We start from the raw sequence: 72,089 nt of genomic DNA on the forward strand, positions 1-72,089 counted from the left end.
TTGCTTCTCGATTGATATGTTCACTAGTTGGCATATCTGTATTTGTTGTTTGATGCATTTTATATGGTAGATTAACACACTTTTTGTATCTCATTAGATCATGTGTTAAACTATCTTTAATTTAATTAATACCTACCATACATGCCTTTTATTGTAGTGGCAAGAAATAAAACCAAGACCTGGAGCCATGTGGCCAAGCCGAAGGAGTGGTTTTCAGTTAACTGTTTTCCAGGATGAGGTAAGTAAGCTCAGATCTTATTGTTCTCTTTCTTATTTTATCACTAATATTTTACTTGAATAGTTTTATTTTTCCTCTCTTTTGTTGTATATTTCACCTGTGGAATCTGCTTGGACATTCTAGAGGAGTAACAGACTCCTACCCTAACTATATTGAAGGTGTTTTTTTCTGTCATTGTTTACTATATATATTGTTTTGATTTTGATATGCTACAAATGACAACTTTTATTGTTCAATGATGTGACAAGTTTCTTAACTGAATTGACCAAGTCCTTCTTTGCTTTTGTGTTTTTGTGTATTTGTGTCTTTGTGTCAAGTTGAAATATCTAAAACTGCATTATAGGATCCATGTTTTGAAACTTGGGTTAAGAAAAGTTGCATGATGCATGAAACATTTGTAGTAGCTGCTCATCTAATAATGCAATCTATATAACTAATGTTTCTGAATATGCATGCATGAAAACTTTTACAAAGCAGTAATTTGTGTCACATTATTATGACCTTTCAATTTAATCAGAATCATCAAAGCTCTTAATTATTTTTCAAATTTGCACGTTCTGCTATCAATTTGCTCACACATGATGGTTATGAAACCAGATGATCCCCTAGTTCCTAAGATGAATACACACACATATATGTGTGTGCATATATATTCTGAGAAATATATAGGGTGCATAATTTTCGAGATGGTCTTTCGCAATGTTAAGTCTATTTTGTTCTTTTCTTTTCTTTTATTTGTTTGGTAACACAACATGATCATTTTAGGTGTTTCTTTGCTTGTTTTTGTGGTTTAGTCTGGTATATATTTGGGATATAATCAGGTCTCTATTGTGAAATATATGGTGCAATTTTTTTTTGTTATTTTGGTATACTATTTTTTATTTTTCTTTCTGTATTTGTTTCATGCAGGTGATGTTCTAATGAGCTTGTTCATGAATGAGCTATATGGTTTCCAATTAGATAGTCATCATTGGTATGATCTATTTTCTCCATCTTGGATTGGGTGTTGTTTCTTTTTTTTTTAGATGGCCAGTTTGTTTGAAGTTGATTCAATGCAATATTTCTATGTTATGGTTTTCTTGTGAGGTAGTATTATTTACCTTGCCCATGCCATAACGTAGTTGTTTTAACAGTGTTCCTTTTTGTAAGAATTGTATATACCCATAGGTGGCAAACAAGAATTTGCATTTAACATTATCTGATTAGCATCTGAATTGAAAATTATTTTCTTCCTCAATCTCACAAGCTCCTGGTTCATATGGTAGCCTTTTGATGAAGTATGTCTTAATCTATGAAGTTCATGTTTAATTTAAGACTTTGAGTGGCCATATATTTGAGGAACTAGAAAGTTATGATCTATTTTAGTTTGATTGCACAAGATTTGTTGATGGCAAAATGAGAAAATTCATCTATATTTTCTTGCATTCTTCAATTTCAGCGTAAACATCAAACATGAGCTACAGTTGATTTCTGCAGTATTTATTAGTCATACCTGCAATCCATTATCCCCAATGAAACTAGGATCCAGTGCCTTTAGTTTTTTTTGGGTTTTTTTATATAATTAATGCCAGTTTTACAACTCACTGGAATAGTATGTAGTGAAATTTAGATAATGATGTCTGTGGTTTGCATCTGAATTTCTTATGAACGACATTCAAAGTTTAATTGTTAAAATTAGTGGTTTTTAGTTTGTATTGTTTTACATGTTGTGAATAGCATGTATACTTGACAACACCATTACATTTCTGAGTGGGTGTCATAAAAAAATTGATGCTCTAATCATTACTTTTTCTTGTGTATTTGTGCGTGTCAGTGTGTGCACATGTTTCCTTGTGTTTTGATGATTGTACTCTAAAAAAAATGCAATCCTTTAAAATAAGGAACACAATATGACACTATTGATAGTATGTTAAATAGTGACCTCAATTGTGCCTTTCTCAGTCAAGATTTTTTAATGAGAACAATTTGTTAATTAAATTGGTCCTCCTAAGCTACGTTTGTTATTTGGCATCACAATTTTTCTAATGCAATATATCCAATCTTTTATATATATATATAAAAGATTGGATTTTTTTTATATGTTTTTGCAGATTTTGGAGAATTCATGAATAAAAATCGAGAGGGTTGAAGATGAAAAGGATTATAAGAAGTTTTTTTTACTGTGTAATTAATCCAAATATTTTGAAATGAAAGTACATAAATAGTGTAAAATTCTTTAATTACATTTTGTTATTAATCAAAATTCATTGCATTTTTGTTGAAATTAAATTTAGGATATTTTTAAATATATTTAAATATTTATGTTTTTGATTTACATGTCAAAACAAATTTATTTATTATTAGTAAAAAATAAACTAAAATTAATGACCACATTTAGAAGTGGTTATAACCGCCTCCAAATATGAACATGTAAAAATTATTAGCTATATTGAAGAGTGAAAATTTAATAGCTATAGAGGCGGTTATAACCACCTCTAAAACTATTAAAGTTAATAAAAATTTAGTAGCTATAGAGGCGGTTATAACCGTCTCTAGCACTTATAATTTTTAGAGGTGGTTGAGGAGTAATGACAACATAGTAGCTATGGAAGTGGTTATAACCACCTCTAAAACTATTGATGGTAATATAAACTTAGTACTTATAGAGGCGGTTATAACTGCCTCTAAAACTATTAAGGGTAATGAAAACTTAGTAGTTATAGAGGCGGTTATAACCCCCTCTACTCTTATTATTAAAAACCGCTTCCATAGATTAAACTTACCCCAACGGTTGGTACAAACCGGCTCTAAAGTGTAGAGCCGGCTTGATACAAGGCAGTTTAGAGACGGTAAAAAAACCAACGCTATACCTATAGAGGCGGTTATAACCGGCTCTATAGGTCTTGAAAACCGCCTCAAAAGTACTTTTTTGGTGTAGTGATAGTAATTAACTAAAAAATGTCAGCATATCGAAAGAGAATTAGATACTCAATTTAATATTTTAATGAAAATGATAAGAAATCATAAATAACATATATTGTCTATAGACGGGAAACATGTATTTCTGAAATAAGGTGATAGAATTTTTTATTCCCAATGCCCACAAGAATGCTTATTTCTTGTATTGAAAAAATTGGATCAGGGGGTGGGTTAAAAATTGGACCAATCAATTCTACGTAATTAACGGAAAACAATGACATTCAAAGAGAATTAAGTGCGTTAAAGTTTTAAATAGAACAAGAGATTATATGCATTAACATATCATATATTACAGACAGTCATAGTGGTAATAGGCAGGAAACATGTACTTCTGAAATGAGGTAATAGAATTATTGGATACTATAAACCCCAAGAAAATTCTCATTTCTTGTATTGAAGAAATTGTACCAAGCTATTTCAAATTGAAAAACATCAGCATGTCAAAAATTAAATACATTCAAATTTTATGAGATGGAAAAGAGATAATATGAAATAACATATCATATAGTAAAGTCAACCTTAATAACTATATGAAGGAAACATGTATTTCTGAAATAAAGCAATAAAACTTATTGAATCCAAAAGAAAAATGCTCATTCATTGTTTATGTATTAAATTTCATACAAGTGATGGCAAATTGAACTGAAGTTACTATTTCTCTGGCACAATGAAAAATGGTGACAACCTATAATGGTGACAACCTATTAAGCTAATGAATGAAATCCAAATTGATCAAATGGATATCGAGATCAACGATTCCTAGTTAATACGAGTTTTGAATTTTTTTTTAAAAAAAAGAAAAAGACAAATCAGCCCTTATTTAATTAATCTTTAAATTTGTTATGAAAAAAATTTAAAGATTAATTAAAAGATAATGCTTTTTTTAAAGTTTTAATATCAAATTAATTTGTTATCTTAAAATCTTGTTATGGGAAAAATATTTTTAATTAAAAAACTAATCTTTAACATAATTTAATCTTTCTGTTATTATTTTATTAATATTTAAATCTGAATTAATTTTGAAATAACAATTTTTTTTAAATATATATTGGTTTGCTTAGTACTTGAAAATATCTTCAAAGCTTAAAAAAATCTCAAAGAAAATGTCATCCAAACTATTTTTTGTTTCATGCATGATTTAGAATTTTTATATATAATCATATATATATATATATATTATTTTGAAATGTTGAATTGAATCATACAATTCAATTAATGGATTCACAAATTTTGAATTTTGATTCATCATTCTAATCCCAATGTAACTAACTTTCTCTTAAAAATGAAAAGTAGAAAATATAGAAGTGGCAGAATCTCTTACCTTCTCCTTGAGGTAATCAGATAAAGTATCCTTGTATATGTCGTAAAGAATCTCAACATTTTTATGAGGGAGCTTCTTGTTACACAAGCTGCAGACAATCTTGGCCTTACACATATAGCAGCACAAATCACTTACTAAGGCACAAAAAATTAAAGAACAAAATCAACAAAAGAGAAGATGAGAGAACATTATACATCCAATAAGTTGCAAATTCATCAGAAAAGTATGGGGTTCAGCCAGCATCAACTCAAGCAATCAATTCACAGCTAAAAACCTTCAAGTTGGTCCATCCATCCTCCATATCTACTTGCTTAACACTCATTTCTGTGTATCAAAACAAAGAGAAACAAGAAATATTCTTAGTACCATCATCATCATAACAAAAAAACCATAATAAAAAAATAAATAAACAAAGCCATAACGAAATCGAGAAAACCATAGAGAACTGGAAATTGACAGAGTGGATGAAATAAAATCACCAAAACAAACAATCAAATCAAGAGACCAGATCCAAACAAAGAATTCAAATAAATGCATCAAAAACTAAAAAAGAAAAAATCAATTAAGGAAAGCATTAAATAGCAACACAATAAAAAAGAATTAGTGTTTAGTTAACAAAATAAAAAAAATTACTGATATCGGCCAGTCGGTAACTAGACCGCCGGTAGACCGGTGGGCGATCATCTGAGGCGGGCTAGATTACTAGTGGACCATCGACCGATGGTTGGACCACTGGTGGCCGGGCATCAGATGCTAACCGAACCACCAATGGATCGCCGGCGTGTCAGCGGAGGCCGGTGGACCCATAACATGTCGTTGGAGGCCGGTTGGACTGGCGACCGGTCGCCGGAGGCCGGTAAATTGGTGGTCAGACCGATGGTGGACTGGTGATCGGTCGCCGGTGGCCTGCTGGACTAGTGGCCGGTTACCGGAGGCCGGCCGGACCGATGGCCACTTGCTGGAGGCCGACCGGTGGCAGGTGAGTTGTGGCTGGATAAAAAAAGAGAGAGACTTTTTATAATGAAAATATATTCCACTAAGGCTATGTTTGATTGCCCTTTTTTTCCTGGAAAAATTTTCTACGGGTCATTTTCCAGCTAAGTAGGCTATTTGTTTGGAAAAACTTTTTCGTGGAAAATTTTTTCACAAACTATATCACGTGACTTTATTTTCCTTCAAATCAGTGGAAAATGTTTCCTAACTCTACCATGGGAAAAGTTTTCCAGGAAAAACGTAAGAGGCTATGTTAAAAAATAACGTGCGATTGAAATATTTAAAATAACTTTTTTTTTTAAATTTAAAATAAAAGTTTTCCTTTTCTTATAATGTTTTTTAAAAAGTAAATTATATGACTTGATAATATTTTAAATAAATTTATCCAGATTAGTGAACAGATACCGCGGCGTTTTGATGGTACAATTCAATTCTACGTAGCGCTATTTATAATTTTAAAATAACTTTTCCTTTAAAAATTTAAAAGAAAAGTTTTCTTTTTCTTTTAATTTTTTTTAAAAACAATAAATTATATAACTTGAAAATATTTTAAATAAATTTATCCATATCAGTGAATAGATCCCGTGACGTTTTGATGGTAAGATTCAATTCCACGTAGTACTGTTTATAATTTTATTAATTAAAAAAAATCATGGAAAATGTGACTTTTCCAGGGAAAATTGATCGAATTAAATAACAAATGAGGTTTTTCCATGAAAAATGTTTTATTTTCTGTGGTAAATAAGAGCAATCAAACAACAAAATCTGAATTTTCTATAGATAAGTTTTGATTTTCTAGCTAAAAAATAATGCCAATCAAACGACTATTTTTCATTTCCCATGTAAGATTTTTCCATGGAAAACTATTATATGGAAAAAAAATTCTCCAGCCATTTTTCATGTTGCCAATCAAACACGGCTTAATTTTCATGTTGCCAATCAAACAAGGCTTAAGAGTGGAATATTTTTTTATCCAATAATTCCTATATTTTGTTATAATTTATACTCTAAAATAAGCACCCAAAACAACTAATATGGCATAATTCTTAAAAAATATTTAATTATGGCATATTGTATGGATTATGCCATGATTTTGGCCTATCCAAACCGGCCCATAACTTGCACTTTCTACATAATAAAATAATGTCATATTTTTTATTTTGCAGCCAAACATACCCTAAAAAATAATCAACCAAAAAACAATATCAAATGCAAGAAATTAGACGATCAACTTAAAATATAGCATGGTAACCTTGAAATAACAATCACATCTGCCATTCTCATCAAAATACCCAAAGCCAATTCAAGAAAAACGTAATAACAAGCCAAAAAAAACCAACAATTAATAATAAAAAAAGGTGAAATGATCTTCACATTGACCTGATTTGCTAGGAGAGAAACAAGAAGAGGTGAAGAGAGATCAAACCGTACCGCTCATTGGTTCTCGCAAGCTCGATGATGGAACAATGGAGATCCTTTAATCGAGATGGAACACCTATAAAGTTTGAGAGGATTTTTAAGATGAAAAGGTCCATATATAAAATGTATGTCTTATTAGTCAGGGCTCTTTAGTATTAAGTCACTTATATGAAAAGTCATGTAAGAAGTTATTTATATCTTTTTGTCAAGAAACAACACTAAGGATAGTTAAAATTCTAAAATACACCTTGAAATAGTATTACAATTCGTAATATTATTAAGTATCATGTTGGTTTATTTGATTAGTTATATATCTCTAATTAAACATCACTTCCTTCCTATGAAAAGGTATTCCCTACTAATATTCTAGCAAAATGGATGAATGAAACTAATACACTTCAGAAATTTACTTGCTTTCTTTTGTGAGCACACAAAAGATAGAAGCAAACTATTACTTTGTAAAAACCATTATTATTTTTCTTTTGCTTGAGTTTTAGAAATTCAAACTATACTCAAAGGATCTTCAATCTTCATTGTATTCTGAAGGAGATTTGTCATTCAATAAAATCCCAGATTAGTGGGGTATCGTATCCACAGGGAGTAGGGAATAAAAACACTTAAAATGTTTCTTAATTAAGTGAAAGATGAATAGTGATATGTGTAACAAGATGTGAAATAACATAGTAAAAGAACAAGAAAGAGTGCACAAGTAAAGGAGAAAGTAAGGCAATCTATATAAATGGGGTACTCGGATATTGTTCCACCTAGGACAATCGTTTCAAGTGCAAGAACCCTCTATTATACTTTCTAATTGATGCAATAATGAGTCGTGGAGATTCTTAAATACATGGTCCCAAATCTAAGGTCAACCATGCCTAACTCTATATATGTCCCAGAGAAGAGATTGAATAACCTCTCAACCTCACACTCGTATAGAATTGCAATGAGTTCTAGGGATTCCAAGTGATAAACCGTCTTCCTATATGTAGACCTGACCCTTTGGTCGAGGTGGAAGGTCCCTATCCATAATTAAGCCCAAGGTGCTAAAATCACTTCAACGCTTCACTCCGTTGCACCCGCAACTAAGCCCCAATGGAAGGTCATCCTTTAGCCCATTCATTCTACTATGACCGCAAAGAACTTGAGGAAATAGAGGTAGAATAAATCACACCAGAGGGGAAAGGGGACGCTCCGCTACCTCTCGACTCACCCTCTCAACCTTCTCCAATCTAGCTTTGTCTAACTCTCGTGGTGTGTTACTCACTCACGAGGGTTACCAACAAGAACTCTCAACCCTAGTGTCACTCTAAGGGAGTATTCATACAATCAAGTATTTAAGATTGGAACTCAAATAAAACATCAATTAATTGAAAGCATAATAAAGAGGTTTAATGAAACGAATACATCCTGGGGTTCACAAATACCCAAGTACCCACTAGGGGGTTTAACTCTCCATGGAGCTAATTACAATCAATGAAATCAAATGTAAAAGCAAAGAATCCATTGAAAACCCCCTTGATAGTCATGGCGATGGTCTTGTGGAGAGTCCTCTACTCGTCTAAGGGTCCCTTTATATGGCCTAGGATACACCTCGTCGAATCGGTGCCGACGAAAGCTCTCCCACTAACCTTCTTTCAAACAGAGCGCGATGTCAGAGCCGTAGAACCTCTCCAAATCCCTAGCCAATACCTCTTAAAACCCTAGCTGAAGCCCTCTCTCAAGTTGTGGAAAAGATGGAGAAAAAATGCTAAAATCGGGGCTGATATATGCTTTTAAAGGGCTGGAATCGGGAATCCACACACCCATGTGGGCGCCCCTGTGGATTTTTCACAAGGGCACGTGGAATTAATGCACGCCTGTGTGGATTCTCTGTTTTCATTCTTCTTCACCCGGCTATGAATAGTAACTGCTACAGTGTTGAATTAACGCACGCGCCGTGTGAATTCTCTGTTTGCTTAGGTGTGGGGATGTTTGATAAATGTCTAAAAGTACATATTTTGCATGCATTTGTTTTGTATTATTCTTTATATTTATTTGTTGAATCGATGCCCTTTTGGTTTAAATTGTGTTATTTTTGTATTTCATGCCTAATAGAAGCCCTAGGGGACTCGACGACGTGACTGGGAACGAATTCGGCATCAAAACGGCTTTTCCGAGCCCGAAATTACTGCAGCACAGTACTATACCGGTTCACTGTAGCAATTACTGTAGTTCATCACTGGCTTCTTGGCAGAAAGCTGGAAATCCTGAGGGGTTGGCATACGGCCGGTATACTGACCCATTTACCCATCGGGATCTGAGTGTTTAAAGGCTAAAAGGGAGGATCTTCTTGAAAGAAGAGGCTAGGGTTTGAAAACCACTTCCACACCACCTTGAACCCGGGCTTTTAGAGGGCAAAAATAGATGAAATCTGAGCATTCCTCGGTAGGGAGAGCAACATTTAGGAGGATCCACTTCAAGGACTTCATTGCTTGGAGGTTGAAGACAACGGGAAGCCACTACTTTGAGTGGCGTCCTCGGAAGGCTTTCTCCGGGAATTCAAGCGTCATTCGGTCTTCACCCTTTGAGGGAGTGTTCCTCATGTTCCTTTTAGTTGTTTGTATGGATTGTTTGGTTGCTTGTTGAACATGAACAACTAAACCCCAAGGTCACAGGATGTTGGTGAACCTTGGAGGTGAACTTGTGATGTTTTGGATTATTTGAGTAATTTATGCAAGATTTGATTGTTCTGATTCTTGTTTGGTGTTCTTGATTGTTTTGGTACATTTGATTGAGTGATGTATCAAATTATTGGTAGCACTTTGTAGCATGACCATTGCCTTAGTGCTAGACCCCACCAAACTGAAGGGATTATTGTATAAATACGTCGTGACCAACGGGTATTTGTACCCCTCCATTCCTAGGGTTGAAAACTACTAGTGTTTCTACCCTAACTTGTGAAAACCATCATTCTCCTTGCAACCATGTGGGAAGTTGGGTGGAAGGAATTCCTTATTCAACACTTGCATCAGGTTAGGGGTCAATTGCCGTGACCATCGAGTTGACCTAAGTTTTGGTTTTCTCGGTCCAACTAGCCAAATGCTTAACTTTTCGAATATCCTACTCACTCTAGTAATCCCTGTGTTTTCCAACTTTGAGTATTTCTCGTGTTTTGATTTTGTCATACTTCTTAAGATTTTCTCTTGCTTTTCATTTCCGCTTTCTCCTCCTTTCTTTTCTCTTGAATTGGAATCGGTGAGCTAAACAACAGGTAAGAAGTGAGTAAAGTAGCTCCTTAGGCCCCTTGGGAATACGACCCACTAGTGCGTGCGTGAGTGGTTTATTACTTGATGACCCCGTGCGCTTGCGCGTTATGCACTTCTATCACGAAAAGTGTTCGACACGGTTAGAAAAATTGGTTGGGAAGCTTTGAACACATTGGGATTAGATGGCATAGTGGTGGAGCTCATTTCACATGATAGTTGGGATAAATTAGTTTCGATTGAACAACTCACATTCAAGGAACTCAGCTTGGAGGTCCTTAGCTCCATCGAGATGGTCAAGGAATACCCATTCACTCACCAGTCTAATCAAATCACTTTATGACCTTTTGGAAAGGAACGTCGTGTTTCTGAGGATGATATTGGTGTGCATTTGGGGTTATATACGGAAGCTTACCTAAGATCATCCACGTTCAAGCAATCCGTTGATGAAGTCCCACAGTTGAAGGTGAATGAATCATATTGGAATACCATCTCAGCTAACCTTCGAACACGAAAAGCCTCCCAACTCACCAATCTGCTCGCCAATATATTCATGCTCTTCTGACTAGGAGTATTGGGGGCAGAAGTGACTCTACTGGGGCAGTGACGCGCCATGATCTGATTATGTTGTACAACATCCTTGAGAGTCAACCTATCTATATAGGATATTTAGTGGCAGAGACTCTTTCCCATCAGGGAAAGTTCGTTCATTTGGGAGCCATCTTTGCTGGACCTTACATCACTCGACTCATTCTTGGCATGGGACTGATTGAGCACACTAGAGGCATGACAGTGGTGGGATCTATTATTCCCTTAGGGATACAGACCCTCATATCCATTGCGATTGTTGAGAAGCGGGGAAGTATTTATCGCCTTTCCCAGTGGCAAGGATCACATTCACGGGATCCCGGCACTTCACATGACACTAAGACTAAGTCAGAGTCTAACGTGGATGCTAGAGAGAGTTCACCATCTTTGGCAGCCAGGTTTGAGTTATTTCGCACTGAGGTCCAGCAGCAGATCCAGAGCCTTGAGTGAGGACAGAGGGAGATCATCACGGCACATCAGTGGATTGAGCGCGACTTAGCCGAGCTCCTGACCATTGTTCGCTGCTCATCCTCATTGACCTCTTTTGCCACTACTTGTGATGCGTCCTCACTTCCTCCGACCTCTTAGACCTGTGACATACCTTTGTTTATTTTTTATCTGTATTTCTGCTTTGTTTGTTTGGTGTTGTTCAAACTTATACTTTTGAGCTAGCTAGGGTCTCTCTCCTATTAAGCTCTTCTTTTATTTCTGTCGGAGCTCTCTTTCCTATGTTTTATTTCCATTTCCTCTTTAAAAATTATTGAATTATGATAGGCTCCTTGTTCTTCTTAGGGTTATTGATTTTGGGGAGCTTGCACTTCTCGCCGTCATTGTGTGGTTTACCCCTGATCCATTTGGAACAACTAGGAATCATACCAAGGAATCAGGGAAGTTTCTTCACTCCAATTCATTGTTTATTGTTTTTCATTCCCCACTTTTCTCTGCTGACTTAGATACATTGAGGACAATGTGCGACTTTAGGTGTGGGGATGGTTTTCTTTTTACTTGGAGTGTTTTGTATTTGTGCATGCTTGCTGCCTATGATGGTTATGATTGTTCAGTTAAGGACTTCCTAGCTTGGTAGAATGATAGTTGTGAGCTGTACATTGCATGTGCTTGAATGTAGCTCTGTTTCATCATTAGTGCACCAGCATACATGTTCATGATTACTTTCACCTTGTACGCTCCAACCAACCCATCATAATGACTTTGGCATTTGTTTGTTAAATTCTTTCTTCAATGCACTTTTAAAAGCTTTTGAGTTCCTTCACTGTTTTCCCCAACCTTAAGTGAAGTTTGTAGTAGGTAGTTTATCAGGGATCATGAGATGAAAAAAAAGGTCTGTGGTCAGTATTGCTCTGCTTTATAAGCATGAATGCGTCTATGTAGACTGTAATTGAGTAAGAGGATAACTCTTGTGCCTAGCCAGCACGTGCATTCATCTAAAAGATTTTTTTTTGTGTGTGCAGTCTATCTTAGGAGGACCCAATAAAAAAAGGAGAAATTGTGTATATATGTGTGGTAAAGAAATAAAGTATCTCTTGTGATCGCCTGGAACCTGTTTTTAACTGAATAAAAGAGGTCTTTAGCACTTTAATGCCATCTTCATTATGTGTGAGGTGAAAGGTCATCCTGGGGTAATCTCGGGTGTGAAGGTCAAGGTGAGAGTTAGAACACACACACATAGGGCACTGTGGATGAAGCAGAGCTAATATCACTTCAGTATTCATTGAACAACCCACTCCTTGATTTCTGTCCATTTGTGCTTGTGGAGTCCTTTACTTTTGAGCTTGAGGTCGCACGTTTAGCCATTTATCTTCTTTCCCTTTGTTCTTCATGTTCGTTTGCTTGGGGACAAGCAAACGCTTAGGTGTGGGGATATTTGATAAACGTCTAAAAGTATGTATTTTGCATGTATTTGTTTTGTATTATTCTTTACATTTATTTATTGAATCGATGCCTTTTTGGTTTAAATTGTGTTATTTTTGTATTTCAGACCTAATAGAAGCCCTGGGGGACTCGACGACGCGATTGGGAATGAATTCGGCATCAAAATAGCGTTTCTGAGCCTGGGAATACTGTAGCACAGTACTATATCGGTTCACTGTAGCAGTCACTGTAGCTCATCATGAACTTCTCACCAGAAAACTGGAAATCCCGAGGGGTCGGCATATGGCCGGTATACTGACCCGTTTACCCATCGGGATCTGGGTGTTTAAAGGCTAAAAGAGAGGATCTTCTTGAAAGAGGAGGCTAGGGTTTGAAAACCATTTCCACACCACCTTGAACCTGGGCTTTTGGACGGCAAAGAGAGAGGAAATCCGAGCATTCTTCAGCGGGGAGAGCAACATTTAGTAGGATCCACTTCAAGGACTTCATTGCTTGGAGGTTGAAGACAACAGGAAGCCAACCCTTCGAGTGGTGTCCCCGGAAGGCTTTCTCCGGGGATTCAAGCGTCATTCGGTCTTCACCTTTTGAGGGAGTGTTCCTCATGTTCCTTTTAGTTGTTTGTATGGATTGTTTGGTTGCTTTGTTGAACATGAACAACTAAACCCCAAGGTTACCGGATGTAGGTGAACCTTGGGGGTGAACTTGTGATGTTTTGGATTATTTGAATAATTTATGCATGATTTGATTGTTGTGATTCTTGTTTGGTGTTCTTGATTGTTTTGGTACATTTAATTGAGTGATGTATCAAATTCTTGGTAGCACTTTGTAGCATGACCGTTGCCTTAGTGCTAGACTCCACCAAACTTGGAAGGGATTATTGTATAAATACGCCGTGACCAACGGGTATTTGTACCCCTCCATTCTTTGAGTTGAAAACTACTAGTGTTTCTACCCTAACTTGTGAAAACCATCATTCTCCTTGCACCCATGTTGGAAATTTGGTGGAAGGAATTCCTTATTCAACACTTGGATCGGGTCAGGGATCAATTGCCATAACCATCAGGTTGACCTAAGTTTTGGTTTTCGCGGTCCAACTAGCCACATGCTTAACTTTTCGAATATCCTACTCACTTTAGTAACCCCTTTGGGGACCCATAGCCGTGACCGTTTTCCAACCTTGGGCATTTCCCGTGTTTTGATTTTGTTATACTTCTTAAGATTTTCTCTTGCTTTTCATTTTCGTTTTCTCCTCCTTTCTTTTCTCTTGAATTGGAATCGGTGAGCTAAACAACAAGTAAGAAGTGAGTAAAGTAGCTCCTCGGGCCCCTTGGGAATATAACCCACTCATGCGTGCCCGAGTGGCTTATTACTTGATGACCCCGTGCGCTTGCGGGTGTTCGTACTCTGTGTTGATCATAGTAGCTTCACACATCCTCTAAATTAGCCCTTTCCAAAGCGGCCGCTAAGGTGGCTTTCACACTTTCGAAGTGATAGCTCTTTCTACCAGAGTGGTAGCTTTCACTCATCCTATGAGATAGATCTTTCTCTCATTAGGGCATAACTAGTATCCGACTTATGAGAGTAGCTTCATACTTCATAGGTGGTAGCTCTTTCCACCCAAGAAGCACAAATAAACAATAAAACTATTTTGTTCTTTCTTTTCATTTCACCATTTTTTTTCACAAATAACAAAAGAAACAACAATAAGTAGTACATTGAACATCGAACATGAGTTTCCAAAAGAGTTTAAAGAGTGAGTAGTGCAACAAGTGTCAATCGGGCAAAAATTCCTACAAATTCAAGCAAAAACTAGAGCATGAAGACATTCAATGTTAAAAATTCTCCTAAACTCAAGAATACAATCATTGCAACTAAGGTGAACCTCCATTGGCTATGTGAGCATGTATATCAATCAAAATTAATATAAAAGAGATGTGTGCACTATGAAACTCCCCTACCCACACTTAAGTTGTACATTGTCCCCAATGTACACATGCAAGCTCACTCATAATGTATATCAATCAAGAACAAATGTGAGAGAAGCAATCAAAACAATACTCCCCTGACTCCTAGTGTTGCATTTGATGGAGCTAAATCCTTGGGAGTGATGTTCCAACGGGTTGTGAAGCATAAACGGCTAAGTATCGAAGTACCATTGGCCGTGCCCATGACAAAGTATCAATTCCCATGATGATAAGACCATCTGCACGCATACAGAAGGGGGTTCAGTGAAGCTCAATAAAATAAAAACAACTTGAGTATATAAAAGATAAGGCAATGAATACAACTCGAGAACGCAAAATGAAAATAAACTCAAAAGGAATGTCTTTTCTGAGTATACAAGTCCGGAATAAAAAAGCAGAAGTAATAAGATGAAGAAAATTAAATCAAGTGTCGGTGCCGCGCTCTGGCTCCTCTGCTGTTGCGGGTGCTAGATCGAAGGTTGCTGGTGGAGGTTGTGATGGTGATGCCGGAGGGGCCTGAGGAGTCCTCGGCTGCAAGACAAATGATGAGGCGACGTCTCGCTCTAAAATCTACAGTAATATGTCGAAACGCACCATTAACTCTGTATACTGTATAGCCTACGCAGTCCGAATCTCAGCAATCTCTGGTAGGACCTCAGCGATCTATGTTTGTATCACCCCCACAGCACGCTCGAGCCTCTCAAAGCGATCATGGATTCGAGATGGTGCCTCGGTCTCCATCGGTGAGAGCCACAGGGCAGGCACACGCCCCTATGAGCTCTCGGGATAACACTCAATCTTTCTGAACGCAACCACATGAGTTTACGGAAAATACCTATGCCCGTGTACCCGACCGGTAGGGGGAGCCGCATCCCCCTGTGGCTTCTCTGTCCAAGCGAGAAAAGACTCTAAGTGTTCCGCACGCCTGTGCGGAAATTCCGCACGGGCGTGGACATTCACAGGACCAACTCACAGGGGCAAGCGCACGCCTTTGTACCTTCTCAGGATAGAGAGAACTCTTCTGCAAAGTTTTGCACGGGCGTGCGGAAATTACCTACGCTCGTGCATTTTTGACAAGTTCACCCATAGGAGCGAGTCCATGCCCTTGTGTGCACTCAGGATAAGTTGCCAAGACTCTGTAAGAAAATGCACGCCCGTGCAGAAATTACTTGCGGGCGTGCGAAAGTCACGAGGTCACTAACAGGAGTGAGTCCTTTCAATACAGATCCATAGGCATGTGGATATTCCACACGGTCATGCATTTTCCCCAGATGCCTTAAAAAACTCTGCAGGCTCTGCAGAATATTCCTAAACATGTTTACACACTCAGAGCCTGCCATATCATGCAAACTATACCAGCGAAAAACATGAGAGATAGCTCAAACGACCAAAACTTCACTCCATCCACATAATAAACACATGATGAAATTAAAACCCACAATAAAATCACAACAAAAGCATTTAAAAATCAAGACATCAACACTTAGCACTTTATTCATGCAAACACTAAACTACTAACTAAGAAAACATTAAACACTTGGGTTGCCTCCCAAGAAGCGCTTGTTTTATCACTAAGCTTGACGTACCATGTCTTACCTCATGGGGGTTCATAGATGAAGGTTGTCCTCTTAGCATAGCTTGAAAACATGATGAACAAAGTCTCTTGAAGGTTGAGGGGGAGTTATTGGGCTTGGGACCAACTAGCAATGGTGCATTGAGTTTGTTCAGTTCACACTCATCTCCAACAGCCTTTGAGCATTTCTGGTGGCGTCTCCTCACCCTCTTCATCTTCCAGAGCACCTTCTTCAGGATCCCCGTAGTAGATGGCACTCTTCAGCCGAACCAAGCATCATAACTTCTTCATTTTCCACCTCTTGGTCGAACAAACCCTCGTACAGGTCGGGATTAAACATTTGCTGCATATATTCATCAACAATCTCATCAGTAGTGTCTAGAAAATACAAAGTATCATCGAAATCAAGAGAATGCCGCATGGCTTCAGCAAGACAGTATGTGAGCTTGTCATATATAACTCTCAATGTTAGCTCCCCACCGTCCATGTTAATCAATGTCTTGGAAGTCCGCAAGAACGGTCTCCCAAGTATGAAAGATACATCCGCATCCTACTCAACGTCTAGCACCACAAAATCTATAGGAAAAATGTACTTATCCACCTTGACAAGCACATCTTCGATGATACCCCTCGGATGGCTCACCATTCGATCCGCCAATTGCAATGTCATTCGAGTGGGTCTAGGCTCGCCCAAGCCTAGCTTCCGAAAAAAGGTGTATAGCATGAGATTGATACTGGCCCCTGAGTCCGCCAATGCCATTTCTTCACCCAAATTGCCAATATTACGCAGAATAATGAAGCTTCCTGGGTCGTTCTTCTTGTTCAGCATGTTCTTTTGCAACACCGCCGTGCAAGAATCATCTAAGATCAATGATGCACTCTCATCCAACTTCCTCTTGTTAGTCAACAAGTCTTTTAAGAATTTTGCATAATTAGGCATTTGGGCCAATGCCTCAACAAAAGGAATATTGATGTGGAGTTCCTTGAACAAACTCAGGAACTTCTTGTACTGTTCATCCCCTTGATCATTCTTCAATTTAGAGGGATAAGGGATTCTTGGCTTGAAAGGTTGGTGTGCCACCTCCTTCTCTTTACTCCCTCCTCAACCTCTATAACCTTGAGGGCGTGTTCATTGGGCCTCTCACTCAGAAGCCTACCTTCAACCTCACGACCACTTCTCAAAGTGATCACCTTCACATGCTCTCTAGTATTGGTCTCAGTATTATTCGGCAAGCTTCCTTGTGGCCTTTCTGATCGAGACTTCGCAATCTGCCCCTCTTAATTTTCAAGATTACGCCAACAGGCGGTGTGGTTGCGAAATATAGCCTCAACTGATTGAAACCTTGTATCAGACGATTGCACAAACCTAGTCAAGGCCTTCTCCAAATCGGTCATTTGGGTCTCCAAACCTTAAACTCAGTTTTCCATGTTTAGGGCTTGTTGTTGGAAACTCGACGGAACCATGGCCTTTTGTGGACCTTGGTTGCTCCATGAAAAATTGGGATGATTCTTCCAACCCGGATTGTAGGTGTTGCTATATGGATCCCTTGGTTCCTCATTGCATTACCCACAAAATCGACATTCTCAACCGAAGATGCATCACCAATAAAGATCGGGCAATCGAAGGGAGCATGTCCTCCACACACCCGGTGCAAGTAGTCACGGCCACCACTCTATTCAAAGTTAGAAGATCTAACTTCTTACTCAATTATTTCACTTGAGCCACCAATGAAGTTACTGCATCTATCTCATGGAGCACGGCCACCCTTTTCTTCTTCCTAGCATTCCATTGGTAGCTATTTAACCCAATTTCTTCAATTAGTTGATGGGCCTCACCGGGGGTCTTGCTACCTAAGGTACCTCCTACTGCCACATCCAAGAGTTGCCTTGTACCCGGATTCAACCTGTTGTAAAAGGTCTAAACAATCATCCACTCTGGGAATCCGTGTTACGGGCACTTTCTCAGGAGCTCCTTGAACCTTTTCCACGTCTCAAATAGAAACTCCAATTCCGACCGAACAAAGGACGAGATCTCATTCCTAAGATTTGCAGATTTTTTGGCATGAAAATAACGGGCCAGAAAAGCTTCTACCATCTCCTCCCATGTGGTAATCGATGCTCTAGGTAATGATTGTAGCTACTGCTTCCCTCTCTCCTTTAAAGAAAATGGTAAGGCTCTCAACTTGATGGCATCATCTGTAACCCCGTTTATCTTAAGCATATCACACACCTCTAGAAAGATCTCTATATGACTATTTGGATTCTCATCTACCAAACCATTAAACTGTACTGATTGCTGCAACATGTGGATGAATACTAGCTTTAGCTCAAAGTTCTGAGCTGCAATCGGGGGACGCACAATACTCAATTGTGTCCCTAATACTGAAGGTCTGGCATAATCGGATAATGTCCACTGTTGCTCATTCTGTTCTACCATGATTTCATATTCTTCTACTTCCAAATCAGCTAGATTAGACAGTTCTTGTACAGGTTCTTTCAATTTTCTTCTAAGTGTATGTTCAAACTCGGGATCTCCTTCAATTAATTTTGAGGGGTTCTCTCAGGTCATAACCTGAAGCTGCACCAAAAAAATAAAGAAAAATAAATCAGAATAATGATAGAATAAGAAGATGTGAAATAGAATGAATGAATGAATAGCTAAGAAAACAAAGTGCAAATTATCTCTAAACGGCTACTCCCCAGCAATGACGAGAAAAACTTGACAACGCCCCTTGCGTATGTCCCGCAAGTGCACGGGTTTGTCGAACTAATAAAATCCCAGATGAGTGGGGTATCATATCCACATGGAGTAGGGAATAAAAACACATAAATTATTTCTTAACTAAGGGTCCGTTTGGATCACGGAATAGGAATGGTAATGGTAATGGGAATGAGAAAAGTAATGGTAATGGAAATGGATAAAGTAATGGTAATGGTAATGAAAAAGGTGTTTGGTTGAAAGGAATAAATATTGGGAATAGAAAAAGTGACATAGAAAATTGTATGTAAATTACTTTAATGCCCTTAACATAAGTAATGATAAATTAATATATAAAATAATTACATATAAATAAATATTTAGTCTCTGTAATTATTATAATTAAATATTTAGAATAAATAATTTTTTTATCATTAACCAATTAAATAATTTAATGGGTAAAAGTGTCATTTCAATTTAATTACCATAATTGAATACTTATATTAAATATTTTATTTAATTAAATCTATGTAGGGGCAAAAAAGTCATTTCAATTTAATTATTATAATGTATATGTATATTACACAATTCTTGTTAATTTTTATTTATTTTAATTATTATAATATTTAAATGATTCAATTTATGTTCAATATAATTTATTTTAATTATTATAATTAGTTATTTAAATTAATAAATATTACTTAATTAAATCTCAACGAGGGGCAAAATTGTCATTTCACTATCAATAATGTATTTAATTAAATATCTACAGGGTAAACATGTCATTTCACTTTAATTACCATAATGAAATATTAACTAGGGGTAAAAGTGTCAATTCACTGTCAACAGTATTTATTCCCCTCTATACCCCCGAATTTTGAAGGTAATGAAATGCCTTTACTATGCATAATGATAATACCAACAGTACCCATTCCCAAGTCAATAGTAATTTACCCAAACATGGTCATATATTACTATTTATAATCAATCCCATTCCAATAGTATTCTAACCCTCAATCCAAACGCCTCCTAAGTGAAAGATGAATAGTGATATGTCTAACAAGATGTGAAATAACAAAAGTAAAAGAACAAGAAAGAGAGCACAAGTAAAGGAGAAGATAAGGGAATTGATATAATTGGGATACCCAGATATTGTTCTGCCTAGGACAATCATTTCAAGTGCAAGAACCCTTTATTATACTTTCTAACTTATATAATAATGAGTTATGGAGATCCTGAAATATATGTTCCCAAATCTAAGGTCAACCATGCCAACTCTATAAATATCTCGGAGGAGAGATTGAATAACCTCTCAACCTCACACTCGTATAGAATCGCAATGAGTTCTAGGGATTCCAAATGATAAACCCTCTTCCTAGATGTATACTTATCCCTTTGGTCCAGGTGGAAGGTCCCAAGCCACAATTAAGCACTAGGTGCTAAAATCACTTCAACGCTTCACTCCATTGCACCCGCAACTAAGCCCCAGCGGAAGGTCATCTTTTAGCCCATTCACTCTACTATGACCGCAAAGAACTTGAGGAAATAGAGGTAGAATAAATCACACCAGAGGGGAAAGGGGACGCTCCGCTACCTCTCGACTCACCCTCTCAACCCTATCCAATCTAGCTTTGTCTAACTCCCGTGGTGTGTCACTCACTAACATGGGTTACCAACAAGAACTCTCAACCCCAGTGTCACTCTAAGGGAGTATTCATAAAATCAAGCATTCAAGATTGGAACTCAAATAAAACATCAATTAATTGAAAGCATAATAAACAGGTTCAATGAGACGAATACATCCTAGGGTTCACAAATACCCAAGTATCCACTAGGGGTTTAGCTCTCCATGGAGCTAATTACAATCAATGAAATCAAATGTAAAAGCAAAGAATCCATAGAAAACCCCCTCAATGGTCATGGCGATGGTCTTGTGGAGAGTCCTCTACTCGTCCAAGGATACCTTTGTCTGGCCTAGGATACATCTCGCCGGTTCGGTGCCGACAAAAGCTCTCCCACTAACCTTCTTCCAAACGGAGCATGATGTTGGAGCCATAGAACCTCTCCAAATCCCTAGCCAATAACTTTCAAAACCCTAGCCGAAGCCCTCTCTCAAGTTGGGAAAAGATGGAGAAAATAATTCTGAAATCGGAGCTGAAATCGGCTTTTAAAGGGTTGGAATCAGGAATCCACATGCCCATGTGGGCACCCCTGTGGATTTTTCACACGGGCGTGTGGAATTAATGCATGTCCGTATGGATTCTCGGTTTTCATCCTTCTTCGCCCGGCTATAAACAGAACCTGCTACATTGTTTGCTATAGTACAGGCCCAAAACACTCCTGAATCCATGCTTTCATAAAGGTAACGTAAACGGGCACACATTTAGCTTCTTCAATAACGGACATGTTGGTGGAGATCTTGCTATACATGCACAAGCCAGAATGCTTGAATGTGACTGCCCTTGTGCCCCTCCAAATTGTTGTGCTAACATGAATATGAGGAGGTTGGCACACATTCCAGCATTTCGAACCCGACTTATGTCTTCGCGTTTGAACCATCTTAGGATTTCTTCCAAATGGTGCATTTACGATCCACATTGGCTTCTTTCTCTAATATTCGGCCTCACACCCCTATTTGCATGAAATTAACATAAATAGACACATATTAGCGTTAAAACACGATAAAAGTAATCCTCATCATAAGGAAAGAACACTTCGTATTCTTATCGCACAAGCACTTATCACCCACCACCATTTAGCTACCAGAGCATTATTTATTAGATTTTTGTTCATTATGTTTTTACAAAAAATTAACTAGACCTCTTTTCTTATCCTGGAACTATTGCCTGCTAGCTGTCAACTATCCTCATCTTTTTTCATCCAGGCTTAGGACTAACATTGATACTATGTAATTAGATGAACTACACAAATGTAATTACAAGGTGCCAGTAAAAAATGCATGCAAAATGCATTTATATATGGGAATCAAAGATGTTAAACTCTTTTGTTAGATGTAGGAATTAAATAAATATCATAGTTAATATCCACAATAAAGTTTAATTCAAAGTAGCCTTAACATAACCACGCCCATCTTCAATATCAGGCCCAATCAACAACAAATTACATACAATACAACCAAGACTTTCTCAGAGCGACTTCTCTAATCTCTTCAAATATCTTTCATCCAAGCGGCTCTCACTCCACTGCTATACAGGTGGAGGTAGAACGTTCACCTCCAAGGCCCCAAACTTGGTTGGACGAGAGGAACAGCAATGGTCAATTGCTTCCCAACCAACTCTTTCATGGGCTCATATCATGGGTGGTGATGTTAAGGAAAAGTCTAAGGTAAACCCTATTAATATTATGAACACTAAGGAATGTTTGGAGAAATTGAGATGATTATCGCTACATGAATTTGTTAATGTGGATAGGGAGTTCATGGCTAGAGCTAATGAGCGGATGTAAAATTCCCAGTTTGGGAAATTTTTTGCAAGGCCCTTTCTTTGGATTAAGTAAAGAAAACTCTCATGGATATCTAGAGCAGGATTGAGACCTTCATTGTGGTAGACATGCTAGAATGCTTGCTATGGGAGAGACCTTGAGTACTGTGAATGGAATGGTTTTACAGATCACACCATAAGGGTCTAACTTCCAGGACCATTTTAGAGAAATTGGACTAATAAGTGCTTGTGTGATAAGAATGTGAAGTGTTCTTTCCTTATGATGAGCATTACTTTTATTGAGTTTTAGCGCTAATATGTGTGCATTTATGTTACTTTCATGCATATAGGGTTGTGAAGCCAAATGGTAAAGAAAGAAGCCAATGTAGATCATGAACGCACTATTTGGAGAAAATCTTGAGAAGGGTCAAACGCGAAGACATAAGTCGGGTTCAAGATGCAAGAATGTGTGCCAACCTCCTTGTATTCATGTTAGCACGATAGTTTGGAGAGGCACAAGGGCAGTCACATTCGAGTATCCTGGCTTGTGCATTGATAGCAAGAATTTCACCAATGAAGCCGTTTATTGAAGAAGCAAAGTGATCTAAGACGTAAACGTGTGCCCATTTACGTTACCTCTATGAAAGCATGGATTTGGGAGTGTTTCGGTTAGGTACTGTATCAAAACATTGTAGCATTTCATTGTAGCAAGTACTGTTCACAGCTGCCCGAAAAAGTGAAGTTCAGAGAATCCACACGGGCGTGTACACACCTGTGCAGAATTTCCATAGGCCCGTGTGGATGCTCGATTCCAGCCCTATTTAAGCCGATTTCATCCCATATTTCAGCATTCTCTTCTCCATCTTTTCCCCAACTTAAGATAGGGTTGCCGCTAGGGTTTTGAGAGGTATTGGCAAGGGATTTGGAGAGTTTCTACGGCTTCGACATCGCGCTCCATTTGGAAGAAGGTTAGTAGGAGAGCTTTCGTAGGCACTGATATGGTGAAGTGTATCCTACGCCGGATAAAGGGACCTTTAGAAGAGTCGAGGCTTCTCCACAAGACCATCGTCATAACTATCGAGGGAGTTTTCTATGGATTGCTTGCTTTTACATTCGATTTCATTGTTAATTGTAACTAGCTCCACGGAGAGCTAAACCCCCTAGTGGGTACTTGGATTTGTGAACCTGAGGATGTATTTATTTCATTAAACCATTTATTATGCTTTCATTAATTGATTTTTTTAATTGAGTTCCAATCTTGAATGCTTGATTAAATGAAAACTCCCTTAGAGTGACACTAGGGTTGAGAGTTATTCTTGGTAACCCTTGTGAGTGAGTGACACACCACGAAAGTTAGACAAAGTTAGATTAGAGACAGTTGAGAGGATGAGTCGAGAGGTAGCGGAGCATCCCCTTTTCCATCTGGTGTGATTTATCCTACCTCCATTTCCTCGAGTTCTTTGTGGTCATAGTTGAGTGAATAGGCTAAGGGATGATCTTCCGCGAGGGCTTAGTTGCAGAGGTAACGGAGTGAAGCGTTGAAGTGATTTTAGCACCTAGGGCTTAATTGTGACTAGGGACCTTCCACCTGGACCAAAGGGTTCTGTCTACATCTAGGAAGAGGTTTTATCACTTGAAATCCCTAGAGCTCATTGCGATTATGTACGAGTGCAAGGTGTTGAGATTGTTCGATTTCTCCTCCGAGACATGTATAGAGTCAGGCATGGTTGACCTTAGATTTGGAACCATGTATTGAAGGATCTCCATGACGCATTAATTCATTAGTTAGGAAGCATAATGAGGGTTTTGCACTTAAAACAATCGTCCTAGGCGGAACAATATCCGAGTACCCAATTTATATCGATTGCCTTACCTACCCTTTACTTGTACTTTTCTTTCTTGTCTCTTTTATTCTTGTTTACATTACATCTTGTTAACAAAATCATTATTCATCTTTCACTTGGTTAAGAAAGAATTTAAGTATTTTTATTCCTTACTCCCTGTGGATACGATGGCCACTCACCTGGGATTTTATTACTCGACAAACCCGTGTACTTGCGGGACATATGCAAGGGGCGTTGTCAAGTTTTTGGTGCCGTTGACGGGGAGTAGGCATTTAGAGATACTTTGCACTTTGTTTTCTTAGTTATTCATTCATTCTATTTCACATCTTCTTTTTCTATCATCATTCTGATTTCTTTTTCTTTCTTTTGGTGTAGCTTCAGGTTATGACCGGAGGAAACTCTTCGATATTAATTAAAGGAGATCCCGAACTTAAACGTACACTCTGAAAAAAAGGGAAACAACTTGTGCAAGAACCATCAAATCTAGCTGAGGTAGAAGTTGAAGGATCTGACAACATAGTTGAATAAAATGAACAACAGTGAACATTATTTGATTACGCTAGACCGTCAGTACTGGGGACATAATCTACCATTGTGCGACCCCCTATTACAGCTCTAAATTTAGAGATATAACCAGCATTCATCTAGATGATTCAGCAGTCAGCGCAGTTCAATGGTTTGGCTGATGAGGATCCAAACAACCATATAGAGAACTTCTTGGAAGTTTGTGATATGCAGAAGATTAATGGTGTCGGATAATGCTATTAGATTGAGGGCTTTCCCATTCTCTCGCAAGGGAAGAGCCAAGCAGTGGCTTTATTCCTTGCCCAAAGCCTCCATCACAACTTGGAATGAGATGGTCGAAGCTTTTCTTGCTAGATACTTTCCTCCGGGGAAGTCGGCCAAGCTTTGCAATGAGATATCATCGTTTGCACAGATGGAGTTGGAATCATTGTTTGAGACATGGGAGTGCTTCAAGGATCTTTTGCGGAGGTGCCCACAACACCGATTCCCCGAATGGATGATTATTCAGACTTTCTACAATAGGTTAAATCCGAGTACAAGGCAATTGCTAGATGTCGCCGCAGGAGGTACGATGTTGAGTAAAACTTCGGAAGAAGCCCGATAGTTAGTGGAAGACATGGCCATTAACAGTTATCAGTGGAATGCACGGGAAAGGAAAAAGGTGGCCGGGATCCATGAGATAGATGCAGTAACTTCTTTGGAGGCCCAAGTGGAATCATTGAGTAAGAAGTTAGACCTTATAACTTCTAATAGGGTGGCGGTCGTGACTACTTGCACCGGGTGTGGTGGAGGACATGCTCCCTCCGATTGCCCGATCTCTATTGGTGATGTATCTTCAATGGAGAACATTGACTTTGTGGGTAATGCAATGAGGAACCAAGGTAATCCATTTAACAACACCTACAATTAGGGTTGCAAGAGTCATCACAACTTTTTGTGGAGCAACCAAGGACCATAAAAGGCCATGGCACCACTGGGTTTCCAATAACAACAAACCCCAAACATGGAGAATAGAGTGTCCGGCTTGGAAACCCGGATGACTGATTTAGAGAAGGCCTTGACCAGATTTGTGCAATCATCGGATACAAGGTTCAATCAGTCAAGGCTACACTTCGCAAATACACCGTTTCTTTACACAATCTTGAGAACCAAGTGGGGCAAATTGCGAATTCTTTATCAGAGAGACCACAAGGAAGCTTGCGGAGTAATACCGAGACCAATCCTAGAGAGCATGTGAAGGCGATCACATTGAGAATTAGTCATGAGGTTGAGGATAGGCTTCCGAGTGAGAAGCCTAATATAGATGCACCCGAGGTCATAGAGGTTGAGGAGGGAGCAAACAAAGAGAAGGAGGTGCAACCCAACCATACAAGACAAGAATCCCTTATCCCTCTAGATTGAAGAATGACCAAGCGGACGAACAATACAGGAACTTTTTGAGTTTGTTCAAGCAACTCCACATCAATATTCCCTTTATTAAGGCATTGTCCCAAATGCCTAAGTATGCAAAATTCTTGAAGGACTTGTTGAACAACAAGCGGAAGCTGGAGGAGAGTGCCTCTATAATTTTAGATTCTTCTTGCTCGGTGGTTTTGCAAAAGAATATGCCGAACAAAAAGAAAGACCCAGGAAGCTTCATCGTTCAGTGCAACATTAGCAACTTTGGTGAAGAAATGGCATTGGCGGACTTAGGGGCTAGTATTATCGTCATGCCATATTCCTTCTTTCAGAAGCTATGCTTGGGAGAACCTAGGCCCACTTGGATGACATTGCAATTGGCAGACCAAACAGTGAAATATCCGAGGGGCATCATTAAAGATGTGCTTGTCAAAGTTGACAAGTATATATTTCTTGTAGGTTTTGTGGTGTTGGACGTCATTGAGTATGTGGATGTTCCTTTGATACTTGGGAGGCCATTCTTGCGCAATTCCAAAGCATTGATTGACATGGACGGCGAGGAGTTGACACTGAGGGTTGGAGATGAGAAGCTCACATATCAGCTCGCCAAAACCATCCAACATTCCCTTAACTTTGATGATACTCTTTACTTTCTTGTCACTACTGATGAAATTGTTGATGAATATATGCAGGAAATGTTCAATCCGGATCCGTACGAGGGTTTGTTCGACCAAGTGGTGGAGAAAGAAGAAGTAATGATGCTTGGTCTGGAGGAACAAGTACCATCTACACCGGTAATCATGAAAAAGGTGCTCCGGAAGATGAAGAGGGCGAGGAGATACCATAGGAAACGCCCCAAGGCTGTTGGGGATGTGCGTGAGCTGAACAAGTTGGATGAACCCTTGTTAAGTGCTACCAAGCCCGATAACTCCCCCTCTACCATCAAGAGACTTTGCTCATCATGCTTTTAAGCTATGGGTAAGAGGGCAACCTTCATCTATGAACCCCCGTGAGGTAATCAAGGTATATCAAGCTTACTGACATTAAATAAGCGCTTTTTGGGAGGCAACCCAAGTGTTTACTAGTTTTTTAGTTTCTAATTTAGGGTTTGCATGAATAAAGTGTTGAGTGTTGGTGTCTATATGTTTGATGCATTGTTGTGTGTTTACTTGTGGATTTTTGATGTCATCATGTGCTTTCATGTTGATCTGGAAAAGTTTTGGTTGTGTGAGCTAGTTTCTCATGTTTTTCACTGGTATATTATGCATAATAGAGCAGGCTCTGAGTGTGTATACATGTTCAGGAGTCTTCTGTAGAGCCTGCAGAGTTTTTAAGGCATCCAAATAAAACGCACGGGCATGTGAAATTTCCACACGCCCGTGGATTTGCATTGTGAGCTCGTGCAGAGAAGGCACAGGGGCGTAGACTCACCCTTGTGAGCTACCTGGTGATATCTGCATGCCTGTGGGTAATTTTTGCACGGGCGTGTGCCTTCCTGTAGAGACTAACAACTTTTCCCGACAGCGCATAGGGGTGTGGAGTCGTCCTTGTGGGTGATCCTGTGACAAACGCACGGCTGTGGGTAGTTTCTCCACACCCGTGTGGATCTCTGTAGAAGAGCTCTGTGAACTACCCAGTAATGATCCACGCCCGTGCGGAATTTCCACACGGGCGTGCGAAACACTTAAGTGAATTTTCTCGATTGGACAAAGAGTCTACAGGGGCGTATATCTGCCTCTATAGGTCAGGCGCACGGGCATGGGTAATTTCCGCACGCCCGTGCGGTTGCATTCAAGACATTGTGTGTTTTCTCGAGAGCGCACAGGGGCGTGCATCCACCCCTGTGGCTCTCTCCTGTGGAGGCCCACGTTCGTGTGTAATTTCCGCACGCCCTTGTGGATGAACACACACACTTAAAGTCTTGTCATTTCTCTTTATTTTCATACTCCTAATTCATCTGAGAGAACACTCACACTCTTTCCCGACCTCGTACTAAAATTTTGAGGGATTTTCACTGGGTTTTTTGGCCGAATCAAAGTTTCTGGTTTCAATTCATCGGTAAGCCCTATTTTTTTCTTGCTTTTCTTCATCAATTCTTGATTTCAATCAATGAAACTGATTAATGTTGCTTCGTTTCTACAGTTAGAGGGGTTATGCATGCTTAGAACAAAGTTAGAAACAATTAAATGCTGTATTCTTGGATTTTTGAGCCCCGGCAGTGCAGTTTTCACGCCCAATGGATCCACACGGGCGTGTGGAAATTTGACACGACCATGCGGATTTCTGCAGTACTACCTAATAAGCTTGTTTGATCATTTTTCTTTCAAATCTTACAGATTATGGCACCTCGGTTGAAGAAGCAAGCTGATAAATGGCTGCGTGAGTCATCCCCTAAGCCCGAGAGCATGATATTTGCTATTCCCGAGCATCACGCTCGTTTTGAGTGTTTATCAAGACTTCAGCTCGGACAGACACAATTCTAGGACTTGAGCATTCTCAGGGAGGTGTAATCAGCAGGAGACATGGTAGAAGAGATCGAATGGATGTTTTCTGTATGTAGCTGGCGGAGTCTCTTGTCTATCAGAGAACTAGCTATTCGTTAGCTCACTTTGGAGGTACTTTCATCATTTGAGTTTGATAGATCCTATCCGAGACTCGACAATGTCGATGTTATACAGTTTAGAGCACTAGGTCATCATCACAGTATGAGTGTTACATAGTTCTTAGTGTATCTGGGCTTGTATGATGAGGTTTACACAGATATAGAGGAGTACGATCGATTACCCATAGATTATCCTGGTAGTCTGACTCCCCAGAAAGCATATAGGATACTTTGTGGAGATGGGCAATATGAGCCAGGTGTGTCCAAGGCTACTTGCCTTTCTCGGCCAGCGTACAGATATATCCATGCTGATCTTAGCCGATCGGTGAATGGGCGTGGTGATAGCACATGGGTACTAAGCAGACAGGAGCTACTATACTTATACTCCATGGTGAAGAGAGAGTCGATTCATCAGGGGCACATTCTGGCAGAGTACATGCGATACCAGAGCTAGTATGTCCTAGCAGGAGTCATTTTCTCAGGACCATATATCACAAGACTCGTCATAGTCATGGGTCTCATGGATGCAATTCGAGGGTTCGAGAAGTCGAGTATACATGCTTCCTTGGGCATAGAGACGCTGCGACTGATGGGGTTGGTTTATAGGGTCCGGTCTGGAGTTTATGATTTGATTACACCAGCTCCAGAGATAGCTGAGGATGAGGGTGATGATACTAAGGCTTCTTAACCTGCCCCCGACCCCCAGCCGGCACCGATGGAGACTGAGGCACCTCTTGTGGTAGAGGAGCCACCCCTAGTATGCATGTTTTCACTATCTCGAGCCTATGATCACTTTGAGAGGCTCGAGAGTGCGATAGGGGTGTTATGGACAGAGGTTGCTGAGGTCTGGGCTATACAGGCCGCACAGTACACAGAGTTTATGGCGCGTTTCGACACATTACAGCAGATTCTTGAGCGAGACGTTGCCTAGTCATTTGTTCTGAGACTGCGGACACCTCCAGCCCCTCCAGCATCACCACCATCACCTCCACCAGCACCTTTTAATCTAGCACCAACATTAGCAGCGGAGCAGAGACCTGACGACACCGACACTTGATTATGTTTTTCATTTCTTTACTTCTGCATTTCATTTTGGACTTGTATACTCAGAAAGGACTTTCCTTCTAAATTTATTTTTGTTTTGATGTCTTGAGTTTTATTCATTGATTTATCTTTTATTTAATCAAGTTGTTTTAGTTTTTTTGAGCTTCACTGAACCTCCTCATGTATTTGTGCAGATGGTCTTGTTAGTATGGGAACTGAGAACTAGTCATGGACACAGCCAAGGTGCTTCTGCACTTGGCCGAGTGTGCTTCACAAAACGTTGGAACAACACTCCCAAGGATTTAGCTCCATCAAATGCAACACTAGGAGTCAGGGGAGTATTGTTTTGATTGTTTCTCCCACATATATTCTTGTTTGATATATTATGAGTGAGCTTGCATGTGTACATTGGGGACAATGTACAACTTAAGTGTGTGTGTGTGTGGGGGGGGGTTCATAATACACATCTCCTTTATATTAGTTTTGATTGATATACATACTAACATAGCCAATGGCGGTACACCTTAGTTGCAATGATTGTATTCTTGAGTTTAGGAGAATTTTTAACATTGAATGTTCTCATGCTCTACTTCTTGCTTGAATTTCTAGGAATTTTTGCCCGATTGACACTTGTTATGCTACTCACTCTTTAAAAAACTATTTTGGAAACTCAAGTTTGATGTTAAAGGGACTAGTTATAGTTATTTTTTTTGTTAATTGTGAATAAAAGGAAAAGAAAGAACAAAATAGTTTTATTATTTAGTTGTGCTTGTTGGGTGGAAAGAGCTACCACTTATGAAGTATGAAGCTACTCTCATAAGTCGGATACTAGTTATGCCCTAATGTGAGAAAGAGCTATCTCATAGGATGAGTGAAAGCTACCACCCCGATAGAAAGAGCTTCCTCCTCGAAAGTGTGAAAGCCACCTTAGCGGCTGTCTTGGAAATGGCTACCTTAGAGGAAAGGGCTACACTTTCGAGGTGGTAGCTCTTTCTACCGGGGTAGTAGCTTTCACTCATCCCATGAGACAGCTTTTTTTCTCATTAGGGCATAACTAGTATCCAATTTATGAGAGTAGCTTCGTACTTATAGGCGGTAGCTCTTTCCACCCCCAATGCACACAAACAAGTATAAACTATTTCTTTTTTTCCAATTTTTGTAATAACAAAACAAGAAACTAAACTAATTAGTCCCTAGAACATCGAACTTGAGTTTCCAAAAGAGTTTCATGAGCAAGAGGTACAACAAATGTCAATCGGGCAAAAATTCCTAAAACTTAAAGTAGGAACTAGAGCATGAGAACATCCAATGTTAAAATTTCTCCTAAACTCAAGAATATAATCATTGCAACTAAGGTGAACCGCCATTGGTTACGTGAGCATGTATTTCAATCAAACTTATGTAAAAGACATGTGCAACGTGAACTCCCCCCCCCCAACACACTTAAGATGTACATTGCCCTCAATGTACACATGCAAGCTCACTAACAAGTATAACAAGCAAGAATATGTGGAAGTGGCAATCGAAACAATACTCCCCTAACTCCTAATGTTGCATTTGACGGAGCTAAATCTTTGGGAGTGAAGTTCCAATGGTTTGTGAAGCACACAAGGCCAAGTGTAAAATACCATGGCCGTGCCCTTGACTAGTTCACAATTCCCATACTGACAAGACTATCTGCACGCATACACCAGGGGGTTGAGTGAAGCTCAATAAAGAAAAAAAATAAACTCGCGTATATAAAAGACAAAGCAATGAAATAAACTTGAGACAAAAATAAAAGATAAATTTAGAAGGAAGATCTTTTCTAAGTGTACAAGTCCAAAATAAAATACAGAAATGAAATAAAACTTGTAAAAACAGAAGAAAGAAAAGACGCATCAAGCGTTAGTGTCTGGTTGGGGCTCATCTACTGCTGCTGCTGGTGAAGATGCTAAAACTGGTGGATCGACTGGTGTTGGTGAAGCCTGAGGAGTCCTGGTCTCATGGTAAAGGTTGAGGTGACGTCTCGCTCTAATAACTACAGTAAAGTGTCGAGACGCGCCATCACCTCAGCGTGCTGTGCAGCCTGCATCACACGAACCTTAGTGATCTCGGTCCATAACACACCCACAGCACTCTCGAGCCTCTCAAAATGATCATAGGCTCAAGATGGTGAAAAATACGCACCGGAGGTGGCTCCTGTACAGTAGGGGGTGCCTCGACCTCCGCATGCTCTGGCTGAGGCTCGGGAGCCAACTGAGACCTCTCAGCTACATCACCTGCAACCTCAGCTATCTCTGGGGCAGGTGTAATCTAGGTCGAGAGGAGAGGGAATGATCGCCTTCTCAGCCCCGTGGATGGCATCTAATAGACCCATGTCCATGACAAGTCTAGTAATGTAAGGACCAAAGAAAAGTACTCCTACTTTTGTATACTGGCTCTAGTGCCTCAAGTAGTCTGCCACTATGTGCCCCAGATTGATCTGCTCACTCTGGACCATGGAATACAAGTAGAGTAACTCCTGAGGGCTCAAAACACCTGGGTTGTTGCCTTGGCCGCTAACTGATCTGCTGAGGATCTCATGTATGTATCTATAACTCGGCTGGGACAGGCACGTGGCTTTAGACACGCCTGGCTCATACTGCCCTTGTCCACATAAAACTCTGTATGCTCCCTGTGGGGGCAGTGCCCCGGGTTAGTCTGTATTCAAATGGGCGTACTCCTCTATATTTGTGTAATCCTCGTTATATAAGCCTGGACGGATTGTAAACTATGAGACACTTATGTTAAAGTGCTGTCTAAGAGCTCTAAACTATATAACATCGGAATTGTCAAATCTAGAGTACGGTTTGTACAACTCAAAAGATGAGACCACCTCCAAGGTAAGCAGACGAATAGCTAGCTCTCGAATCGTTAGTAATCTATGCCAACTGCCGACAGAGAGAAGCTCCTACACCTCATTTGCCATCTTACCAGCCATCTGAAATTCTCTAAGCGTGCTTACATCCGGGAATTGAGTCTGACCAAACCTGAGCATCAACAATCGCTTGAACAGAGCTTGGTGCTCAGGAATGGCGGACTGTATGTGCTCTATCTCAGGGGAGTACTCTCTAGGTCATTTGCCGACCAAAATCTTGGTCCTGGGTGCCATATCTATAGGAATTACACCCAAATTCTATCAAAATCTTTCAAAAAGTAACTCTGCAGAAATCCATATGGTTGTGTGTAAATTCTACACCCCTGTGGGGATCCACGGGACATGAAAACCACACGGCCGCATGCCAAAAATCCAAAAATACATCTTAACATCATTTCTAAATTTGTTCTAAACATGCAATGATCATCTAATCATAGAAACGAACAACATTCACCAATTTAAACAATTAAAAATAAGTGTGGTGAAGGAAAAGAGAGAATAAGGGTTTACAGACGAAATGAAAATGAAAATGTTGAAATTAACCAGAAAACTCAAGCAAAACTTCTCTAAATGAGGGTGCAAAGTCGGAAGAGCAATGGAGAGTGTTCTCTGAGTGAGGGGGAGTATAAGAATGAAGAAAACCGAAAAGATTTTAAAGGAAACCCGTGGTTCTTGCATTTCTAAACATCTACACGGGCGTGTGGAAATTACCCAGGCCCATGTGACTCCACAGGAGAGACCCACAGGGGCAGATGCACACCCCTGTATGCTCTCAGGAAAATAACTCAATTCTTCTGAACACACACACACGGGCATGTGGAAATTCTCTATGCCCGTGTGCCCGACCCACAGGGACAAACGTATGCCCCTCTGGCTTCTCTGTCCAACCTGTGAAAACTCGTTAAGTGTAACACACACCCGTGCGGAAATTCGACATGGGCATGGACCTTTACAGACCCAGCTCATAGGGACACTCACATGCCCATGTGTATTCTTGGATTAGAGGAGAGCTCCTCTATAGAGATCCATATGGGCGTGTGGAAATTACCCACACTCGTGTGACTATCAGAGGGTTATCCACAGAGGTGAGTCCACGCCCTTGTGTCTTCTCGGGAAAAATTTCTAAGTCTCTGCAGGAAGACACACGGCAATGCGAAAATGACCCACAGGCGTGTGACCATCGCAAGGTCATTCACAGGGATGAGTACACGCCCCTGTGTCTTCTTGGGATAAGCTCTCAGTAAAGACGTACGACCGTGTGGAAATTCCACATGGCCGTGTGTTTTCTCTGGATGACTCAGAAAAATTGTAGGCTCTACAGAACATCTCTAAACATGTATACACACTCAGAGCCTACCTTGTATTCAACATATACCAGAGAAAAGCACGAGGAAACTAGCTCAAACGACCAACAACTTCACTAAACTCATTTGAGCACATGATAACACTAAATAATCCACAAGAAAATCACAACAGAAGAATCTACAATTCAAGACATCAACACTTAAAGCCTTATTCATGCAAACACTAAACTAAAGACTAGAAAAATAGTAAAAACATGGGTTCCCTCTCAAGAAGCGCTTGTTTAACATCACTTAGCTTGACGTACCTTGTCTTACCTCACGGGAGCTCATAGATGAAGGTTTTCCTCTTACCCATGACTTGAAAGCACGATGAGCATAGTTTTTTGAAGGTAAAGGGAGAGTTATCAAGCTTGTTACCACTTGAGGGGTCATTACCCTCGTTCCATTCTTGCACATCCCCAACAGGCTTGGGACATTTCTTGTGGCGTCTCCTTGCCTGCTTAATCTTCCGGAGCACTCTCTTCAATATCCCCAAGGCAGATGGTACTTTTACCTCTAGACCAAGCAATAATACTTCTTCCACCTCCACTTCTTGGTCTAGCAACCCCTCGTATGGGTTTGTATTCAACATTTCCTACACATATTCATCGATTAATTCATCAGTAGTGTCAAGAAAGTAAAGAGTATCATTAAAGTCAAGAGAATGTCGCATGACTTTGGCAAGGCGGTTGGTCAACTTGTCATCGCCCACCCTTAGTGTCAACTCCATGCCGTCCATGTCGATAAGTGCCTTGGAAGTATGCAAGAATGGCCTCCTAAGTATCAAAGGAACATCTGCATCCTCATCGACGTCCAACACTATGAAGTCTACAGGAAATATATACATGTCAACCTTGACAAGCACGTCTTCAATGATGCCCCTCGGATGTCTCACCATTTGATCAACCAATTGTAATGTCATCCGAGTGGGTCTAGGCTCACCTAAGCATAACTTCTGAAAGAACGAGTATGGCATGATGTTGATACTGGCTCTTGTATCCGCTAATCCCATTTCTTCACCCAAATTGCATTCTTTTGCAACACCGCTGAACAAGAGGCATCTAGGATAAACGATGCACTCTCTTCCAACTTCCTCTTGTTGGTCAAAAGGTCTTTCAAGAACTTAGCATACCGAGCATTTGAGACAACGACTCTGTAAAAGGAATGTTGATGTGCAATTGCTTGAATAGACCCAAGAACTTCTTGTATTACTCATAATTTGGTAGTTCTTCAATCTTGAACGGTAAGGGTTTCTTGGCTTATATGGTGGGGGTGCCACCTCCTTCTCTTTGTTTACTCTTTCCTTAACCTCCATGATCCAGGTGCTTCAACATTGGTCTTCCTACTTGGAAGCCAAACCTCGATCTCACGACCACTTCTCAAAGTGATTGCCTTCACATGTTCTCATGGGTTGGTCTCGGTGTTACTCGGTAATCTTCCTTGTGGTCTCTCCGATAGAGACTTCACAATTTGCCCCACTTGGTTCTCTAAATTATGTAATGAAGCGGTGTGGTTGCAAAGTGTAGCCCCGACTGATTGAAATCGTCTATCCGATGATTGCACAAATCTGGTCAAGGATTTCTATAAGTCGGTCATCTGGGTCTCCAAGCCTGAAACAATATTCTCCATATTTGGGGCTTATTGTTGTCGAAAATCCAATGGTGCTATGGCCTTTTGCTGCCCTTGGTTACTCCATGAGAAATTGGGGTAGTTCCTCCACCCTTGGTTGTAGGTGTTGCTATAAGGATTACCTTCTACTCTTCTAGAAATGCCCACAAAGCCTGCTTGTTCAGTAGGGGTTAAAGTAGCAATCGAAATAAGACAATCAGATGACATATGTGAACCCCCACAACCATCACAACTCATGAAGTCAATGTATCAAATTTCTCGCTTAATGCCTCTACTAGGGCTGCCAAAGATCTAACCGCATTGATCTCATGGAGTCCGACCACTTTCTTCCTTTTCCTTGCATTCCATTGGTAGTTATTCATAGCCATTTCTTCTACCAACTGTCGGGCTTCATCAGGAGTCTTACTCACTATTGTATCTCCTGCGGCGGCATCTAGAAGTTGTCTTGTAATTGGATTTAACCCATTGTAAAAAGTTTAAATGATCATCCATTCGGGAAATCCGTGTTATGAACACTTCCGCAAGAGATCATTGAATCGCTCCCATGTCTCAAACAAGGATTCAAGCTCTATCTGAATAAACTATGATATCTCATTACGAAGCTTTGCCTATTTTCCTAGAGGGAAGTATCTTGCAAGGAAAGCTTCGACCATCTCATTCCAAGTCTTAATGGATGCTTTGCGCAAGGAATGAAGCCACTGCTTGGCTCATCCTTTGAGAGAGAATGGGAAAGCCCTCATTCTAATAGCATCATCCGAAACTCCGTTAATCTTTAGCATGTCATAAACTTCTAAGAAGTTTTCGATGTGATTGTTTGGATTCTCATCGGCCAAACCATTAAACAGAGCTGACTGCTGAATCATTTGGATGAGTGCCAGCTTTAGCTCGAAAATTTGAGCTGTAATCGGGGGTCGCACAATACTAGATTGTGTGCCCAAAACTGAGGATCTGGCAAAGTCCAAAAGTGTTCTCTGTTGTTCATTCTACTCTGCCATATTGTTTGACCCTTCAACTTCTATTTCAGCTTGATTGGATGGTTCTTGCACAAGTTCTTTACCCCTTTTTCTGAGTGTACCTTTAAGATCAGTATCACCTTCAATGAATATCAAAGGGTTTCCTTCGGTCAAAACATGGAGCTGCACCAAAAGAAAGAAAACAAATCAGAATGATGATAGAATAAGGAGATGTGAAATAGAATGAATGAATGAATAGCTAAGATAGCAAAGTACAAAGTATCTCTAAACAGCTATTCCCCGGCAATGGTGCCAAAAACTTGACACACCCCTTGCGTGTGACTCGCAAGTGCACGGGTTTGTCGAAGTAATAAATCCCAGGTGAGTGGGTATCGTATCCAAATGGAGTAGGGAATAAAAACACCAAGATTGCTACTTAACCAAGTGAAGATGAAACAATGATTGTATTGATAACATGTAATGTAGACAAAATAAAAGAAATGAGAAAGAGAGACACAAATAAGTGAGAGGAAAGGCAATCGATAAAAAGTGGGGAACTCGGATATTGTTCCGCCTAGGATTATCGCTTCAAGTACAAAACCCACTATTATATTTCCTAACTAATGCTCAATGAGTCATGGACATCCTAAGATACACGGTCCCAAACTTAAGGTCAATCGTGACTAACTCTACACTATTCTCCGGTAGAGAAATCGATCAGTCTCAACACCTCACACTGTGCAAAGTTGTAAGAAGCTCTAAGGATTCTAAGTGATAAACCCTATTCTCATATGTAGACCTAACCCTTTGGTTCAGTTAAAAGGCCCCTAGTCACAATTAAGTCCTAGATATTAAAATTCAATTCTATGCTTCACTCTATCGCTCGCACAACTAAGCACCAACGGAGTTCATCTTTTAGCACTTCACTCTATTGTGACGAAAAGGAACTCTAGAAAATAGAGGTAGGATATATCACATTGGAAGAGAAAGGGGACGCTTCGCTACCTCTCGACTCACCCTCTCGATCCTCTCCAATCTAGCTTTGTCTAGCCTTCATGGTGTGTCACTCATCCACAAGCATGACCTTACAGGATCAGTGCCGGTGAAATCATTCAACAAGCATTCAAGATTGGAACTCAATTAAAAACATTAATTAAGGAAAGCATAATAAAAGGTTAATGAAACAAATACATCCTAGGGTTCACAAATCCAAGTACCCACTAGGGGTTTAGCTCTGCATGGAGCAAGATACAATCAATATTAAAATCGAAAGTAAAAAAAAGTAATCCATAGGAAAACCCCCTCGGTAGTCATGTCGATGGTCTTGTGGAGTAGACTTGTCCTCTACAAAGGTCTCCTCGTTAAGCCTAGGGCACACCTTACAGGATCAGTGCCGGCGAAAGCTCCCCCAATAGCTATCTTCCAAGAGAAATGCAATGTCGAAGCCGTAGAACCACTCAAAAAACATTGCTAATCCCTCTCTAAACCCTAGCCGCAAGCATCTCAAAAGTTTAAGAAAAGATTAGGAAAAGGTCGCTCAAATCAGGCTGAATCACGGCTTTAAATAGGCTGAAATGGGGTATCCACACGGCTCTGTGGATGTTCCACACCCCCCTGTGGAATTTCCACACGCCCCGGTAGAAATTCTACACAGGCGTGTGGATTCTATGAAATCCAGATTTTCTACCCGCTGTGAACAGTTATTGCTACAATGAATTCCTATAATGACCTGCTACAGTACCCCCCCCCCCAAAAATGCTCCTGATTCCACGTTTTTCATTAAGGCAACATAAACGGGCAGAAGTTTATGTCATAGATCGCGTCACTTCTTCAATAAATAGACTCATTAGTGAAGATCTTGCTATCATTACATGAGTTGGAATACGCAAATGTGACTGCTTTTGTGCTCCTCCAAACCATATGATTGCTTGAATACACCGAGGTTGGTACACATTCACGTATCTTTGAACCCAACTTGTGTCTTCGCGTTTGTTCCTTCCAAAATTTCATCAAATAGTATATTCACAATATACATTGGTTTCTTTCTTTCATATTTGGCTCCGCAACCCTACATGCACCAAAGTATAACACAAATACACATGTATTAGCGCTAAAACCTGATTAAAGTAATGCTCAATGGAAGAAAAGAATACTTCGTATTACTAATACATAAGCACTTATCACAGGGCATATTAAAACCATGTAAAATCTCCTATTCTCTGGTGATAGCAAATGTGATGAGGATAGATGATGCAATCATGGAAATTAGGGTAGATACATCAATAATTTTGGTAGCTGATTAGAATATGGGAAAACAGCATGACCATGGGCTTGTTTGGGTTAGCTTAAGCAAAAGTGCTTTTTTTTTTTCAGTTTGCTAGAATGACTTTTAAAAAAAGTGTTTCTCAGAGTAAGTTAATCCCATCTCTTTATTTTATGTTTGGATAAGTAATATAGAAGTACTTATATATATGTGAAGTTGTTTGGATGTGCATTCTTAAAAGGACATTTTCAATGTAAAATTACTAAATTGGGCCTTCATTGAGTTATTATAATAACAACACTAATACTAATACTAATACTAATATACTAATATAGTAATATACTACTACTACTACTACTACTAATACTGCTGCTGCTATTACTGCTACTACTGCTACTACTACTACTACTACTACCACCACCACTACTACTACTAATAACAACAACAACAACAACAACAACAACAACAACAACAACAACAACAACAACAACAACAACAACAACAATAACAATAATAATAATAAGGTTGTGAAAAGATTGAGGAAATTCTTTATTTCATAAGGTAATCCCAAAACAACTTGTGAAAAGTGCTTTTCCCAGAAGCACCACATGACTAGCTTTTGAAAAAAAACAGTATTTTAGTTTTTTTTAGCTTCTGCTTTTGTAGAAAAGCTAATATAAACATGTTTTTCTACACATAAAGTGCTTAACTCATAAAACAAAAATACTTATGGTCTTTCCTGAAGCCAATCCAAACAAGCCCCATATATAATAGTCAAATTAGCAATAAGACTGACTGTAGTAATAGTGCTTAACATCCAAGTCATCATTATCCACAATGTGCCACTTATCGAGGCAGCAAGTGGCAAGATAACATCCAACAGTCATAAGGAAACATATATCTTTAAGGATCATTATCACCTAAAACATTAAAGATTAGTAAATAATAAATTCAAAAAAACTTAGCTTCAATTTTTTAAAATAAACTTTACTCTTGGTATTTTCACCCCTTTGTTCTGTAGCCAAAACCTTGGGTACAGAAAACAAATAAAGATGTGTGCCCTTAAGCAAGAATAAGAGTTTTATCAAACAAATTAGGTTACACTGGGTTAGTTACGCAAATGCCCCAAATTAGAGATCTAAATTGATTTAGGTAACAAGCCACCAAGTCGGTCTGTGTTTAATAATGACAAGAAAAATAGACGTTGGCGTATGTGGGCCGTATATTTTCATTAATGGTGGAAATTGATTAATTTTGGATTTGAGGGAAAGGGATAGAATTATAGTTAAAATTTTCAAAATACCCAAACAATGTACAAAAATTGAAAAGACAGAAATATGAGAAATCAAGGTGTTGGAATTTTGTTGCTAGTCCGTTTCTAAATTTAGACATTGACTAGTTTTTTTTTTTTTTGCCAATTACATTAGCAACGATGTTTTTTGAACCAAAAATAGAATTCTGTTACTAATTAAATTAACAATGAGATATTTCATTACCAATTAAATTTAGAAATGGACTAGTATTCCGTTGCCATTTAAATTCCATTTCTAATCCATTTCTAAACTAATTTGGCGACGGATTTGAAATGAAAAGTAGCTGTTTCAAAATTGAAATTTTCTTGTAGTGGAAGTAATGAACATGATATTACGGTAATCAAATTAGTATGTGTGTTGTCACTGCACAAATAAAGTATTGAAAAAGACTAAGTTTCTTTATCCAACAACCAAAAATAGAACTACATTTCCCGTAGTCCAATAAAAAGAATTAGTAGTATCTTATATCCTTCCCCTTGTGAGCTATGCCAAATGGTTGAAGCTGTAAACCCTATTTAAAATTTTCTCTCCCTTGTTTAATTGAAGTAAATTTTGTAAAAGAAATAAATATATAATGCAAAATAAATATATAAACAATTAACATATAAATTAATTCCATACCTCATATTTATGCCAACAATTAGCTAAACCAACAATGGTACATGTAGTTACTTAATTAGTACGCCGCTATAAACCTTCTAATCTTTTATGGTTGCAAAGTAGATCAAAATCATAGAAGTCACAATTGCAGTATAGGTGAGATAAGCCAAGGCTTTCTTGATTGCATCAACTTCAGAGATAGGCAATGACCATATATCACTAATAAATTTGTAGCCAATCTAAAAGCCACAGCAATGCTCATAGCTATTATCTCTTTGTCTAAGCTCCACAAAGTGGCTTTCATGGATATAACAAGTGGGGCAATTACTGATAATAGCGTGGATGCACTCTTCACAAGTGTATGAATCGTAACAAGTAATAAAGTGGTACCCTACGAGGGGTCGGATTGTTGAAACATAGGACATAGGGACTGGACTTTTAGTACTAATTGCTCCTCTAATGTTTAGTAGAACAAGAATTGGTTTGTAGAAAAATCACTAAAAAAGAAAAAAAAGATAAAGGTAAAATTATCAGACAGACTAGGATTGATTTTTCAAGATCAAGAGAGCAATACCCCGGGAAGATTCCTATTTGCTATAGTGTACTGACTTGCTTCTAATGTCTACCAGATACATCCTAAGATCCTTGCGGGTGCTCTAAAGCAATGTTGCATCTACGGCTATCAAATACGCTAAGTTCTGCAATTGTAACTAGGGGCTTCATATACATTAAATTTAGTAACTATGCCAAGCAATCAGAACTATAGTAATCCACACACGCTTAGTTTACTGCAAACATCTAGACAAATCAAATGCACCAAGTTATGTAAACACATGAATAAACACAAGAATGCATCACTACTCCATGGACATTAAAAACAAGTAGTCAAAGTACACTAAGCAACATAGTTCAATATCCAAGGGCACCATGGATAGAACTGTCAATTCTGGCCAGCGAGGTGGGCTTACCATGGCCAGCCAAAACCCACCACTTGGTGGGGCGGGGCGGGCCGGCCCGCCAAAAATATTAAAAAATTATTATATTTTATTAGTTTTTTTAATACATAAAAACATCTATTACAATTTACTAAATCATCCAAAAATATATAAAATAAAAGGATCATGGATAGTCACACTTATCTATTCTATCGGATAGGATCATGGATAAAATAATTAACACAATAAAAGCATCCATTACACATGGGTAAAATAATTAACACAATAAAAGCATCCATTACACATGGGTAACCATTATAATTTTTAATTAATTAATATAATAGGATCATGGATAGTCACACTTATCTATTCTATCGGATAATATTAATATATCAAATATATTATCTTTAAATAGTATATATTTTTTAATATAGATAAGTTTTCAATTTAAAAAGAAGAATAATACTATTCAAACTAAATAGTTGGACAGAAGTTGGGACTGAATGCTAACCCCAGTACTAGGTTTGCTAAGGGGTTGCTACTGAATGCTAATCTCTGGGTTAGGGTTGCTATCCCCGGAGCCATGATTAGCATCACTATAAAATGAATGAACCACTTCTTATAAAGCTTTTCACTTGCTAAACCCGCTATTCATTTATTATCTTAAGTTTTCACTAAATATAACATGTTCCTACTTATTTTTTTTTTTTATTGTAAGCCACTTATTATAAAGTTTTTCCACTTATTATATTAAGTTTTCACTTAATATAACATGTTTCTACTTATTTATTTATTAATTTTTTTACATTAAAACTTTTCCACTTATTATATTAAGTTTTCACTTAATATAACATGTTTTTACTTATTGTTATTATAGTAAACCACTTATTATAGAGGTTTTTTATTTAGTAAACCAACTATCCATGTATCATATTAAGTTTTTACTTAATATGACATGTTTCTAGTTATTTTTTAGGTTTTTTTATCTTGCTTATTTATTAAAAATTTTCATTTAAATCCCTATATATATTCATATACATGTTATACAAACCTTACAAATAAGGGGTGGGTCGAGGACTGGCCCGCCTCAACCCGAAGCCTACGCAGGTTGGCCAGTTAGGCCCATCTCCAAACGGGCCTACAAAAGGCTAGCCCAGCCCACTTATTTTAATTGGTGAGGCGGGCCAGTAAGATGGGCTGAGCCCGAATTGACAGCTCTAACCATGGAATGGTTAGCCCCTCATGAATTCATACAACTGAGAAGAATAAAGGAATGCATAAAGGAGAGAAATCATGACTTCCCCCTTTTACAATATCTTCTAAGTTGAACTTCAAAAGCTTCATGGATGAGCTAACTCCATTTCCCTTGTGCCTCAAACTTGACTTTAATCCCCTTACATGGTGTGGTGAAGCTTGATCATCATCCTCTTGAGAGCTCTTCCTTTTTAAGAAGAAAACTCCCGAACAAAAGATCGGAAGAGACCTTAAATCTAGGAGTTAAAAAGGAACTTTTGGGCTTGACACAGTCTAAGCATGGTCGTGCTCAGATAGTGCTCTTCTGTGAGACTTCTGAGTGAATCGTCTAAGTGTCAGCCAGAGAAAATCACAGGGTGAGCATGACTTTGCTTTGCCAATGCTTTGCTTGAGCACGACCGTGCAAGGATCACACTAGGCGTGCTTCCCCTATGAGCAGAGGGTGCTTCAATTCAGAGAAAATGACTGGGAGGGAACACAATCGTGCTTCGACCATGCTTAGCTTGGAAGCACCCCCATGCTTGGTTAGCTACTCAGGCATCTTTTGATAGTGATAATCACAGGGATAGAGCACAACCATGCTATGCCCGTGCTTGGTTTAGACACTTAGGGAAAATCTGCATTCTTTTCTTGTTTGTCCTTGATTTCACTCCTAAATGCTTGGAACCCTAAATCCCTACACTGTGAACAAATATAACAAGAATAGCATTGAATATATACAAAACATGCTAAAATACTAGCAAAAGAATGAATTGGGAGTAAGTAAAACACGATATGAATTGCACTAATCAAATACCCCCACACTTGAATTATTGTTTGTCCTCAAGCAATCTCACATCGCTCAACAAAAGAAAAGATGAGTGCATTACTTATGATCTCAAAAGAATAGAAAATTCTTAAGTATAGAGGGAACAACTAGAGTTAGAAGAAAACATGAATGCTCAATTAAATGCTACACTCTTTAGTTCGAAGACCTTGTGTGTGTGTAACACTAATTTGAGTACCCGATACTTATAAGGAGTCAACCTAACACAAATGGACCTTAATTTGACAACACATGGTGGGTAGTATCTTCATACACCCTAGAGGTAGGCTTCTCTCTAAGTAGGTCATCAAATGTACACTTGTAATGCCAAAATTCAACTACTCAAGAGCGGTTTTCACTCTTCTAAGGCAATAGCTCTTTCGACCATCTTTTTACACAAAAATTTCATAAACGACCGGTAGGACATTCCAAAAGGAATCTGACTTCCTAATCTTCTTCTTCTTCTTCTTCTCATCATTAAAAACAAGATAACTTGGTTAACAAGAGGTAGGATGTCATCTTAAAGCAAGTGGTTCCAATCTTAGGGTGATGTGTTGAAACTTAGGTCCTCAAAACAAGAGTGAGTCTACAATTTAGCTCCAAGTAAGTCACTAACCTATACGTGCCCCCCCTAGGTTTAAGAATTTCTAACAAAAACAATCATAGATCATCCTTAGTTAAGCAATCATCACAGCAGGCAACCCTCCGCTACACTTGAATAGTGCATTGTCCTAAATGTACAACCATAAGAATTATCGCCAGTGGATGCTCATTTCTCGTCGCCGGTAAGACCATGGGCATGGTGGCGTACTGAGGTTGTTCTCATATGACATGCATATATTGCATTCCATGGTACTCGATGAACAAGGATCTCTTTGCATCGCACACATGACCAAGCCTACACCTGCGATGCAACCATCCAGCCCAACGCATGGACGGCATGGATTCAGAGGGCGGATCGGGTGAGGCACTATGTTTTTCACTATTTTATCACGAGATTTGTAACAAGATAAGAATATTGAGAACCTTGATCTCCTAGGGCCATGCGAGGGTCCTTCATTTATTGAACAACCACCTCTTGAAAATTTCAACGGTTGGAAAGATGCCTTCGCACTTACTTTTCCATTTACTAGGGGTAGTGGATGCTTTAGGAATGTATAGCTTAATGCACATCAATTAGGGTCACCTCTCCAATAGGCTTTCCTAGTCCCAATGGCCAAAGAAAAAGGAAAAGAGATTGTTCAGAATTATCTAGGCCAACCTAATAATAGGAAGGAAACTTTACTCGTAATGTCTTCTAGCCAAAAATCTCCTGATACAAGTGGGAAGATAACTTCTATTCATCCAAGCATTGCTCAGAAAGCCACTGAAGCATTACAGGCATCCCGATGGCTTTATAGATGGGTGATTTAGAGATGGGGGGAAACTCTAAAGAAGTGATGGAAACAAATAAGGAAGATGAAGGAGAAGTTGAATTAGAAGACTCCATGACACTAGGCCAAGTTCAAGATGGCATTCGAAAACGATCTTTGGTTAGAAAAAGCAATAGTAGACATCTAATCTAGGGGCAAATCTTCCTCAACAAATTAACAAAATAATTGTTGATAAAACATGTAAAGAATCTGAAAAGACTAGAAAGATTTATTTTATTGTTAATAAGAAGTCAAAAGCAATAATAAAGCACCTAGGCATACAATTCCCCTCGAATTGGGGTCCTATGGATCAAGAATAAGAATTCAAATAAAGATAAGTCCACAAGAATAAAGAATAAATCATTGTTAAACTAAATCCCTGATGGTTGAGTTTGAGATGATCCGAAGATTGTCAAGATGTAGCCGAATCTCTTCACACATCCTCTACTGTTGATGCACGTTGAATAGGCCTTGGAAAACTCACTGGAATCTGATGAAATCTTGGTGAAATTCATATCCAGCTACATAAGTCTCAAGAACTTCTGTCGCTCTACCAAATTCAGTAAAAGAAACCCACTCTTCAGAAAACCCTAGGGTATTCATAATATTGGGTCCACCATGACTGCACCACGAGCGTGGTGATGCCCGTGGTGAGTAATTTGTAGTTTGGGCTATAAGTCACATCCTGAAATGGTCTTTCCTGAGCATTGTGTGGTTGGAGCATGGCTGTGATGGGTTCACAACGGCAGTTGTTGAGCTATTGTGACTTCTGCATTATTCTCTATGATTCCACAGTGCCACAACTTGATATTGGCTATGATGCAAGTGGATAAAGATAGTGAATAATGGCCATTTTGAGATGTCACCACGGCCGTGCGTTGAGCCGTGGTGATGCTCTGATTTAACAAGTTAGTCTATTTTGCTTTGAAATTCCCTCGTATTCGCTTCTTTGGTCTTGAGTCAGAATAAAAGCTCTTGGTGAATAAAAGAACGAAATTATGTACTAGTTTGGTTCAAACATGTCAAATCTTAAGCTAAATGCAGTGTAAATGATATGAAAAATATGCACTTTCAAGCACTTATCAAAACTCCCCATGATTAAGTATTTTCTTGTCCTCAAGCAAATAGAAATGATAAAAATAAATGGAAGACATGATGACTGCTTGACCTCAGTCAAAAAGAGATGGAGTTTCAATAGAAAAAGGGAACAATCAAATGCTAGATAACATGGTGATGCTCTACATAGAGTAGTTTACTCTATACCAAAAAATACTTTTCCAATTGTCAATCTCCTGGTCCACTATCTTATAGTCTAGATCATGTTGCTAAAATTTTCTAGGGTTTTATTCAATCTAACTCTACATTCTTTTTTTTCTTCACAATCAGTAGCTATCACACTTCCAAGGAGGCAACCATCTCACCCACTAGGGCATACTTTTTGTATCCGACTTGTTATGAGCAACTACACCCTACAAAGGAGGTAGCTCTTTCTACCATAGACATATTTTACCAAAAACAAGAAAACTAATGACACCCCTACTATAGAACAACATTTACTAGACATAAGGTGTGACAAGATCCCCTTGAATATATCCCACAAGTGCACGGGTTGGTAGAAGTAATAATCCCGGGTGAGCGGGTATCGAATCCACATGGAGTAGGGAGTAAAGACACTTAATTCGATTCTTAGCTATGTGGAATATCAACAATGATAAGTGTGACAATGATTCAATTCTCAACAATTAAAAGCAACAAGTAAGAGAGCAAAAGTAAGAAGGAGATAAGGCAATCGATAAAGATGGGGTACTCGGATGACGCTTCACCTAGGATAATCGCTTCAAGTGCAAGAACTCTCTATTATGCTTCCTAATCAATGCAATGGTGAGTCATGGAAATCCTTACATACATAGTCCCAAATCTAAGGTCAACTATGCCTAACTCTATTCATGTCCCGGAGGAGAGATTAAATGACCTCTCAACCTTGCACTCGAATAAAGTTGCAATGAGCTTTAAGGATTCTAGGTGATAAATCTCTTCCTAATTATAGACCTAACCCCTTTGTCCAGGCGGAAGGTCCCTAACCACAATTAAGCCCTAGATACTAAGATCCCCTTAACGCTTCACTCCGTTGCACGCGCAACTATGCCCAAGCGGAGATTCATCCCTTAGACCATTCACTCTATTATGGATGCAAAGAACTCGAGGAATGGAGGTAGAATCTATCACGTCGGAGGGGAAAGGGGACGCTCCTGTACCTCTCGACTCACCCTCTCAACCCTCTCCAAGCTAGCTTTGTCTAACGCTCGTGGTGTGTCACTCACTCACAAGGTTACCAACAAGAACTCTCAACCCTAGTGTCACTCTAGGGGAAATGTTCATACAATCAAGCATTCAAGGTTGGAACTCACAATAAACATCAATTTATTGAAAGCATAATAAAGAAGTTCAACGAAACGAATACATCCTAGGGTTCACAATCACCCAAGTACCCACTAGGGGTTTAGCTCTCCATGGAGCTAAGTACAATCAAAGAAATCGAATGTAAAAGCAATGAATCCATAAAGAAACCCCCTCGATGGTCGTGTCGATGGTCTTGTGGAGAGTCCTCTACTCGTCGCAAGGGATCCTTTGTCCGGCCTAGGATAGACCTCGCCGGATCGATGCCGACGAAAGCTCTCCCAATAACCTTCTTCCAATCGACGCGCGATGTCGGAACCGTAGAACCTCTCCAAAAACCTAGCCAATACCGCCCAAAACCTTAGCCGAAGCCCTCTCTCAAGTTTGGGAAAAGATGGAGAAAAGAATACAAAAATCGTGGCTGAATCGGCTTTAAATAGGGCTGGAATCGGGCGAATCCACGGCCGTGGACGGTACACGAGCCCGTGCGGAATTTCCACATGGCCTTGGATAATTTCCACACGCCCGTGTGGATTCTCTGTTTCTCTGATTTCTCGGCCGGCTGTGAACAGTGCTACTACAATATTGCTACAGTGTGACCTGAATAACTTCCCAATTCCATATTTTCATCGGGGTAACGCAAACGGGCACACGTTTACGTCGTGAATCACTTGCTTCTTCAATGATATACATGTTGGTGGAGCTCTCATTCTTATGTGCATAAATCGGAATGCTCTAGTGTGACTGCCTTTGTGCCCCTCCAAATGGATGTGCTCACTCGAATGCGAGGAGGTTAGCACACACTCTAGCATCTCACACCTGACCTATGTCTTCGCGTTTGAACCTTAGCAAGATTTCCTCCAAAATAGGTGCATTATGATCCACATTGGCCTATTTCCTTCATACTTGGCCTCACAACCCTACCTGCATAAAAGTAACATAAAAACACACATATTAGTGTAGAAACCTGAGAAAAGTAATGCTCAACATAAAGAATGAACACTTCGCATTCATATCGCACAAGCACTTATCAAACTCCCCCACACTTAAGCTTTTGCTTGTCCTCAAGCAAACATTAAAACATTATGTGCATCAATGAAGAAAATATTGAAAGTGCTTGGCCTTAGGTTCACCGAGGCATACAAAGAAAGTATTCTACAAGTAAGGAAAATTTCAACACTAAATACGAAAAATCAATGCTCTAGCTAAAAACTTGAATAAAAAAGGACAACAAACCCGAATTTCGTGTATGTGTGTGAACTCACTCAAAACAACCCAAAGTATAGTCCTCAAAGTTCTAAGTACAAGGGACTTATTTATCTACAAAAGTGACAAAATTTTAAAAGATGGTAGTAGCTTCACACATCCTTTAAGGTAGCCCTTTCCAAAGCGGCCGCTAAGGTATCTTTCACACTTTCGAGGTGGTAGCTCTTTCTACCCGAGTGGTAGCTTTCACTCATTCTATGAGATAGCTCTTTCTCTCATTAGGGCATAACTAGTATCCGACTTGTGAGAGTAGCTTCATACTTCATAGGTGGTAGCTCTTTCCACCCAACAAATACAAATAAACAATAAAACTATTTTGTTCCTTCTTTTCATTTTCATTTTTTTTTGAATTTAGCAAAATAAGTAAACCTAACTAGTCCCTTTAACATCAAACATGAGTTTCCAATAGAGTTCAGAGAGTGAGTAGTGCACTAAGTGTAAATCGGGCAAAAATTCCTTAAAATTCAAGCAAGAACTTGAGCATGAAAACATTCAATGTTAACAATTCTCCTAGACTTAAGAATACAATCATTGCAACTAAGGTGAACCGCCATTGGCTATGTGAGTATATATCAATCAAGAACAATAGAAAAGATGTGCGCATTATGAAACTCCCCCCCACACTTAAGTTGTACATTGTCCCAATGTACACATTCAAGCTCACTCAAAATATAAATCATTCAAAAGCAAATATGGGAGAAGCAATCAAAAAATACTCCCCTGACTGCTAGTGTGACGTTTGATGAAGCTAGTTCATTGGGAGTAGGGTTCCAACGGGTTGTGAAGCTCACACGGCCAAGTACCGAAGCACCTTGGCCGTGCCCATGACTAAGTCTCAATTCCCAAGATGATAAGACCATCTGCACGCATACACGAGGGGGTTCAGTGAAGCTTAAGAAAAACAAAAATAACTCGAGTGTATAAAAGATGAAGCAATGAAGACAACTCGGTAAATGCAACATAACATAAACTCAGAAGGAAAAATCCTTTCTGAGTGAACAAGTCTAAAAACAAGAAAATAGAATAAAGTAAAATGCACGAAAGTAAATAAAAAGTCAAGTGTCGGAGTCGCTCTCGGGCTCCTGTGCTGCTTCTGCTGCTAAGGTGGCATATAGTGGGTCCTCCGGTGCTGGGGTCGATGATGGAGGTGCTGCAGGAACTGAGGATCTGGGTCACAGGAGATCTCGAAGGAAGTCGAATCGGGCCATAAGATCTGTGTACTGAGCCAACTGCATAGCCCGAAGCTCCGCTATCTCAGTCCGAATCTCTCTAACATCGGTCTCCAGCCTCTCAATACGGTCATAGGCTCTAGTACCCGGTGCAAAAGAAGATGGAGGAGTCTGCTGGACACCCCCTGCAGTATCTCCTTCGCTCTTGGTGGCCTCAGCGGTAGCTGTAGTGAGAATATAAACCCCTGGCCCAAACCTCCGTACCAACCCCATCATCCTGATCGTATCTAACGCAAGAGGAGTGGGCACAACTGTCCTCTCGGCACCACGTAGAGCATCGCCCAAACCCATTCCTAGAATGAGTCTGGTGATATAAGGGCCAGTAAATAGTAGACCCACTCTCGTCGAATGACCCTGGTACTGCAAAACATTTGCTAGAATACACCCTAAGTGAAGTGGTACATTACGGGTCATGGAGTATAAGAAAAACAGATCTAGCCCGGTCAAAGCGGCTGTGTTATCTGCTCGACCTGTCACGGACCTGCTGATGACTGCATGTACGTATCTGTAACTGAACCGGGACAAACTAGAGGCCTTCGACAATCCCGGTTCGTACTCCCCACAACCACACAAAATCCTGTACGCATGATATGGAGTGACTGACACTGAAAAATCTACTGGTAGTCGGCCATACTCCACGGTACCTGTATAAGTGATATCGTACAGGCCCGTCCTAATCAAAAACTCAGTGACGCTCATGGAGAATAGATGTCCGAATGCCCGAAACTGTATCGCCTCTGTAGTGTCAACTCTCCCATGCAGCAATCGAAACTCAAAGGACGCTAAAACCTCTAGCATCAGTGAGCTGTAAGCTGGCTCACTAATCGTCAGCAGCCTCCTCCAGCTTCCCACTGCAAGCATCTCATCAATCTCATTAATTACCTCGTCACCCTGCTGAATATCTCGAAGCACTTGTACATCCACGAAGCAAGTCTGACAAAACCCAAGTGCTGAAAGTCTCTCGAAGCGAGCCTGATGCTTGGGGTTCGAGAATTCCATATGTATCGGCTCGGGTGAGGTGAGTCTGAGGCGCTTCACTTCGTTCTTCTTCGCCCGAGGTGCCATATCTGTAGTGCAAAAGAAGAAAACAATCAAAAATCTCAGAAGCAATATACTACAGAATTCCACACGGGCCTGTGCAAATTACCCACGCCTGTGTGGATCTGCAGAGCATGAAACTCCCGCACGGGTGCACAACAAATCTTAACATTTCAATTTAAAACCACTTCTAAATGCTTACAACACATCCATCATGCATGAAAATTCGCATTTAAAAGTATTCAATCCGTGAAAAACCATAATTGGCGAAGAAAAGAGGATAAAAAGGTTACCAAAGAGATGAATATGAAAACTTCTGAAATTCGGTAAGATTTGCGAAGAAAATTCCTCTAAACAGCGATGAAGGGTCGGAAAGATGATCGGGAACCGTTTTCCGGTGACTGGAGATGAAGAATGAGACGGATCACAAGGTTTTCAAGGAGAAAATCATGTCTCTTGGAATTCTGTGTATCCCCACGGGCGTGTGGAAATTACCCATGCACGTGTGCCTCACATCGAGAGCGCCATAGGGGCATAGACACGTCGCTGTGCTTTCTCGGGAAAATGCTCCTTTGACTCTGGCTGCTCTCACACGGGCGTGCGGAAATTACCCACGCCCGTACGCCCGACCCACATGGGCAGATGCACACGCCTGTGGCTTCCCTGGACATCCGAGAAAAATATCAAGTCTTACACACGCCCGTGCGGAAATTCCCCACGGGCATTGACATTTACATGCTCAACTCACAGGGGCAGCAGCACGCCCCTGTGTTTTCTCGGGATGGAGGAAACACCCTGCAGAGATTTGTACGGGCGTGCAGAAATTACCCACGCCCGTGTGTGGTTTACAAGGTTGCCCACAGGGGTGAGTCCACGCCCATGTGTGTTCTCAGGAAAATCTGCCTAACTTTGCAGGAGGTCACACGCCCGTACAGAAATTACCCACGTGTGTGCGCCAGTTGCATGGTCGTTCACAGGGGCAGCCGCATGCCCCTGTGCCTTCTCTGGATGAGCTCGCAGTATACACCCACGGGCGAGTGGGAATTCCACACGCCCGTGTGTTTCCTCTGGATGACTTAGAAAAACCTGCAGGCTCTGCAGAACTATTCTGAACATGTTTACACACTCATAGCCTGCCATATTATGCAAAATTTACCAGATAAAAATACGAAATAGAACTCAAACGACCAAACTTCTCCAATTCTCAACAAAACACACAATGAATTCTTTTAAAAACCCACAACAAAATCGCAGCACAAGCACTTAAAAATTGAAACACCAACACTTAACAGTTTATTCATGAAAATAAACTAAACTAAAAGGTGCGAGAACAATAAACACTTGGGTTGCCTCCCAAGAAGCGCTTGTTTAATGTCACTAAGCTTGACGTATCTTTCTTACCTCACGGGGGTTCATAAATGAAGGTTGCCCTCTTACCCATGGCTTGAAAGTATGATGAGCAAAGTCTCTTGAGGGTAGAGGGTGTGCTCTCGGGCTTCGGACCACGTAGCAATGGTTCGTCCAACTTCCTTGGCTCATGTACGTCTCCAACAATCTTGGAGCATTTTCGGTGGCGTCTCCGAGCCCTCTTCATTTTACGGAGCACCGTCTTCAAGATCACCGGGGTAGATGTTTCTTCTTCAGTCGAACCAAGCATCATTACTTCTTCATTGCTCTCCTCTTGGTCGAACAAACCTTCATATGGATCCGGGTTGAACAATTCCTGCACATATTCATCAACAAGCTCATCAGTAGTGTCTAGAAAGTATAAAGTGTCCTCGAAATCAAGAGAATGCCGCATGGCTTCAGCAAGGCGGTATGTGAGCTTGTCATCTCCAACTCTCAATGTGAGCTCTCCGCCGTCCATGTCAATCAATGCTTTGGAAGTCTGCAAGAACGGTCTCCCAAGTATTAAGGGTACATTCACATCCTCATCGACATCTAGCACTACAAAGTCAACCGGAAAAATGTACTTGTCCACCTTGACAAGCACGTCTTCAATGATGCCTCTCGGATGTCGTACCGTTCGGTCCGCCAATTGTAAAGTCATCCGAGTAGGCCTAGGCTCTCCTAAGCCTAGCTTTTGGAAGAAAGTATATGCCATGACGTTGATACTTGCCCCTGAATCCGCCAATGCCATTTCCTCACCTAAGTTGCCGATGTTACAAGGAATGATGAAGCTTCCCGGGTCTTTCTTCTTGTTTGGCATGTTCTTTTGCAACACCGCCGAGCATGAAGCATCTAGCACCACTGAAGCACTCTCCTCCAATTTCCTCTTGTTGGTCAATAGGTCTTTCAGGAACTTCGCGTACTTAGGCATTTGAGCCAATGCCTCTACAAAAGGAATATTGATGTGGAGTAGCTTGAACAGACTCAGGAACTTCTTATATTGCTCATCCCCTTGGTCATTCTTCAATCTAGAGGGGTAAGGGATTCTTGTCTTGAATGGTGGGGTTGCCACCACTTTCTCTTTGTTTACTCCCTCCCCAACCTCTACAACCTCGGGTGCATGTTCTTTTGGCTTTTCACTCGGAAGCCTCCCCTCAACCTCACGACCACTTCTCAAAGTGATCGCCTTCACATGTTCTCTAGGATTGGTTTCCGTGTTGCTTGGTAAACTTCCATGTGGCCTTTCGGAGAGAGACTTCGCAATTTGTCCTACCTGATTTTCAAGGTTGTGCAAGGAGGCAGTGTGATTGCGAAGTGTAGCCTCGACTGATTCAAACCTTGTATTTGCCGATTGAACAAATCTAGCCAAGTGCTTCTCCAAATCCGTCATTCGGGTTTCCAAGCCTGAAATTCTGTTTTCCACTTGAGGGGCTTGTTGCTGTTGTTGGAAACCCGATGGCCCCATGGTCTTCTGTGGTCCTTGATTACTCCATGAAAAATTGGGATGATTCTTCCAACCTGAATTATAGGTGTTGCTGTATGGATTCCCTTGAGGTCTCGTGCCATTACCTACAAAGTCAACGTTCTCAATTGAAGAAACATCACCAATGACGATTGGGCAATCGGTGGGAGTATGTCCTCCACCACAACTGGTTTAATTTGTCACGGCCGTAACTCTATTCGAAGCTATAAGATCTAGCTTCTTACTCAAACTCTCCACTTGGGCCGGCAATGAAGTTACAGCATCAATTTCATGGAGACCGGCCACCTTTTTCTTCTCCCTAGCGTTCCACTGGTAGCTATTTAACCCCATTTCCTCAATCAATTGACGAACCTCATCGGGGGTCTTGCTACCTAAGGTACCTTCTACCGCCGCATCCAAGAGTTGCCTTGTACTCGGGTTCAAACCATTGTAGAAGGTTTGAACAATCATCCACTCCGGGAATCCATGTTGCGGACACTTTCGCAGGAGTTCCTTGAACCTTTCCTATATCTCAAATAGAGACTCCAATTCCAACTGCACAAAGGATGAGATCTCATTCCTAAGCTTTGCTGATTTTCCGGGAGGGAAATAACGAGCTAGAAAAGCTTCTACCATCTCCTCCCATGTAGTGATTGCTGCTCTAGGTAATGAGTGTAGCCACTACTTTGCTCTCCCCTTTAAGGAAAATGGGAAGGCTCTCAATTTGATGGCATCATCCGTCACACCATTTATCTTCATCATGTCGCACACCTCGAGGAAGCTCTCTATGTGACTGTTTGGATCCTCATCGGCCAAACCGTTGAATTGTGCAGACTGCTGCAACATATGGATGAATGTCGGCTTTAGCTCGAAGTTCTGAGCTGTAATTGGGGGACGCACAATACTCGATTGTGTCCCCAACACTGAAGGTCTGGCATAATCGGATAGTGTTCGTTGTTGCTCATTTTGTTCTACCATGTTTTCAGATCCTTCTACTTCTAAATCAGCTGGATTATGCTGTTCTTGCACAGGTTCTTTCCCTTTTCTTCTAAGTGTACATTCAAGCTCAGGGTCTCCTTCAATCAATATTGATGGATTCCCTCTGGTCATAACCTGGAGCTGCACCAAAAAGAAAGAAAAAGACAATCAGAACGATGATAGAATAAGAAAATATGAATTAGAATGTGTGGTGAAATAGCTAAGAAAACAAAGTGCAAAGTATCTCTAAACGCCTGGCTCCCCGGCAACGGTGCCAAAAACTTGACAAGATCCCCTTGCGTATATCTCGCAAGTGCACGGGTTTGTCGAAGTAATAATCCCGGGTGAGCGGGTATCGAATCCACAGGGAGTAGGGAGTAAAGACACTTAATTCGATTCTTAGCTATGTGGAATATCAACAATGATAAGTGTGACAATGATTCAATTCTCAACAATTAAAAGCAACAAGTAAGAGAGCAAAAGTAAGGAGGAGGTAAGGCAATCGATAAAGATGGGGTACTCGGATGATGCTTCACCTAGGATAATCGCTTCAAGTGCAAGAACTCTCTATTATGCTTCCTAATCAATGCAATGGTGAGTCGTGGAAATCCTTACATACATAGTCCCAAATCTAAGGTCAACTATGCATAACTCTATTCATGTCCCGGAGGAGAGATTAAATAACCTCTCAATCTCTCACTCGAATAAAGTTGCAATGAGCTCTAGGGATTCCAGGTGATAAATCTCTTCCTAATTATAGACCTAACCCTTTGGTCCAGGCGGAAGGTCCCTAACCACAATTAAGCACTAGATACTAAGATCCCCTCAACGCTTCACTCCGTTACACGCGCAACTAAGCCCCAGCGGAGATTCATCCTTTAGACCATTCACTCTATTATGGATGCAAAGAACTCGAGGAATGGAGGTAGAATCTATCACGTCGGAGGGGAAAGGGGACGCTCCTGTACCTCTCGACTCACCCTCTCAACCCTCTCCAACCTAGCTTTGTCTAACGCTCGTGGTGTGTCACTCACTCACAAGGTTACCAACAAGAAATCTCAACCCTAGTGTCACTCTAGGGGAAATGTTCATACAATCAAGCATTCAAGGTTGGAACTCACAATAAACATCAATTTATTGAAAGCATAATAAAGAAGTTCAACGAAACGAATACATCCTAGGGTTCACAATCACCCAAGTACCCACTAGGGGTTTAGCTCTCCATGGAGCTAAGTACAATCAAAGAAATCGAATGTAAAAGTAATGAATCCATAAAGAAACCCCCTCGATGGTCGTGTCGATGGTCTTGTGGAGAGTCCTCTACTCGTCGCAAGGGATCCTTTGTCCGGCCTAGGATACACCTCGCCGGATCGATGCCGACGAAAGCTCTCCCAATAACCTTCTTCCAAACGACGCGCGATGTTGGAGCCGTAGAACCTCTCCAAAAACCTAGCCAATACCCCTCAAAACCCTAGCCGAAGCCCTCTCTCAAGTTTCGGAAAAGATGGAGAAAAGAATACAAAAATCGGGGGTGAATCGGCTTTAAATAGGGCTGGAATCGGGCGACTCCACGGCTGTGGACGGTACACGAGCCCGTGCGGAATTTCCACATGGCCTTGGATAATTTCCACACGCCCATGTGGATTCTTTGTTTCTCTGATTTCTCGGCCGGCTGTGAACAGTGCTGCTACAATATTGCTACAGTGTGACTTGAATAACTTCCTAATTCCATATTTTCATCGGGGTAACGCAAACGGGCACACGTTTACGTCGTGAATCACTTGCTTCTTCAATGATATACATGTTGGTGGAGCTCTCGTTCTTATGTGCATAAATCGGAATGCTCTAGTGTGACTGCCTTTGTGCCCCTCCAAATGGATGTGCTCACTCGAATGCGAGGAGGTTGGCACACACTCTAGCATCTCACACCTGACCTATGTCTTCGCGTTTGAACCTTAGCAAGATTTCCTCCAAAATAGTTGCATTATGATCCACATTGGCCTATTTCCTTCAAACTTGGCCTCATAACCCTACCTGCATAAAAGTAACATAAAAACACACATATTAGTGTAGAAACCTGAGAAAAGTAATTCTCAACATAAGGAATGAACACTTCGCATTCATATCGCACAAGCACTTATCAAACTCCCCCACACTTAAGCTTTTGCTTGTCCTCAAGCAAACATTAAAACATTATGTGCATCAATGAAGAAAATATTGAAAGTGCTTGGCCTTAGGTTCACCGAGGCATACAAAGAAAGTATTCTACAAGTAAGGAAAATTTCAACACTAAATACGAAAAATCAATGCTCTAGCTAAAAACTTGAATAAAAAAGGACAATAAACCCGAAATAGGTGTATTGTGATCCACATTGGCCTATTTCCTTCATACTCGGCCTCACAACCCTACCTGCATAAAAGTAACATAAAAACACACATATTAGTGTAAAAACCTGAGAAAAGTAATACTCAACATAAGGAATCAACACTTCGCATTCATATCGCACAAGCACTTATCAAGGTGCAAAGTGTATTTAAATTTGGCACAAGGTAGAGCAAAAACTCGCAAAGATTCCTAACTCTCGAGAAGCATAGAAAAATTACTAAACTAACATATATCATGTCCTTAGACTAGAGAAACTCCAACAAGTGAGTACAATGCCTTCAAAGGTCTACACTAGCATGTATGTAAAGCACAAGCACCATTTTCAAAAAACAAATTCACAAAATATAATAAAGAAATCACACACTCCCTTCCTACACTGAAAGATGTACATTATTTCCAATGTACGCATGCATGCACAAGTGTAAGTGATAATAAATAAAAAAATTGAAAGATTGTGTGGACACTAGTAATCCCCTAATTTCTTAGTTGGGCCAATGAGGGCGATGAAGTTTCCCTTGTCCAGGCACTGAGTTGTGTGTGCCAAAACAACATCAGATTATCTCAAACACTGATGGAGATATAAAGGAAAAGAATTAAATACAATAATAATAAAAATACTATAAAATAAAATCCACTATGATCATAAGTACAAAGTAGTATGGTAGATGTTCCTTTTTGAAATAAAAGTACAATGTATAACTACTGAAAAATAATAATACAGAATGATGAATATAAACTCAAAATGGTAGAAGTCGGCATGGGAACGCTGGAGCAGTATAGGAACGATAGAAGACTGCTAGTGTTGGTGAAGTAGGAGGAGACTCCGGCACCACTAGAGCTATAACTATTGGTGAACTAGGCGTCGGAGAGAATGGGGGTCCTGGCACTACAGATGCATTAAATTCTGTCTGAGGAGCCCCTCAATCCTCAATTGACCCTCCACGAGATGGGTCAGGCACTCCTCAATTGCTAATGGTAAGGATGGAGTCGGTGTCGTGGTTTGTGGTGGAAGAGTAGCAGCAACATCAACTAGTTGGGTCTGGGACATGAGGAAATGCTATGAGAGTAGTCTTTGGGAGAGACTCCTTATCCTCCAAGGACAATGAGTCAGACCTATGGACCACTCGGTGATGCACCCTGTCGGGTGTGTCCCGTCGCTCAATCATGCGCATAGCTCAGAGCGCGATGACTCCAAGCGGCTGTATGCCTCCTATGCTCCCTAAACCCACGTAGAGGTCTATCAAGCCCAACCCTACGCAACCTAGTAATGTAAGGACCAAGGGATATGGTCGCCAGTCTAGTGTCATAGAAGTGATGATGTATCTTTGACCAAACATGATCTAGAATCAAGTAGATTGAAATGTCAACATGGAGCTGGGAATATGACTTAGTATAAGTATAGTCCACATTGACTAGCCTAATCCTCATAGAAAAATCAGTGTAGGACATAGGTTACTCCTCAAAAAATATCTAGAACTAATTGTCTCTGATTCCTGAGGTAGATGATTACCTGATCTAGCTTAAATGAGCTCATTACCTCCATGGTAAGCTCCTAATAGGTTGGCTCATCGATGCTGCAGAACTGGTCCATCCCTGCACAAAGGTCAAGTTTCATACCTTATCAGTGAGACTAATCCTCTTAAGTGTCAGCCAGTTGATCTTGGCCCCTCGATGAAGCGCTGATCTATGAGTCATCTATATCTCATTCCCTGCTCGGGATCACCAAACTTTGGAACAATTGGCTGAGAAGACCCTAGTTTTGATGGACGTGTTATGGATGTCATAATTATACAAATATATAAGCATGTAAGTATGCACTTAATACTACAATTGGTCTGTTATACCGCAAGTGCACGGGTCATCAAGTAATACCTCTTGGATGAACACGAGGGTCTTATTACGCCAGTAATGGCGAGAGGCTCCTATTACTTCCTTTTTACTTAATCAATAGCATAATCATTTACGCTTTTTCTTTAGTTCTACTTCTACAACACTATTAAACAATACAATTGGAGATGACATTAAGCACACTTAGAAGGAGTTGGGCGAATGTACTAAGTTATCTTGATTATTAATTATGGTAGGCGTTAAGTGTCAATCGTGTTCTAGGATCGAACCGGGGGAATTCAAAGGCCTACTAGCCCCAATAAGCCATGACAGCTAGGTCTAAATGACTAGAAGCTTAAGTTGGAATCTCTTCCATCCTAGCCTCGTATGTTTGTCTTATATACAGGAATCCCATGAGAAGAGAGCAATCAGACCCTAAGCCTAAGGGACAATCAATCCCTAATCCAAAAACCTAGCTGTGCCTAACCTCTTTGAGCATACATAGATCTATCATGGCATGGGTGTCATCAATATGGGTCATATCCTCCTCATCCATATTAAAATGTAACAATCAATTAAGAGCATGCAATGATTAAAAAAACTAGAACAATTTATATTAATCAATCAAGATTCATAAATAACAATCAAGGAATCTAGGCGTACAATTCCCCTTGAATAAGAATCTTATGGATTATAACAAGTAAAGCATCAAATCACAAGAAAAACACAAGACCAAATAGAATAGATAAGTTTTTTATGTATTCCTAGACTAAATCCTTCTAATAATTCTCTAAAGATAGGGATTAGAGGATCCTAAGGTTGTCGGATAACGTGTGTTACTAACGCTTCTCTGATGATGTTCCTTGAAGATGGCTGTCACACGCGATCTTCTCCGATGATGCTCATTGAGGTATCCTTGTGAAATCCACTGTTATCCATTGGAATATGGAAGAAACACCATCTCCAGCCACTCAGTTCTCTAAAAATCCGGCCGTCCTAGCTTTTTCGGCAAAAGAGTCACCCTGAATTTAGAGAATACTAGGGTATTTATACTAATTGTCTTCACCACAGCCTTACCACAAGCATTGTGATGTCCATTGTGAGTAAGTTATTTCTTGGGCTCCAAGTCATGTCCTACCATGGTCGTTAGGCATTTTGGACTTCACAGCGGCCGTTGTGAGGCAGTTATGGCTTTTATGCTGCTACCAGTGAGCTCATGCTGCCACGGCTTGATCACGGTAGTGGTGAGTGTTTACAACAGGCATTGTGTGTTACCATAACGACCGTTGTGAGTCATGGTGAAGCCTTGATTCAGCAACTTGCTTCATTTTGCTTCAAAACATCCTCGAATATTATTCTTTCTTCCTAAAATAAAAATAAAATGTGTTGTGAACAAAAGAATGAAATTTCAACCTAACTTATTAGGTTTTCTTCTTTTTCTCAACTTCCACCTGTGGATGGGTAGCTGTCCTCTTCTAAACCATATACTACAATTAAAAAAGATATGAAAACCAATCAATAGAATATGCAAAACACAAATCATAAAGGTATAATGTGTCTCAAAATGACTATTATGAAGGTTATGATAGCCCTTTAGAATTGAACAACAGGCACACAATGGCCCGTTGTGTAAGTTGCTCTACTGTGTATGTTTTTGTGTCACCATGAACACACAAAGCCCATGTTGTGGCCATTGTGTCCTGAAATTTGCCAACAATCTACTAACAATTGGCAAACCAAGTTGCCATGCGTAACCAAGGTAAGATGAGAGGGATAAAGCTCACAATGGCACACAACACCAATTGTGACTCAAATCAATACAAAACATTCACCAAATATTTCTGGACAACTTCATGCCATTCATTCTAAACAAAACATGATTTAATGGTATAAAAATTATTTTACAAAATTTGTCAAGAAGAGATGAAAAATCCACGGTGATAATCGTACAAATCTCATACTATATGCATGCAGACAGTAACCATGCTCTTATAAGCATTTTACGATTGACGATGAGAGTTCTCTAGTAAAGTGGAATAAATGAGAATAGAGTTTTGAGTGAGGAAGGTCAAGAAAAAGCCGGTAGTGCCCTATAGCCCTTCATAAGGGAATTGACAATGGGCGGATAATGCCCGTTATTCACCATTTTAGTTCTTTAAGGCACAATGGTTATTATGGTACTGTTATGAAGTTGTTGTCAACTCAGCTAGTATATAAAAAATTTCTAAGGATTGACAACACCCGTTTTAAGGCTCATTATGCTCATAAAGGGTGCACAACGGGCGTGATGAGGGTGTGCTAGATCTCTTAAAGATTCAAAAAATAGCACGCTCTGACAAATGGCTGTTATGGTTCACCACAGTCATGACAATGACTATGATGAGCCCGTGACAGACTCACTCAAATTTTTCAAGAAAAACAACCCTTTTCCTGAACAACACAATAGGTGCATAACAGGTGTATAATGCCCATTGTGATGTAAACAATGAAAAACTATGGATTCTCCCTATACAAAACGGCATGAGAACAATTCCTAACCATGAAATTAAACTCCACAAACACATTTTGAGCATAAAATATAATAAGTATGATGCAACTTCATACCATTAAATTAATCATCACTCTTTATTCAAAGCTAAGATGATAAAAAGTAAATGAAAATATGAGAACTAAAAGCTACTTGGATTGCCTGCAAAAATGCATTTGTTTTACATCATAAATTTGACGTACTTGCTCTTACCTCAAGATGGTTTAAAAAGGTGGAAAACTTCTCTAATTTCATTCCAATTGTTCATTCCAAAATAATATTTTAAATGGTGAGCGTTTACCTTGAACATACCTCTTTCGGGGAGAGTTACCTCTACTGCACCATAGGGAAAGACTCAAACCACCTTGATTTGAACTTGGCAAGAAACAACCTTAACCTCGAATTGAAGAGAAGGACTTGGTCTCCTACTTGAAACTCCTTATTTCATTTGAGGTTCTTGTCATGATATTTTATTGTGCGTTCTTTGTAAAGTTCTAAATTTTTGTAAGCAGTCAAACACCATTCTTCTAGCTCCTGAAGTTGTAACTTTCCCTTTCTACTTGCAGGATGAATATCAGGATTCATGCTCTTTCTTGCCCAATATGCTTTTTGTTTGAGTTTTATAGGTAGATGATAGGCTTTCCCATACATAAGTTGATATTGTGAAGTTCCTATGGGTGTTTTGAACACAATCCTGTATGTCGACGAGGCATCATCTAATTTTTTTGACCAAGCCCTTCGAAGATGTGATGAGCTACATTCTTCTTTAGAATTTATTTCAATTGCTTATTGGACACTTCTACTTGCCCACTTGTTTATTGATGATAAGGGGTACCTAGTCTATGTGTAACACCATATTTAGTTAATGTTTTAAAAAATTTATAATCACAAAAATGTGTACCTCTATCACTTAGGATTGTCCTAGGTGTTCCAAATCTAGAGAAAAGTTTCTTTAAAAATTTAACCACAACTCTAGCATCATTAGAAGGGAGAGCTTGTACCTTTACCAATTTAGTAACATAATAAACTACAACCAAGATAAATCTGTTACCAAATGATGTCGGAAAAGGATCCATAAATCAATACCTGACAAATCAAAAAATTTCACAAAAAAGAATAGAATTTTGGTTCATTTCATCTTGACGATAAAGATTAATTGTACATTGGTAGTTATTACAGTTTCTTATATACTTGTGAGCATCCTGAAAGATGGTGGGCCAATAAAAGCCTAATTCAAGTTTCTTGCTGACTATTCTATTTGCACTAAAATGGCCTCCAACTGGCCTTGAGTGACTATTCTATTTTTACTATGGTTTACGTCTCATATTGTGTATTTGGTGTTCTTTTGTGTAATTAGGTTGTGAATGCCTTGAAGAATCAAAAGGAATCAAAGATGGGCTATAAAGACACAATGTTGGGAGTTCTTGTTGAATTCAAAGACCAAGATACAAGAGGAGTTCATGAACGTGGAGATGTGTGCCAACTTCCAAGAGAATCAAGCTAATTTACTAGTTGGAAGGGCACAAAGGCAGTCACATCTTCATGTACTTTCTCTTTGTGAAGATTGCAAAACCTTTCAAAGATGCGTCGATGAAGAAAAGTCTCATAGCCTACCACATGGACGTGTGCCCGGCCATGTGGCCTCAACAAAAGAGTTTGTGGACTGTGTTTGGCAAAAGTACTATAGCAAAACAATGTAGCAATTTTATTGTTGTAGTATTGTAGGAAAATTACTGTTCATGCGGCCATGTGAAAATTCCACGTGCCTGCATGGAAATTCTTGCAGCCCACGGGGGTGCATGGAAAATCCGCATGGCCGCGTAGGGGCACATGACAGGCGCAGTTTTGGGCTATAAATAAGCTATTTTGCCCTATTCTTTGACATCTTTTGTGCGGCTCTTGAGGGGTGAGACGGCTAGGGTTTGGAGAGGAGGAGGTCTTTGCCAATTTGGAGGGTGTTCTTCACCCACATTGATAGTTTCCTCCACCGTCATAGCACTTGGGAAGCTACCGGCGACCTAGCTTCGGAGAGGAATCCTTCAAGACGTTGAACTACCCATCAAAGCCAATCATCACAAATTCAAGGGGGGTTTTCTTTATGGTTTTCATTGCTTTTCATTGAATTAATCATTATCTTGTAACTTGCCCCATGAACGGCTAAAACCTAGTAGGTATTTGGGCATGTGAAGCCTAGGATCTATTATTTTGTATTGATTTGCTTTATGTTTCTAGTTAATCCGAGTTGATTTGAGTTTTAATCTTGTGATTTCATTGCTTGCATGTGTTATTGATCTTTGTGGTTGATCTACATTGCATGATTTGTTACTTTGATGTGAAAGATCTCCATTAGAGTTAGAACTTCAAGGTTAAAGAGGGTTGAGAGGGTGAGTCAAGAGATAGTGGAGTGTCTCTTTTCATTTCTGATTGAGTGTTTCCTATCTCCATATTCCCTAAACTCTATGCAACCATATTTGGTGTGAGGTGTGAGATTGATAGATTTCTCCGCCGGGACCTAGTAGGGGGTTAGGGATCCTTCACCAGGAAAAATAGGGTTGGATCTATCTTTAGGAATGGGTTTCGCTCTTAGGTATCCCTAGAGCTCATTGCGGTCATATGGGGTGTGAGGTGTTGAGATTGAGTGATTTCTCTACCGAGACCTTGTAGGGGACTAGTACTAGTGGCTTGGAGGCAAGGGTTGGTTGTTCTTGGATTACCTCGACTCATTAGACTCGGATTAGACGCATTTAGCAAGTTTTTAAGTTCATGTTAGATCCTAGGGGGAGAATTACCCGAGTACCTCATTTTATTGATTGAGATGTTCCTCTATTTAACCCTTGCATATTTGATAACTGCTTGTGTGATAAGAATGCGAAGTGTTCTTTCCTTATGATGAGCGTTACTTTTATCAGGTTTTAGCATTAATACTTGTGCATTTCTGTTACCTTTATGCATGTCAAGTTGTGAAGCTAAGTATTGAGAAAAAAAGTCAAAAGTAGATCGTGAGCACACTAATTGGTGGAACCTTGGAAGGAACAAATGCGAAGACACAAGTGGAGTCTTATGATGCGTGAATGTGTGCCAACCTCCATGTACTCAAGCCATTACAATTAGTCGGAGGGGCATGAAGACAGTGACATTCGCGTATCTTGACTTGTACATTGATAGCAAGATCTTCACCAACGAAGCCTTTGATCGAAGAAGAGTTGCGATCTACGGCATAAACGTGTGCCCGTTTATGTTACCTCGACGAAAAGTGTGGAATTAGGAGTATTTTAGCAAAGTACTTTAGCAATTCTTTTTTAGAGCTGGCCAGGAAATAGATTTCCAGAGAATCCACACGGGCTTGTGGAAATTACCCACGCCCGTGTGAAAATTCCACTGGTCCGTGGGAAGAATCCACAGGGGCGTGTGGATTCCCGATTCCAGCCCTATTTAAGCCACGATTCAGCCCAATTTTAGAAATCTTTTTCCCCTCTTCTCTTCCACTTTTCTCTATCATTTGGAAGGCGGTCGACTAGGGTTTGGAGAGGCATTTGTTAAGTCTTTGGAGTGGTCCGAAGGATTCAACACCGCGATTCGCTTGGAAGAAGGTTATTGGGGGAGCTTTCGTCGGCGTAGATTTGGCGAGGTGTGCCCTAGGCCAGACAAGGGAACCTTTGGAAAACACTAGACTACTCCATAAGACCATCAACATGAACACCGAGGCGGGTTTTCTATCGATTACTTGTTTATACATTTGATTTCATTGTTGATTGTAACTAGCTCTATGGAGAGCTAAACCCCCCTAGTGGGTACTTGGATTTGTGAACCCTATGATGTGATTGTTTCATTAAACCTTTTATTATACTTTCCTTAATTGATGTTTTAATTGAGTTCCAATCTTGAATGCTTGATTGATTGAATACTCCCATAGAGTGACACTAGGGTTGAGAGTTCATCTTGGTATCCTTTGTGAGTGAGTGACACACCATGATGGTTAGACATTGCAAGTTTGGAGAGGGTCAAGAGGTAGCAGAGCGTCCCCTTTCCCCTCCGATGTGATTTGTCCTATCTCCACATTCCAAGAGTTCTTTGTGGTCATAGTATAGTGAACGGGCTAAGGGATGACCTTCCGCTGGAACTTAGCTGCAAAGCAAACTGAGTGAAGTGTTGAAGTGATTTTAGCACCTAGGGCTTAATTGTGACTAGGGACCTTTCATCTGGACCAAAGGGTTTGGTCTACATAAAGAAATAGGGTTTTCACTTGGAAGCCCTAGAGTGCCTTGCAACTTTATACAGTGTGAGGTGTTGAGACTGATTAATTTCTCTGCCGGGACATAGTGTAGAGTTAGTTATGATTGACCTTAGATTTGGGACCATGTATCTTAGAATCTCGATGACTCATTAATGCATTAGTTAGGAGGCATAATAGTGGGTTTTGCACTTGAAGCAATAATCCTAGGCCGAACAATATCCGAGTACCCCATTTACATTGATTGCCTTTCCTCTCAATTAATTGTGCCTTTCTTTCTTGTCTCTTTTATTTTTGTTTGCATCACACTTATCCACTCAATTACTGTCTCATCTTCACTTGGTTAAGTAGCAACTTAAGTATCTTTACTCCCTACTCCTTGTGGATACGATACCCCACTCAGCTGGGAATTTATTACTTGACAAACCCGTGCACTTGCGGGTCACACGCAAGGGGCGTTGTCAATATTTGTCTTTGGTATTCATTTCTTCACATACTAGATTACCACACCATCTCCTTTATCATTAGACTAGATAGCAAACAAGTAGTTAGTACTAGTAACCCTATTCCCTGTGGATTTCACTACCCACTCACCGGGGTATCATGGTAATCCTTGTGGATGAGTGACACACCATAAGGGTTAGACAAAGCAAGGTTGGAGAGGGTCGAGAGGGTGAGTCGAGAGGTAGCGGAACGTCCCCTTTCCCTTCCGATGTGATGTATCTTACCTCCATATTCCAATAGTTCTTTACGGTCATGATAGAGTGAAGTACTAAGAGATGAACTCCGTGGGGCTTAGTTGCGCAAGCAACAGAATGAAGCGTTGAAGTAATCCTTAGTGTTGGGTCTTAATTGTGACTAGGGGTCTTTCACCTGCACCAAAGGGTTAGATCTATATTAGGTAATAGGGTTTATCACTTGGAGTCCTCTGAGCTTCATACAACTCCATACAGTGTGAGGTGTCGAGAGTGTCTCTTTACGCTGGGGCATAGTGTGAGGGTTAATCATGGTTGACCTTAGGTTAGGGACTGTGTGTCTGAGGATTTTCATGAACCATTGAACATCATTTAGGAGGCATAATGAAGAGTCTTGCGCTTGAAACAATCATCCTAGGGTAAACAATGTCTAGGTGCCCCATTTTCTATCGATTGCCTCTCCTTACTTCTATTGTGTCTCAATCTTCTTTGCTTTATTTTAACTTGTATTGATATTGTTCACACAACCATTTAATCATTTGCATTATAGTTAAATAGCAATATTTGTGTTTCTGAGCACAATTCCTTGTGGATACGAACACCCACTCACCAGGGTAGTTTATTACTTTGATAACCCGTGCACTTACGGTACACACACACAAGGGGTTTGTCAATCTCCAAATCAATTCTTGTAAAAGAAAAATCCATCTAATTAAACAAGGTTTAACTTAACATTAACTCAAGAGATACCTAAGTGTCGACTGATTAGTGTAGATAATAACTTTTCACAACACTAGGTATGGTCATAATTTATCAAAAGCAAATAATATGGCTAATAATACATTTTCAGCTATTGTATAATTCTCTTGTGCATCATTTAAGGTTTTACTAGCATAGTATATGGGATGAACATGTTTGTCCTTTCGCTGACCCTAAACTGCCCTAACTATGATGTCACTTTCATCGCACATCAGCTAAAATGGCAGATCCCAATTTGGAGTAATCATGATCGAAGCCTACACAAGTTTATCCTTCAATGTTTCAAATGCTATCATGGAATCCAAATTAAAGTCAAAGGTCACATCCTTTTCCAAAAGCTTAATTAGAGGTCTAGAAATTATTAAAAAATCATTAATGAATCTTCTGTAAAAACCAGGATGTCCTAAAAAACTTCAAATTGCCTTGACAAACATGGGAGGCTACAGCTTTTCAATAGTGACTACCTTGGCATTATTCACTTAGATTCCCTTTCTTGAAATTTTGCGCCCCAAGACAATGTTTTCCTAAACCATGAAATAACATTTCTCCTAGCTGAGTATAAGGTTAGTCTCTTCACATCTTGCTAGTACCCGCTCTAGATTTCTAAGGCAAATATAGAAGGAGTCACCAAATACGGAAAAGTCATCCATGAACACCTCCGTTCTCTTTCACCATATCCTCAAAAATAGCCGATATGCACCTTTGAAATGTTGCTAGGGCATTGCATAATCCGAAAGGCATGCCGCGATACATGAAAGTTCCTTACGAATAGGTGAATATAGTCTTTTCTTGATCTTCTAGAGCAATGTGGATCAGAAAGTACCCTGAAAATCTATCCAAGATGCAATAGTAAGAGTGTCTTGCTAACCTCTCGAGCATTTGATCTATGAAAGGTAAAAGGAAGTGGCCATTTCTAGTGGCATCACTTAGCTTACTGTAGTCAATGTGCACTCACTAACCTGTGATTGTTCTGGTGGGTATGAGTTCATTTTTCTCACTTGTAATTATAGTCATCCCACCTTATTTCGGTACTACTCGCACTGGGCTCGCCGATGCACTATTTGAAATTAGATAATGATACTTGCATCCAAAAGCTTTATTACTTATGTCTTCACCACTTTCTTTCATGTTTGGGTTTAGTCTTCATTGGGGTAAAGTAGATGGTTTGTGATCATCTTTCATTAGAATCTTATGGGCACAAAATGGTGGGTTGATTCCCTTGATATAAGATATCTTCCAAGCGATGGCTCCAGATTTCTAAGGGAAATATCAAAGTAGTCACCTAATACGGAAAAGTCATCCATGAACACCTCCGTTTTCTCTTTCACCATATCCTCAAAAATAGCCAATAGGCACCTTTGAAATGTATCTAGGGCATTGCATAATCCGAAAGGCATGCCATGATACGTGAAAGTTCCATACGAATAGGTGAATATGGTCCTTTTTGAATCTTCTAGAGCAATGTGGATCGGAAAGTACCCTGAAAATCTATCCAAGAAGTATTAGCAAGAGTGTCTTGCTAACCTCTCGAGCATTTGATCTATGAAAGGTAAAAGGAAGTGGCCATTTTTGGTGGCATCATTTAGCTTACTGTAGTCAATGTACACTCGCCAACCTGTGATTGTTCTGGTGGGTATGAGTTCATTTTTCTCACTTGTAATTATAGTCATCCCACCGTTTTTTGATACCACTTGCACTGGGCTCGCTCATGAACTATTTGAAATTAGATAGTGATACTTGCATCCAAAAGCTTTATTACTTATGTCTTCACCACTTCATTTTATGTTTGGGTTTAGTCTTCATTGGGGTGAAGTAGATAGTTTGCGATCATCTTTCATTAGAATCTTATGGGTACAAAATGATGGGTTAATTCCCTTGATATAAGATATCTTCCAAGCGATGTCTCTGATAAACGCCTAAATGTACGTATTTTATACGTATTGATCTTGTATTATTTGTGTATATCTTGATGAATTGATGCCCGTTTAAGTATAAATTTGTTCTTTTGGTGTTGCAGATCATAAATGTGCCGAATGTAGCTCAAAAATGCAAATTGGATGAATTCGACATCGGAAACGGCATTTTTGGGGTCCCAGCATTGTAGCGTTACTGTAGCTGATCACTATTTATGCTGCGGGCATTTGGCTATGAGCTTCACGGGCTCCATGCGCTCGCATGGATGGCCGTGAGGTTTGCTGGAATTTCACAACCCTCGGTACTGTAGCAGAAACACTGTAACTAAAACAATGTAGTTGAGTACTGTAGCACCGGTATTTTTTCTGGGCATTTGGCTGTGAGCTTCACGGGCTCCATGTGCCCGCATGGACTGACGGGATATAAATAAAACCGATTTTTCTAGGGCAAGAGGAGGAGTTTTTGAGAGAGTTCTTGGAGCCGATTTTCACCAGTCTTTAGGAGGCAAGATCACACGTTTTAGAGAAGGAAAATCAAAGGGAGAAGCTCAGTTTTGGCTAGATCTTCATCAATCTCTTCTTTGGGAGTTTGTAGATGACGAGGGAAGCCGCCCCCATCGCGGCGTCCGTGGAAGCATTTCCACCTAACTTGGCTTGTCTTCCTAGTTCTATTATTTGAGGGAGTTTTCTTATGCAATTTGTAGTCGTTTTCATGGACTTGTTGCTTGTATTTGTTTGCATGGACGAGTAGACCCCAAGGTCACCGGATGTCGGTGAACCTTGGGGTGAACTTGTGTATTTGGATGATTTAATTTTGTCTATTGCAATTGTTGTGTTTTTGTGATTCATTCTTGGTGCATTTGATGTGTTGCTTACATGAGAACTCTGTAAACCAACTGCTAGGTTGTACTTGGTAGCGTGACCATTGCCCTTGTACTAGACACACCAAGTTTGGAAGGGATTCATGTATGAATACGCCGTGACCATCGGGTATTCTGCACTCTCCACCATTAGGGCTAGACCAAGTTGTGTTCCGGCCCTAATTAGGGATTTCCCACTTGTTAATGCAATCGTATGAGGATTTGATCGGAAGGAATTCCGTGTCAATACTTATACCGGATTAGGGGTTAATTGCCGTGACCATCGGGTTGATCTAATTTAGGAAATCTCTAGGTCCAAACCTTCAATTGCATGACATTCTTAGCATCCTTTGCACTTTAGTAGCCCCTAGGGAATCCACATCCGTGACCATTTCTGTCCCCTGATTTTGTACCCCTACCTTATCATAGACTCCATTTGTAGTTCTTTTATTTCAAGTAATAGATTAGAGAAATCCTTCGAATCATTCGGCTAGACAATACGCAAAGAGGAAGTAAGAGTAGATTCTTGGGCCCAGGGAATACGACCCTCTCATGCTCGCACGAGGGGCATTACTTGACGACTCCGTGCACTTGCGGATCGCTCATCAAGTTTTTGCCGCCGTTGCCGGGGACCAACAAGGAATACTCGGAAAACTTAGAGTTTATTGATTTAGCCATTGTTTCTTTTATTTTGTTCATCTGCTTCTTTTTGTACATATATCTCCATTCATTTGAAATTATTCTCCACTATAAATATTTCTCTTTCTTTGATATTTCCCAGTTATTCACTATCCATTATCATTATGGATGCAGATAGCGTTTGGAGTGGCGCCTCCTATTTGCAAGTCCCATATTCGGATCCGCCACTTGAATCTCTCACGGCATTTGAATTAGAAGGAATGACGAGTACACATATTTTTGACATTTGGAGACGGTCTGAGCGTTACAATGTGGCCGGAGCTGTACCACTGGGAGAGCATGGTGTGCAAGACCTATTCATGCATTATTTGAAATCCGATAGTGTGTTGCCAGTAGTGGAGCTTATCCCACCTAATCCTTCCCCCATCCCTATTCATGAGAAAGTGAGGAACAATTCTGATGCCTTTGGCATACCAGTTCATCAATATGATGAGGAAATAGATCTTTTGTCGGGAAGTAGTTCAGGATCATTCGAAGGTGAGATTCACGCTATAGAAGAGTGCATGGATAGTAGCAGCTCCACGGAAGACGTGTGCAGAGGATTCGAGGATATTGATTTGGGTAAGTTTGGGAGACTGAAATCATCAATTGAGGAACCGCCGGAACTAGAACTAAAGCCGCTGCCCGAACACCTGGAGTATGCTTTTCTCGCAGAAGGATCAAAGCTCCCAATTATCATCGCCGCCGACCTGACTCCTAAGCAAAAATCCGACCTTCTGAGTGTGTTAAAGAAGTATAAAAAAATAATTGCGTGGAATATCTCAGACATTAAAGGAATTAGTCCTTCCTTCTGTACACATAAGATTATCATGGAGGATAATCATAGGCCAACGGTTATACCCCAGAGAAGGCTCAACCCCAATATGAAAGAAGTAGTGCGCAGTGACGTGATCAAACTTCTTGATGCAGGTATCATTTACCCTATCTCTGACAGTGAGTGGGTAAGCCCTGCACAAGTAGTACCAAAGAAAGGGGGAATGACAGTGGTCACTAATGAAAAAAATGAATTAGTCCCCACTAGAACGGTCACGAGGTTGGCGGTGTGCATAGACTACGTAAAAACTCAATGATGCTACTAGAAAAGATCATTTCCCTCACCTTTCATCGACTCAAATGCTTGAACGACTAGCGTGGGCACTCAGACATTATTTCTTGGATGGCCTCTCTGGATATTTTCAAATCCCCATTGCCCCAGAAGACCAGGAGAAGACAACCTTCACATGCCCTTATGGTACTTTTGCTTATCGCCGCATGCCCTTTGGATTATGTAACGCACTGACCCACTTTCCA

General features: G+C 40.0%; 4 non-coding genes across 4 annotated transcripts; 3 read left to right on the plus strand and 1 right to left on the minus strand.

The window, feature by feature from the left end:
* Positions 1–18,126: 18,126 nt before the first annotated feature.
* On the plus strand, positions 18,127–18,233 carry LOC120283120. Its single transcript, XR_005543121.1, has one exon. It is a non-coding gene; the product is annotated as a small nucleolar RNA R71 (small nucleolar RNA).
* Positions 18,234–25,072: 6,839 nt separating this feature from the next.
* Positions 25,073–25,179, minus strand: LOC120283130. The gene has a single exon (XR_005543131.1). It is a non-coding gene; the product is annotated as a small nucleolar RNA R71 (small nucleolar RNA).
* A 10,927-nt stretch (positions 25,180–36,106) lies between these two features.
* On the plus strand, positions 36,107–36,213 carry LOC120283110. The gene has a single exon (XR_005543111.1). It is a non-coding gene; the product is annotated as a small nucleolar RNA R71 (small nucleolar RNA).
* Positions 36,214–54,405: 18,192 nt separating this feature from the next.
* On the plus strand, positions 54,406–54,512 carry LOC120283085. Its single transcript, XR_005543086.1, has one exon. It is a non-coding gene; the product is annotated as a small nucleolar RNA R71 (small nucleolar RNA).
* The last annotated feature ends 17,577 nt before the right edge of the window (positions 54,513–72,089 follow it).

The sequence above is a fragment of the Dioscorea cayenensis genome, chromosome 18 (genome assembly GCF_009730915.1).
Source record: "Dioscorea cayenensis subsp. rotundata cultivar TDr96_F1 chromosome 18, TDr96_F1_v2_PseudoChromosome.rev07_lg8_w22 25.fasta, whole genome shotgun sequence".
NCBI classification, from domain to species: domain Eukaryota; kingdom Viridiplantae; phylum Streptophyta; class Magnoliopsida; order Dioscoreales; family Dioscoreaceae; genus Dioscorea; species Dioscorea cayenensis.